General features: G+C 43.7%; 3 protein-coding genes across 11 annotated transcripts; 1 reads left to right on the forward strand and 2 right to left on the reverse strand.

The window, feature by feature from the left end:
- Window positions 1–2,452: 2,452 nt before the first annotated feature.
- Window positions 2,453–10,735, reverse strand: Erp29 (endoplasmic reticulum protein 29). The gene is made up of 3 exons (XM_055605844.1): window positions 10,510–10,735; window positions 4,917–5,055; window positions 2,453–3,274 (listed from the first exon to the last, which is right to left on the reverse strand). Exons 1-3 carry the CDS (start codon window positions 10,651–10,653, stop codon window positions 2,775–2,777), a joined length of 783 nt encoding a protein of 260 aa, XP_055461819.1. The 5' UTR covers window positions 10,654–10,735; the 3' UTR covers window positions 2,453–2,774.
- Window positions 10,736–10,772: 37 nt separating this feature from the next.
- Tmem116 (transmembrane protein 116) lies at window positions 10,773–53,830 on the forward strand. 9 transcript variants are annotated; one of them, XM_055605836.1, is made up of 11 exons: window positions 10,773–10,836; window positions 23,622–23,668; window positions 24,559–24,622; window positions 27,435–27,566; window positions 40,776–40,880; window positions 45,920–45,969; window positions 47,987–48,070; window positions 49,115–49,253; window positions 51,978–52,122; window positions 52,550–52,623; window positions 53,388–53,830. In XM_055605836.1, the coding sequence occupies exons 2-11, from the start codon at window positions 23,655–23,657 to the stop codon at window positions 53,592–53,594; spliced, it is 1,014 nt and encodes a 337-aa protein (XP_055461811.1). In that variant the 5' UTR covers window positions 10,773–10,836; window positions 23,622–23,654; the 3' UTR covers window positions 53,595–53,830. The 9 variants fall into 9 exon arrangements, with proteins under 9 accessions (XP_055461811.1, XP_055461815.1, XP_055461816.1 ...); XM_055605840.1 differs by lacking the exon at window positions 10,773–10,836 and adding an exon at window positions 10,938–11,090; XM_055605841.1 differs by lacking the exon at window positions 10,773–10,836 and adding an exon at window positions 11,118–11,248.
- A 3,738-nt stretch (window positions 53,831–57,568) lies between these two features.
- LOC129676046 (disintegrin and metalloproteinase domain-containing protein 1b-like) lies at window positions 57,569–59,960 on the reverse strand (the record flags this gene model as incomplete). The annotated part of the gene is made up of 1 exon (XM_055606313.1): window positions 57,569–59,960. A coding segment is annotated over exon 1 (2,322 nt), but the record flags the coding sequence as incomplete, so codon positions are not given.
- Window positions 59,961–68,454: the final 8,494 nt, after the last annotated feature.

Here is a 68,454-nt window from a genome sequence, read left to right on the forward strand (position 1 = left end):
ATATATATATATATATATATATATATATATATATGTATATACACTTTTTTACTTAGTAAAAGCACCCTCTCCCCATGCTTGTATGTCATTAGTATCTGAGGAGAATGCTCAGAGACTTGCTGCTGCTGCTGCTGCTGCTGCTGCTCTGGTTTATATGGTTTTGTTTTTGTGTGGTAAATTGGTATTTAAAAAACAAACAAACAAAAAAACCACGACTACTGTTTACAGATGAAAAAAATCACTGCTTTTTATACTACTGAGATCCTAAGTCAAGACTTTCCAAAGCAGGCAATGGGTTCAAGTTACTTCTCTGACAGAGCGTCCTCTGTAGTGTCTCCACATATGGAGAGTGTGCACAAACCTAGGTGTGCTGCCATCGATTTTGTATATTTTCATAATTTTAATTGTTCAAAATTGCATTATATTTTGCAGTCACCATGTTCAATCTGTATTTGTCTTTCACTTCAACTTTTTCAATATAAAAAAGGGGTTCAATTTATCTGCAGGCTTGTTGAAACTCTTCCTACTTTCTTATGTGATTTATTGGTATGGGAAATCTGCTCTTGAGAATTGAGTGAAGGCAGCAAATTGGCTTTAACTGGACAGGTTTAATTTACATAAACATTTTAATTTTAGTTTGGCACTGCCTGGTTTATTTTTGTTCAGTCTTAAAAGTTAAAGCTTCCTGGCACATACCTATAATACCAGCAATCAGGGAGACAGAGGCAGGCAATCTTGGTAAGTTTGAGGCCAGCCTAGTCTACAGAGCCAGTTCAGGACAGCCAAGACTACACAGAGAAACCCTGTCTTGGGGGGAGGAGGGAGAACTTCCTAAACAGTGTACCTCATCTCGATTCTGTACTAAGAAGCATCCCTAATGTGGGTTAGCACAGGGTAAACCTGTAATCCCAGCTCTGAGAGATAGAGAGACAGGAGGATCAGATCAAAACCATGCTCAGCTACTAGACACTGTCTTGAAAACAAATGAAAGTAAACAAAAACCAAAAGTTTAAAGGTCAAAGCTAATCTTTTTGGCTTAACAGTAGTGCCTTGCACAGTCCCATCTATTAACTAACTGGTGCATTTGAGCCATTGTCAGGTACTACATCTGTTAGTCCCTGGGACTCCTAAGTTGTGTTGGAGGCTGTGTGCTGGAGTGTGTCAGTGTGTGTCTGGAGACATGTATGAGTCACCTAGGAACGTGCCTGGAAGGCTTCAGGCAGTCTGGTGACACACACTGACCATGAAGTGGAAGCTGTGGCTGTTTTTGTTTCCTTTTTGTCCTTAGCAGGTTTTGCCTGCTTTTGCGGAGAGGAATTAACTTCATGTGAATGTTTTCTTCCTTTAACAAAAAGATGAATGCTTGCCTGAGCCTCACTGCTGTTCTTAACCTTCTTAACCTTCTTAACCGACATGATGCCAGTTCACAAATGCTATTACTGCCTAGTTACTAACTTTACAGTGATGAGTACAAGACAAGTCACATAATCACATTATTTGGGGTTTCCCACTGCAGTTCATGCTCAAAGGGCACAATTTTATTCAATTGCTAGCTTCTTTGGATCCCAGGAATATGCATGGGTCCCACATAAGAGTTAAAATCTCGACCTAGGTTGGCCTTGAACTCCTTTCTGCCGCCTCACTCTGCCCTTTTTAATGGCATTTATTACTAGAAATGATCCTGAATTAATAAGTTCCTCTCCAAATTATTTGAGAAAATGTCCAGGTTCATTAGAATAAAATTCTTTATGTTGGATCCAGTGTTTGCTCCTTCAGGTTACTGAGGAATTCCCTTCCACTGTATGTAGCTGTGTGATGCTAGGAGGACATACTCTAGGTAGCCATAGTTGCAGCCTGACTACTGCCCTGGGCCAGTGTTATTGGAAGGAATCATCTGGCTGCAGTATGTGGGGAAGACTGCATTTCTGTGACATATGCAAATCTCTTAAGCAGATTCAGCTTTAAATAGAAGACACTGTTAATTTGGTCCTGCTTCAGAGCTCTTGGGGTAAGAAAATGGGCAACCAACTGGAGTCCAGCCTGTCTCAGGTAGCCCAGGCTGGTCCTCAGATTCACTTTGTAGCTGAAGCTGGCCTTTAACTCCTGATCCTTGTGCCTCTACCTCCCTATTGCTTGGGTTACAGATGTGTCACCACAGCTGGCTTAGATTGTATAAATTCTCAAACAGTACATCAGGAAAACTAAGAATTTGCTCTGTAGAGAGAAAGCATGAAACATAATGCCCCGTTGTTTGTTCAACCATAAGCCAGAGGGTAGAAGCACCCTGTACCTTGCCATAAATGATTCTTCTGAGAGTGGACAGCAGAAGAAAGAAACAAGGCTATGCCTTGTGCAGGGAAGAGTTCCCTTGAAGAGCAGAATCCATAAAAGCTTAGACTCAAAACTGAACTCTAATCATAGGCCAAAAGTACAATCTGAAAAGGAAACCATCTAACCAAAACAGACTTTATTTGATCAGAATTACACTCATCAAGGACCTGAGCAGTACCTCCCTCTGTAGCACCAATTCTTCTGCAGGGGCATTTCAACAGCCATCTTGACTGAGCACATGCACAGGCTCTCCACAGACTGGGTCTAGAGATGTCCTAAATATGGTCTCAGCAGCATGAATGTCCAGGCATATTCAGGGCTCAGGTTTCTGGCTCAGTACTGCTTTGTTCCACTGCCCCTTACACCCCACGGGAGCCCCACAGTCAGCAGGTAAGCTCTCCCCTTCCCGCCCTCAGCAAACCCTGGAAATCCCTCATGCCCTGTCACAGCTCCTCCTTCTCAGCCCCCTTCTTCCGGAAGGCAGTCAGGATGTTTAAACTCTTCTGCAGCTCTTCCTTCTTGCTGTCACTCATCTTGTTCTCAATCAGCTTGCTGATCCTAGTCATCTCTGAGGCTGGAAAGTCTTCACCTTGGTCCAAGATCTTCCCCATGATCTTCAAGTACTGGCTGGCCCACTTCTTCTCAGTCTCCTTCACACCAGAGAGGCCTTCCTGCCCCTTTTTCAAGATGGCCTGGCGGGCCTCTACACTGGAGGCCTTGATGAACTCACCTGCCAGGGCATCGTAGGCAGGCAGGCAACCAGGCATGCCTAGGTAGACCCCCTGCCCCTTTAGCCAGCGCTGGATGGCTCCAACCTTAACTGCCCCACTGTATGGGACTGGGTTCTCAAAGTCCCCGTCTCGGAAGAGGTAGAACACTGGGTAGTCCTCTTTGTCCAGCTTGTACTTTTCACTCAGCTCCATGTTCAGCTTGTCACCATAGTCTGTGAACAGAAACAAGATGTGAGGAACTAGCAGAGCACTGCTATGGGACCTCCTGAGCAGAGGGAGAAACTCCAAGGTTGGCTGTGTAGTTTAATGTGACAATTCATCAGAGACCTGGGTCTGAATTCTTTTCCTAACATGCCTTAGCTGTGTGGCTTTACTCGTGTCATTCAGTGACTCTGCCTTTTAAAATTTTTTTGGAAATGAGATCTTCTCACTATTGTCTCCACCATGTGCCAGAACCTGTTGTGTTTGTGAGGGTCCAGTCATGGTTCAGATGTCAAGCTCTGTGATGCTGCAGGGTAAAGAATGAGGAGACAGGAGTGAAGAGACCCTAACGAATAGGATGGTGGCACAGTTTGGGACTAGGAAGCTCATGTGATCTATGAAGGCAGCTGTGGGACCTGACTGGAGGAGCCACAGGAAGAGCTGGGGGAAGGTGTGGGCAGGGACTGAGCTTTAAGGTCATGAGCTGCACATACGGCTATAGCTTTATAGAAAAGGGAGCATGCAGTGAACTCTGGCTGCCACACAAAGTCTGTAGGGAGACCAGGGAGGGAATGTGTACATCATTTGGAAGAATGAAGTGTTTAATGTGTGGCGGTAGCTCTGACGCCCTTCCCAATGGGCAGTAGTAGTCTCCAGCCTGAGATCTGTTAGTAGGTCATGGCTGCCTGGAGTTGGAGTCCTAAGTCTTGCTTTTTTTTTTTTTTTTTTAATAATTTGTTTTTATTTGGTGTGCATTGCTGTTTTGCCTACGTTTATGTATGTGTCAGATCTTGGAGCTGAATTACAGACAAGTGTGAGCTGCCATGTGGGTGCTGGCAACTGAACCTGGGCCCTCTGGAAAATTAGTCAGTATTCCTAACTGCTCAGCCATCTCTCCAGGCCCCTATATCTGGTATTTATCTGCCCCATTAAATTTTAAGCATTTGAGGTGACAGTCCCATAGTACTTCCCTCACTGAGGTGTCAGGACAAAATTCATGGAAAGCAGATAGTGGCCTGGCACATAACAGACACAGGATGAATGTTGGCCATACTGCAGTCATTCACCAAGCTCTGAGGGAACAGACTGGAAATTGAGTCACCTGACTAACTGCCCTGGAGAAATGTGTCAGCTAGCCAGCTCTACTGCCACCAGACTGCTGGGAGGACACAGGTAAGGCTCTGGAGCGTGGGGTCTCCCAGCTGAGGTGATGGTCTTTCTCCTCATGATCTTTCTCCTCATGCAGTGTTCAAGACAGGACTGAAATTCAGTGTCTACAGATCTCTGGACTGTTGCCACTAGATGCAGGTGACCACGATGGCAGAAGACTGCCCTTCTATTCGTGGTGGCATGGGTTCATTTCAGCTAAATGCCAGAACTCAATACTGTGGCATAAAAACTGAAATGAAGACAAGAGGACGGTCCTCCCAACCTCTGCCTTGCAAGAACAGCCTTGGTTCTCAAGACAGGCAGTTATATTGGTCTGGGGCAGCACCTGCTTTGCCTCAGCTTGCTGCGGGTGCCAGACCCTGACAGACCGCACAACCAAATTCTCCATGGGTTGGGGGTATGTATTCCCTCTCCCAGCAGGGAAAGGCGCCCTAGCTTCCTTCCTCCCAGCCCCGTCCCCAGTCATTCTGGACTTGTCCATACCTGAGATTCCCACCTCTGCCACCAAGAGATCATCACTGGAGGCTGAGTTTTCAGCCAGACGCTTGAACTCGTCCTGCTTCTCACCGTAGGGGTACTGGGTGTCGAACTTCACCAAGACGAACTTGCTTTTGGGAATGACCTGAGGGTGCATAGAGCTGAGCAAGTCGGGTGTTTAGGGACAATTGGGGCTAATTACTTTCCCCAAGGGGCCCCTGTTTAAGAAACACAGTGGAAAAACAAGCTGTTTTATGCTCTCATTCACTTGTTCCTTAAAGCGTAGGACATGCTTCCTTTGCACTAGGTATGTGTTTGGACTAGCAAGACAATTGGAAGTCTAGCAATGGTTGAGCATGCCTTTAATTCCAGCACTTGGGAGGCAGAGGCAGGAGGATCTCTTGAGTTGAGGCCAGCCTGGTCTACAGAGTGAGTTCCAGGACAGCCAAGGACACAAAGAAACGTAGTCTCCACAAACAAACAAACAAACAAATAAAAAACCAGAGTTGTGGGTAAACAGAGCTACGGCCTTCCCCTCCGGGCTGAATAATTCTAAGAAGACCTTAGCATGCACTCTGTTTTCCCCTGCCATGTTTGCCACTTCAGTTAATACCAAACCACAAATCTGCTAAAAAGCAAACAGCCACATAAGGTGTCCAAACTATCCAAGATGCTTTGGCCATGGAGGCCAGAGTTCAACAGATAGAAGGTTGGTAAAAGGCTAGACATGGGTCAGTACCTTCTCTTAAAAAGACCAGAGTACCGTTTAGCTACATTTCTGTTTTAAACTGTTGAGGTCAGAATTTTAATTGTGATAAAGTTAATTTAATGAAAATATTTCAGAATCTTAACAACTACAGTTCAGCCATGTGCACACCTATATTTCAGCACTCAGGAAGCAGAAGCAGAAGGACAAGATGGAGGTTAGGCTGTTCTACATGGGGAGACCTGTCAGCGGAGAAATAACAGTGCTATTTAGCCACCATTATTGTCTAGGTACCTTGCCTAAAAGGAAGACCTGTACCATCAAACCATCCTCCTGTATCCTCCATGTTGCCCTGGTTTGTCTACTCGGAATTACTCACAATGTAGCCTTCTGTGTCTCATTTCTCTGCCTACCATGCCTATAGAACTTGTTCTTGGTATAGCATATGCCAGTACTATATGCCTTTTTTATTTCTTTTTTGGAGATGGTCTATGTAACTCAGGCTGGCTTACACTGACCCTCTGTCTCCACTTTCCAAGTGCTGAGGGTACTGGCATGCATCACCACACTTTGCTTAGTACTTCAGAAACCTACCCCACACCCCAGGTAAACCACATATCAGCTGATAGACTCTTGAGCTGTTTCTTCCTCCCCCCGCCCTTTTTTTGTGGTTTTTAGAGACAGGGTTTCTCTGTGTAGCCTTGGCTGTCCTGGACTCACTTTGTAGACAGGCTGCCCTCTGTATCCCAGTGCTGGGATAACTGGCTTGTGCCAACAAGCCCAGCGCCTCTTATTTATTTTTTTTTAAGATTTATTTATTTGGCAGACAGTCAGTCCTGATGAGTCCTGATAGGCTAGGGTCAGATGGAAGGGGAGGAGGACCTCCCCTATCAATGGATTGGGGAAGGGGCATGGGAGGAAAAGAGAGAGGGAGGGCAGGACTGGGAGAGGACTAAGGAGAGGGCTAAAGCTGGGATACAAAGTGAATAAATTGTAATAAATTAAAAAACAAAAAAATATTTTATGTAGATGAGTGCTCTATCTGCTTGTACACCTGCCCACTAGAAGAGGTCATCAGATCATATTATAGATGGTTTTGAGCCACCATGTGGTTGCTGGGAATTGAACTCAGGACCTCTAAAAGAGCAGTCAGTGCTCTTAAATGCTGAGCCATCTCTCCAGCCCCCTCTTACTTATTCGTGATAGCACTGCCCTAGTGTTTTGTTTGAACACACAAACTCAGATCACCTTCAGTTTACTAGGAAGGGAGCTTCAGGGGGTCCTAATGGTGAGTCTACACACTGAACTTACTGCAGACTGAAAGACTTCCTTTGGTGGCTTCTTTTAATGCACACATTTTATCTAACTAGCTTTGATCAGTAATACTGCCTTCCCATCTTCAACTTAATTTTTTATTATTTTTAATTATGTGTGTATGTGTGGCTATGTATCTGAATACAGGTACCAGAGGGGGTCAGAAGAGGGCGCCTGATCCCTTGCAGCTGTGAGCTGCCTGACATGGGGACCAGGAACTGAACTTGGGTTCTAAGAGCAGTATTTGCTCTTAACCACCGAGCCATCTCTCCAGCCTCCTCCAACCTTTAATGCTTATAACTGCTATGTTTTCATCACAGGCAAACACTGAAGGTAAAAAGACATTATTTTTTACATTCACTTGGTTTTACATTTTTAAAGGATATAAACATTGCCTAGGTACATGAAGAACAGAAGCCATGGGAACAAGTCACTGATAGCAAAAAGTCTAGAGCTCTAAGGGCCCAGAGCACGAGAGACTGCAAATATAAATCAGATCATATCCCTGTGGCCCAGGTGGCCTTGTTTCTGCTCAGCACTCGCTCCAACTGTTGCTGCCTGGAAGCCTTTTCCTGAGTTCTTTTCTGGCTGCCTCTATCATTCAAGGCTTAGTTCAGATGTCCCCTTCTAGTAAAGAGGACTATGCCAGCCACCTCTTACTTTTGCTTATTTTCTGTCATTTCTACTAACATGTGCATTTCTAAGAATAAGGACCATGGCCTGTGTTCTGGTGCATTCTTCAAGTCCTGGTGTCTGGCCTATGACAGACACTAAGAAATGTGAACAGAGTGCTAACTCTTGGAGATCTGATGCTACATGGTTGTGACTCAGTGTGCAGAAGTGGGGTGATATTTCAAAAGCACAACACAGGATCAAAGCACAACACAGGATCCCTACCAAGGGACCTACGTTTATAATACAGAATACCAGTAGCCATGGGGACACTGGGGTAGAAAGGTAAATTTTAGCTAACAGGAGGCAGTAGTGTTGTTTAGTGTGTGTGTGGGGGTGGGTGCCCTCACAAACACAGTAACTGAGGTCAGAGAACAACTTGTGGGAGTCAGTTCTCTCATCATATTGGTCCAGAGGAGTCTGGCCATCAGGCTTTGTGGAAGTGCCTTTACCTGCTGAGCCATCCTGTAGGTCCTTCACTGGGTTTCTTAAGACAAAGAAGGTTTCATTAAGTTAACCGGGCTGGCCTTGAACTCATGGCCAGACTTTCTGTCTCTGTCTCCCCAGTGCTGTGTGTGACACCATGTCTGACTGAAAAATCTATTTGTTCACCAAATAATCTGCTAAGAGCCTATCACATCCTAAATGAACATAGCAGTGAACAGCATGGGGCCTCTCATCTAATGACGCCTTCTAATGAGAGTCAAAAGTAATGAGAGAATGTTTTTCCAAGATGAAAATCACTGGAAGGCAGATTATGTAACAAGACTCCTGGACAAAACACCAGGAGAGGCCTCTTGCCTCTGAAGACAGTGAAGTTTGGAAGAGACTGGAGGAGATACCTGTTCACAGGAACACAGCATACCACCAGATCAACTGTCATATTAAATGCTCAATAAATAACCTAGGTTGAGGTATAGAGTCAGAAAAATAAATCAGATACAGCTGGTTGATGGTGGCACACGCCTTTAATCCCAGCACTGGGGTGAGAGGCAGAGGCAGGCAGACCTCTGTGTTCAAGGCCAACCTGGTCTACAGAGCTAGTTCTAGGATAGCCAGGGTTCCACAAACCCTGTCTCGAAATCTCCCTGTCCCCCCTCAAAAAAAGAGCAGGTACCTAATAGACATGTAATATTCTACTATGGGGAATATAAATGACGAGAAAAAAGTAATAGGTGATATGTGCCCTAAGGGGAAACAAACAGCAAAAGGGTTGACATTCAAGTCTGGGAGTCTGAGAAAGCAAAGAAAGGACCCAACGAGATAATATTTAACCTAAGACAGAACAATGAAAAGTAACCTATTTCAAAGACTGGGCAAAGAATGTTCCAGTCACAAGGCAGCCAGTGCAGATGTGCTAGCAGCTGTGAACTAGGGACAGTCAGAGAGAAGGCTTGTTCTGGCTGGAGCAGATTGGAAAAGGGGGTAAATGGCTAGGAAATGAGAGGCTACAAGGGGTATTCTTTATAGGACTTGTTAGTCTATTAAGTGGAATCTCAAGGTGCCAGGAGGAAGGTGAGTGACAGTTTAGAGCAGGGAGGCAGTCAGTAAAGATGGAGGAGCCTGGAGTGATTAAATTTCGGTGCAAATTTCTAAGAATAAGAACCACGGCCTGCACCTCCCCCTGAGGGGGGAGCAACCTTACCAGGCCACAGTGGAAGACAATGCAGCTACTCCTAATGAGACCTGATAGACTAGGATAAGGAAGGAGAGGAAGACCTCCCCATCAGTGGACCTGGGGAGGAGCATGTGTGGAGAAGGGGGAGGGAGAGTGGGTTTGAGAGGGGAGGAGGGAGCCACAGGGGGGGATACAAAGTGAATAAAGTGCAATTAATAAAAATTAAAAATAGAAAAAGAACCACGGCCTGTGTTTTGGTGCATTCACACTTGGACTGTGGTATAACTAGATTGCTATTAAGAGTTGAGTGGGTGATTAATATGTTTAACAAGTAATCAGGCAGTTTGTTCGTTTTTTAATTCCTAAGAACCTTGAATGGGCTCTATGTCGCGGGTCCGAACAGCAACCATCTCCAAAATAGACATGTTCCACCACCACTCGAGACAGCACCTTTAAAATACTCTTCTGCTTCTGCTTTTCAGTTCCTCACATGAAACCAAAATAAGAAAATGACTACTTCTCTCCTCACTTAGCTCGCCCAACAGAGGAAGTGAGAAGCTGCTGGTAGCTACAGACAGACACATGAGAAGGAGTTGGGTCCACAGAGGCCACTGCAATAGGACTTCAACATTTCCACCGTCCATTTACCCAGACCTAAATACCAAATTTTGTGAAAATTGCTGGGGGTAGTGACGGTTCTTTCGTGCCTAGATCTGGTTTTGTCAATTTCGTTCTCTGCCCCAAGATGTTCTCTACAGGTGGCAGACCTGCACCTTTGCATCCTTACACTTTGTAGGGTCCGCGTGCTGTCTGAAGATGGTTTTGCACATTGCCAAGTAGGCTTCAATCCATCCTCCGAGAGGAGGGGGAGCAGACTTGCAAGCAAACATGCGGAGTTCTCTTCGCCACCCCCACCCCATCAGGGAGCGTCGACCTCGCCCCGCCCTCCGGCCTTCCACTTGGGACTCGTGGATTGGATCTCTCCCGGCATTGTCTTTTTCCAATAGATAAAGGGATCGGACACTTAGTTCCTTTGACTTCGTCTTGGTAGCTCTTTTGTAAAAGGCGGTAGCGTGGACCCCGGCTGCAAAGCAAAGGCAAGGATGCCGGGAGGGGGGCGGTCAGGGTGCGCCCCTGCTCTGTCAACACTGAGCCTACAGATCGGCAGGCTGTCTAGGGATGGTCCTTAAGCACTGCCTGCTGCCACCCCCTGGGGCCCAACGTCCCCATGGGCGCGCGCTCCTACGGACGTCTACCTGCACCTGCGCACGACCCCCAGCCCTCATTACCTTGTAGAAAGTGACTGTGTCCAAGGGAAGGGCGCCCTTCGTGTGCAGGCCGCTACCGCCATGCGGAGCAGAGAGGAGCAGCAGGCCCAGGAGAATGGACAGCAGCGGGGAGAGCGAAACGGCGTCAGGCACCGCGGTAGCCATCACGCCGGATTCCTGGAGCGGGAGATAGGAAAGCCAGGGCCGGAGCGCTCCGAGTGGGCTGTCACGTCACTGGGAGGGCGGTCCCGCGAGCGCGCGTGCGCGCACGCGTCCACTCCAGGAGGCTCAGGCCCCCACTAAGGTGGAAGGGATGGGCCACCCGCTAGAAGGGCAGGGCAGCGGGAGGTAGGTGCGCATGCGTGGTGGACGCAGCCGGGGGGTGGGGGGGCGGCCACTTGGCAGACAGGCGGGCTAAATGAGACTGTCGCGCACGCGCACTCTGCTCCGCTCCCTCAGGCTGCCCTCCACCGCGTTCTCGCGTGAGGAGAGGCGCGAAGCGAACCCTCAGCAAGTCCCTCGATGCCTCTTCTCGCCTTGGGAAAAAACGAGGCAGGCGTCCCTGGCTTCCCGGCGGTCTATTGGGACCCGCTGCTCCTTCGGTTAGTCAGCTGTCTGTCACTGGTAGTCGCCTCCTTGCCCTCGTAGGCCGCAGGCTGCAGCGCTGGTCAGTCCCGCGGGTACCTTAGGGACTGTGGCCTTCCCTGTTCCAGAAGCTTGGGAAAACTCCTGTTCGCTACCCTACTTCCGGTCAGGTGTGGTAGGTGCACATGTTTGTAATCTCAGCACAAGGCAGGAGTGTGGCAAGACTAGGCTGGGCTGCGTAATAAGAAAACAAGGCTGTTTTCAAGGACTAGATGTAAAAGCTGAAGGAGAAGACACGGGGATAATAACCAGCAGGCTGTGTGTGGGGGCGCAGGCCTTCAGTCCTAGTGCTAGGAAAGCTGGCAGGCTGATCTCTGAGTTGGAGACCAGCCTGGTCTACACAGTGTGTTCCAGGTCTGTCAGGGCTGCAAACGCGCCACAGGCCCCATCTAAATTCCATCGTAAGCAACCAAGGAGAAATCCAGATGTGGGCTCCTTGTGGTGATACACATCTCTACTTGAACCAATCCCGAGGCCCAGGCTGGTCTACAGAGTGAGTTCCAGGCCATCCAGAGTAAACCTGGTGAGACCTTTCTCAAAAAGACTAAAACAAAACACAAAAAGTTGAGTGTAACATACTTGCCAGTACTGGGGAGGCAAGGACAGGAAGATTCCCAAATCGCACCTGATTGAATCAGTGAGCTGCAGGCTTAGACTTTCAAAAAGGATGGGAGTATGATTAAGGAAGATAGGTTAGTTACTGGCCTCGACATGCACATTCACACATGTGCACATGCGTGCTTGTGTGAGACTGGTAGAATCATGAAAACAAAACTGGATTATGTTGTGCATTTTCTTTTCTATTTTATTACTCTTGAGTCTCAAATCCCTGAAGTAATTTATGTAGCACATCAAAGTGGACCTCACTGCCAGGTTCTTCCAGCATCCCTCAGTCCCTGCCTGTTACAAGGTATGGCCAGGGTACCCGGGCCCCTACCCTTAACTTCTCCAGCCCAGGAGCTAGGCTGCCCTTCCTCCAGCTGTCCTTCCCTAGATAATCCAGCCATTTTAGCTAAGCCACTGTCTTGGTCAGTCTCCTGGCCCAGGCTGCCTCTCTTGATCCACACTCCTCTTTCCCCTTTCTCCTCCCTGTCTCCTCACATGGTTCAGGGTCTTGTCCACTCAGGACTCTCCCAGATGGCTGCCTCTGACTGTGCCCCCCATTTTGTGTACGATAAACTTTCTCCTCCACCATACCTAGGAGCAGTCATGTTCTTTTGGGTTTGAAGCTCTTTGGGAGCTGGAGAGATGGTTCAGAGGCTGCACTTCCAGAGGCCCTGTGTTCAATTATCAGCCACCACATGGTGGCTCACAACCATCTATAATGAGATCTGGTGTCCTCTTGTAGTGTGCAGGCAGAATACTGTATATGTAATAAATCTTGAAAAAGAAAAACTCTCTTCTGCAGCTGTGCCTTCTACAGTCGTGTAATGACCGCCCCTCTAATAGACAGCTAGATGCCCTCCATTTGACTAGCCATGCTGACTTCACATTTAGCACAGGCTGTGCAGGTATGACACAGCTGATTACGCTGTCACAGTGTGACTTCCTGGGGTTCATGCCTACCTACTTTAAGCCTACCAATTAAAACGCTCCCCAGGAAATATATTTGGATATTGGTATGTCCTAAGAAAGGCTGATAGGTCCTTCCCTGTCTCCTTGTTTACACATCTTGAGTTGTATGTATGGTCTCCAGGCTCCCATCTACCCAGTAAGTATTGAAATCTTCACTTGCATCTCCTACCTTTCCTAATCGCTGCAGAAGTATTCTCCACCTTAAAAGATCCTGTATTACAAGTTAGTCTTGCTCAGAAGTGTCAACATTGTTCTCAGAAGATAATTTTGGGCATGATGTTGAAGGGTAAGAAGCATTTGTGAAACAAAAGGAAATTATATAGTTCTGGTAGGTGACAAATATGACCAAGCATGTTGAGCACTATGAATCTATGTAAAGGCAAATTAGGAGTCAAAATACAGACTCTCACTAATCTAAGGGGTTTAGAGCCACCAGCAGCTTTAGTTGGAGTGTTTCCAGATTTGTATATAAGAACACTCAAGAATGAAGGAAACCTGGTGTGGTGGGGCACACCTCTAATCCCAGCCTTATTGGGCCCTTCCTGGGAAGGAGACCTGCGGAAATCTGAGGAAGAGTTTGGAATAAGAGTGTCCTTGTCATGGACTAAATCATATGCCTCAAATGCACTGTGATTGCATTTGGAGAGATAATTACAGTAATTACAGAAATAACTAAAGCTAAATGAAATTGTTCAGGTGGGCCCTAATCTAGCAGGTCTGATGTGCCTGTAAGAAAAAAGATTACAGCTGGGCATGATGACATGTGCCTTTGATCCTAGCACTTAGGCTGAGGCAAGTGAATTTTTGTGAGTGGGAAGCTTGCCTGGTCTATGTAATTTTAGGTCAGCCAGGGCTGTGTATGTGATCCTTACTCACTTAAAAAATGAAAAACGAAGGGAATGGATCAGAAGGGAGAAGGCTGAAGGCTAAAGGGAGTTAAGTATCAATTGCAGTATTAAAGGAGGAGAGAGAGGTTAAAATATGGCAAATAAGAAAAATGTACAAAGTTGGGTGGGAAGGGAAGGGGTCACAGATCTAGAAAGAGTTGGAGGAGGAGGTTAAATATGATCAAAGCATACAAAATTCCCAGAGGGACTAATAATACTAAAAAAAAAAAAAAAAAAAAAAAAAAAAGGTTGGCCTGGGTGTGACAGCTGAGTAGTTGGGTATATGCCTACTTTAATGTTCCACCCTCAGGTGTGTGCTTAAAAGTGAAATCAAGAAGCATTTGCAGAAAGTCTGGTCATGGTGGTGTACCCCTTTAATCTCAGAAGGCAGAGGCATATGGATCTCTCTGAGTTCAAAACCAGCCTGATGAATAAAGCAGGTTTCACAGAAGGAGACCCTGTCTCAAGTAAACAAAAAAGATCTTTTAGTAGGATAGAATTGGTAAGAATTTGATAAATAATTCAGGTGTAACCATATGAGCCTCCTCTGGCTTTCTCTGTTTTGTAGAATTTCTACTTTCAGCCCATTCAACACTTTGATCACATTGAGCTTAAGTGTCAAGGAAAAGTGACTCTACACTGTGTTCACATAAGTCAGCAACTGTTGTCTATAGGCACAGGAGGATGTACAAACTGATAAATGATTTGTTTTGTGTGAATGAGCAATGCTGCCTGTGACTATCAAATCAAGCAGAGACACTGCTCACAGGAGCTCACCAGGTGTAAGCCCCTCACGAGGAACTTAAAGAGCACTCCAGTTTTGACACCCCACTGTCAGGAGCCTTGTCTAAGAAACTAAGGAGAGAGACTTCCTCCTCTCTCCGAGACTCCAGCAGTGCAGGCTCTCCGTCATGTTCAATTCAGATCAACATTTGAAATAGCCAGATACCTGGGTCTGTGCTGACAACTCTGCGCCTGAACAGCTGTGTCTGTGTCTAGTCAGACTTCTTTGTAGCCCCTGCTGGACTGAAAGTACATCAGTTCAACTTCAGGAGAGCCTCTCTGAACTCTGCAACATCTGTAACTCTGTGGCCATTCTGTAATGTGCATAAATACAGCATTGTATGTCAGGGTGGTGTGTGATCTGTGAGTTAATACTAGTAACCCTTGAATAAAAGGACCTAGGATTGCTGGGATTGAACTCAGAATTACTTTGTTGCAGCCAATGAAACTGACATAACTCTGTTAATGTATTGTTAGTCAATAAATCCTGATGCTGTGAAAAGACAAATACATCTGTTTCTGGCATAATATGCTCATTACAATAAATCACAATGACATCTATTGTTCAGAGACTGGATAATTTAAAAAGTCACTGAACTCTTACTTATATATATACTTATTTATTTTTAGACCAGGATGGCCTTGAACTCACAGAGATCCACCTACCTCTTCTTTCAGAGTGCTAGGATTAGAAGAGTGCCCTACTGGGCTGGAGAGGTGACGTGGTGGTTAAGAGCACTGTTTGTTCTTCCAAAGGACCTGGGTTCAATTCCCAGAACCCACTTGGCAGCTCACAACTGTCTGTAAGACCAATTCCAAGGGATCTGACACCTGCATTTATTTTATGTTAATGCACATAAAATAAAAATTTTTTAAAAAGTGCACCATCACGTCCATCAGGGGACACTGAACTTTATTTCAATGAATTTGATATTCTATTTACCTTATTTCATGTATATGAATGTCTATACGTGTGCACAAATGCACATGTGTGTGCATGTGTAGTTCCCTCAGGGATCAGAAGAAGACATCGGATTCCTTGGAACTGGAATTACAGAGGGTTTGGAGGCACCATGTGGGGAGAGCCAAACTCATGAACTCGGCAGGAGCAATAGGTGCTCTTAACCACTGACCCATCTCTCCAGCCTCTGAGACACTGACCTTTTAAAGCACTAGAATTTGTTGTTTGGTTAGTTTTCATTTTTCAAGACAGGGTTTCTCTGTGTAGCCCTGGTTGTCTTGTAACTTGATTTGTAGATCAGGCAGGCCTCAAACTCAGAGATCTTTCTGCCTCTGCCTGCCAAAGTGCTGGGATTAAAGGCATGCACCACTGTACCCTGCTCATAATTAATTATATATATATATATATGTATATATATATATATATATATATATATATATATATATATAATGTGTCTGTCATCAAAGATAGCAGGGTCTACTCTTTGGTAAATTTGAGAAAAAGAAGTCAGTGTATATATATTATACAAAACCATTTTCCATGCCAAACTGCCACCATCTTCAGAAGTTCAGGTGTGCCCATGTCCACACCGCAACTGAGCCTGTTGACTTGTTAATATTCCCTCCTGGAAGGAGGGATGGGAGCACTGTAGGTCTCTCACCCGAGTATCCAGCCACTCCTCTCAACCAGTTGTATGCCATTCTGCCCCAGCTGTGGTGTTGAGGAGCTCCAGTATACAGGCTTGGAAGGACTAGGAAGGAAACCCATCTGTGCAGCCATGGGCAAGCTTTCATCCATGCTGGGCACTTGAAGGTCACCTAAGGCTCCTGCTCAGAACTCCTCACCCATGTTCTGTAAGTAATCTTCATAAACCCATTGGTTACCCAGGGTAGATTTTGGCAGAATCAAACTTTGTTTTGTCTTTATGATCTTATGAGGAGTGTGAAAGACATTGTTTAGACTCTGCCAGCCCCAGGGTGAGAATTCTATAGGCGTGTGTATGTCCAGAAAGTTCAGAAAAACCCATTTTTGAGTTTACCTTAATAAAAGAAAAAATGAGCTACACAAATTGATAAGGTTTAAGAGGGGATGTAGGGATTTAGCTCAGTTGGTAGAGCACTTTCCTAGTGTACGTGAAACCCTGGGTTCCATCTCTAGCTCTGCATAAACCCGGTGTGGTGGCACACACCTGTTGTCACAGCACTAGGGAAGCAGGGGCAGAGGATCACAAGTTCAAGGTCTTCCTTGACTACATAGTTAGTTTAAGATAAGCCTCATGAAACTCATGAAACCTGTCTTGAAAATAATTTTAAAATGGGAAAATGGCTTTTGAAGATGTTGTCTCAAATGTCCTTTAAGTAGAAGAGTGATGCCTTGGTATGAGAAGGGTATGGAGGAGTGCAGCGTGAGTAGAAACAGGCAAGTCCTCCAAGAAAGTCCAGTGCAGTTGGGAAACTTGAGAGGGACAGATACAGAAATGATGCTTTAGGCCCTAAAGAAATTTAGGGAACAGTGCCTTGGAGGGAATTCTCAAAATGGTAAAATAGTTTATAGTTAGGAGAAAGTATATTGAAAACGGGCTTGAGACTTTCTCTTCTGTCTTAAAATCAATAAGACCTATTAAGAAAATTGAGGGCCAGGTGTGGTGATGCACACTTTTAATCCTAGCATTTGGGAGGCAGAGGCAGGTGGATCTTTGAGAGTTTGAGGCCAGCCTCGTCTACAGAGAGAGGTCCAGGATAACCAGGGCTACACAGAGAAACCCTGTCTTAGAGAGGAGCAGGGAATTGAAAGCTGTTTACAAAATCTCATCATTTTAGACACTGCTCACTTCTGAGTACATCCTCGGGCCCTCCCATTAGAACGGTTACCTAGAAATGCCTTTCTGGTTGTGGTTAGGATAGTAGGCCTAACACCGTCCCCCCCGCATTTCATAAATGTGTTTGTGTGTGAGCTGTGCATGTGTGTATGCATTATTTGCATACACAGATGGGGGTGGGCATGGGTAGGCCCGAGGGTAACAGTGAGAATCATTTTTTCATCTCTCTGTCCCATTCAGTGAAGCAGAGTCTCCACTCAAACCCAGAGCTCACTGACATGGCTAAGCCTGGTAGCCAGCGTGCTGTGGGGTCCTCTGGGTTTGTGGGTCCTGCTGGAACCACAGGCATACTGGTATGCACAGCTAGCATTTAGGCAGGTTCTAGGAATCTGAACATTGGTCACTAGGCTTGTGGAGCAAACTCTTGAGCTTTCTCCTTAGCCCTAGAAGTATAGTCTTTGTGTTTTGTTGTTGTTTGTTTGTTTGTTTGTTTTGTTTTTCAAACAGAGTTTCACTTTGTAGCTCTGCATATTCCAGAACTCACCATGTAGACCAAGTTTGCTTCAAACTCGAAGAGATCCGCCTACCTCTGCCTTCCAAATTCTGGGATTAAAGTCATTTGCCACTATACCTGGCTAGAATTAGGTTTTGGAAGAAATGAAGGAAGCGGTTTGGTTGGAAGGTGTCAGTAGGTGCCAGCCTCTGCTCTAAATTGTGTTGCAAAGGTAATTGCTTTAATGTTTCCTTTGTTGAGTGATGTCCTGATGTGGAAAATCTAAAGGCTCATCTTGACTCTTCTACAGTACTAAGTGTAGAAGCAGAGGAAGGAGTGCCAAAATGGTATAAGGTTTTATCTTATAGAGAGAGTGTGGATGCAGTTTTGTTTCTGCTCAAGTTTGAGGTTTGCAGTGTTTGTTCCATTGATTTTCCTAGTATCTGTTTTCCATGCTAACACTTGTGCTCAGGACAGCTTTGAGCAATGCTATAGGGCTATGGAAAAAAATTAGTTTTAAATGGGAATAATTTCAGTCATTGCTAATGTTTGAGTGTTTTTGTTGGTGGTTTGGTTTGGTTTGGTTTTTGAAGGCTTCTATTTGTTGAAGTGCCAACAGTGGCTGTGGAAAGGGCCCTGGTGCAGAATAAATGAGGAAGAGAGTTTTGTTCACTGACTAGGCCTCATTCAGAACTAAAAGGCAAAAAATACACACAGACACCTCATAGTTTTACGTACAGGTGAAGTGTACCCAGAATCCCTATCTGTAAAGATTCCTGTGAATAAAGTCTACAGGAACCACAAAGCATGTCCTGGCCTTACTATATGGGTCCTGCTAGGAACCATCTTCTAGGAGAGCACTGAGTTCTAGCCAGGCAGAAGACTGACCTTACCATGCACTGTGTCAAGGGCACAAACAGACTATGCCAAGTTTTCACCACTGGCAGCTGCAAGTGCAGGCTCCTGCTGAAATCAAGTCTGCTCAAGCCCATGGAAGGGAGGATGCTGAAGAATAGGACTGATGCTTCTCACCTGGGTTACTGAAGAAAGGGGTATAGATGGCAGCCAGGGTTTATTTGCAAAAGAAATTACCTTAATTGTGATTTTGTTTATCCTAAAGTGTAGTTGTCTTTTGAGGCAGAGTCTCTCTATAAAGCTGTGGCTTTCCTGGAACTCACTGTGTAGACCAGGATGGCTTCAAACTCAAAGAGATTTCACCTGCCTCTGCCTCCAAGTGTTGGGTTTAAGGTAGTGCTGCCATTTGGCAAAGCTTGTTTTTGTTTTGTTTTGTTTTGTTTGTTTGTTTGTTTGTGTTTGTTTGTTTCTTTTCAAGACAGGGTTTCTCTGTATAGCCCTGGCTGTCCTGGACTTGCTTTGTAGATCAGGCTGACCTCAAACTTACAGTGATCCTCCTGCCTCTGCCTCCTGAGTGCTGGGATTACAGGCATGGACCATAACGCCTACCTAAAGTTTGTTATTTTAATATCATGAGATTTCTCACCAATTATTCTGTCAAAATCCCAGATAAACTCAATGTAGTTATTCTATGCAAGAGAACATATTAGTCTGGTATAACTTTTCTTACACACCTCTTCTTGCTTAGTGTTGTTTACACACTTTTCAGGCAGTTCATTCTGAGGTCCTGCTTCTGAAGAACTAAGTTCCTTGACTTCTAGTTGCAGGTAGGTTCTACCCTCTTCTCAAAAGACATGGACCAGAGAGGTACACAGTGATAGTCCCAGTACTTGGGGCTGGGGCAGGAGGATAGAGGGTTGGAGGCCAGTTTGGGCTACATACAAGGCCAGGAACTTCAAATATTTCCATTGTTTATTGGGGTTAACCTGAAGATTTCATAAAAATCTTGCAATGTAGTTTTTCAGCCCAGGAATAATGGATTTCTTCTGAGAAGTTAGGTGTTTTCATGTAAGGTTCGTCTTTAATTCCCTCTTACAATGTTTGTTTTGTGTTTTTTGCTTGAGGTTCCCACCTCCCCCCCAGAGGAAAAGCAGACATCTCCAGTATTCATTATACCACAAAGTCCAGTGATACAACATTTTTGTTCTGGCTTTTGTCCCAAACTTCATTTTTCATATACAATCAATGAACTATACAGTTCATCTTTTCACAGTGTGCAGTAGTGATTTCTAGTGTATTCAGAGTTCAGCAGCCACAATCACTACCTACTTCATGTACTTACTGGTTATTTGTATCTTTGGGGAAATTTCTATTGACAAGTTTTTTTAGTTTTAATTGGGTTATCTCATCTTTAGTTGTAAGAATTCCTTATATGATCTATGTTCATAGACTACATATAGTCTTTGTGTTTTTAAAATTACATTTGCTCATTGGGTTATGTGCCCAGCAGCTGTGTAGAGGACAAAGGACAACTTGCAGGAGTCAGTTCTTTCTACCATGTGGATCTCAGGGACCAAACTAAGGCCATTAGGCTTGGTAGCAGGTGCCTTAACCTGCTGAGCCTCCCCACCAACCTGAGTCTTTGTTTTTTATTTGAGACAGGATCTCACTAATTAACTCAGATTAGGTTTGAACTAATGTTCCTCCTACCTCAGCCTTCCAAATAAATGCTGGGATTGCAGGACGACTGAGCCAACATGTTAGGCTTCCATACAGTATTTCCAGATTTAAAGCTTACAAATACTTCATCCTACTTATGGGTTGCTTTTTAATTTTCTTGATGGACTCTTTTTTTAATTTATTTATTATTTACTTACACAGTATTCTGTTTACATGTGTGCCTGTGTGCCAGAAGAGGGTACCAGATCTCATTATAGATGGTTGGGGGCCACCATGTGATTGCTGGGAATTGAACTCAGGACTTTTGGAAGAACAGCCAGTGTTCTTAACCTTTGAGTCATCTCTCCAGCCCGATGGAATCTTTTGAATCACACAAATTAACGTTTTAAATTGGAATAAAATTTCTCACATTCTAAGTTACAGAACAGGACTGGGAGGTGTAAAGAAGAGAAGGGAAGGCCTGTGTAGCCCAGCTGGTAAAGCACAGGGCTTGCAAGCATGTCGATCCCAGTTCACAGCCCCAGCCACAGGTAAAATAAATGCTCAAAATGCACACTTATGATCCTAGCAACTGCAAGGGGGAGAGGCTCGCTGGACCTTCGTCTACCCTAGTTGCTACCTCAGGTCAGGAATAATAGTCTCAAAGGTGGTGGACAGCCACTGAGGCTATCCTTTGGTCTCTACATGCATCCACATACTCAGACATGCACCCTTTTCCTACATGCCTGTGTACTCACCTCTGAACTGTAAAGACTCATAAAAAATACAGCTGTGGCCAGGCATGGTGCTGCATACCTGCAATCCCAAAATCCCAACACTCTGGAGGCAGAGCCAGGCAGATCTCTGTGAGTGTGAGGCCATCCTGCTCTACAAAGCAAGTCCAGGACAGAACTACACAAAGAAACCCTGTCTTTAAAAACTACACAAAAAAACCCTATATATATATAGAGAGAGAGAGCTAGAGCGAGAGAGAGAGAGAGAGAGAGAAGGAAAGAAAGAAAGAAAGTTGGCAGTTATTACCACTATAAACTTTCCAGGCTGGGTGTTGTGCCTTATGTTTGTAATTTCAATTTCAATACTCTGGAGGCAGAGGCAAAAGGATTGTTATAAATTTAAGGCCATTCTAGGATACATAGTAAGTTCAGGCTAGGCAGGAGTGCAGTCACAGTGAGATCCTATTTTAAAACAAGAACAAAAATACCAACAGCAACAAATCAACATATACTCCTGTCAGAAGTTTAGTAAAATCCTGTTATACATCTTAATATGTATCTTGCTGTGACCATATTATAGTCACCGAGGGTGAACGACGGTGTGCGTGCACAAGCTCCGGGGTTCAATCCCAGAACCATACACACAGATACACATGCACACAAATGAAAAGCAGAGCTTCAAAGCAAAGGGTCAAAAGCTGAATGGGACTGATTTCAGTGAGTGTGGGCTAGTCTTGTAGCAAGAGAAGGCAAAGCTCTGTTTCCCAAGGGGTTCCAAGGGGACAGTGCACCTGCACACTCGGGCATACATATGCACACAAGGCACGCTCACACACAACACACAAACTTGAACATGTGCACAGCCACATGCATAGATACACGTCTGTGCACACAGACACATGTATATACACACACAGGCATACACACATGTGCCGGAAGGTGGCATAGACATTTTAGAAATGTGTCAAAGGGAAAGGTCCTCTGTGACTGATGGTTGGCTGTTCTCTGAACAATATGACATTTGTCTTGAGGAACAGAAGAGCCTTTTGTCCAAGAGCATTTTCTTATCGCCCGGGGACAGTCATTGGTCTCCACACCCTTAGGAGGTAGACATGATTAGAGACCTCCAGATGCTCCCAGGACTCTTGATTACCCATCTGTGATGCAGATGCCTCCTAGCACTTCAGTTGCCTGTTTAAGACAAGTTATTAAAATCTCCTACCTAACAACATGTGTACTCTCACTCTGATATGAACACCTGCATTTAAGTTGCTCCCACTATGCAAGCAATTATTAGGGCATAGCTCAGTGGTCAGCATATGTGCATGATATTTGCCAAGCTAGGTTCAGTCCTCAACACTGAGACACAGAGAAGATGTTGCAGAGCATATGAAAGTACAGTTAAAGCAATGCTTGTTCTTTCTTGCTTTCCTCTGCCCTAGGCTCAGCCACCGCCCCCACATGCCGATCCCCATTCTTGCTCTATCCAGACTGTGTTTCTTGGCATTCAGACCATGTCCCACTGTGTTAGAAGCTCCTGGAAGGCTCTGTGTAGACGTCATCTCCGTGTCTCCTATAACACATTGCTTTATACAAAGTTGGTTATACTTACGTGTGCTGAGCAAGTGGTGTGATATAATATTTAATATGTTAGTATTGGATATAACAAACGTGAACAACTTCTTTCGATTTTCACTGCTACCAAAACTTTAGCTGAATGTGCCACCCTGGGCTAGAGAGATGGCAGCCGTTAAAGGCTGGGCTCTCAACCATAAATGTGAGAGTGTGACACCTTTCTCATCATCCTGTCCCCAACCAGGGACACGTTTAACCAGGGACAAGTTTAACCCTTCTTTCTTTTCTTTTTTCTCCTGTTCCATTTCTCTTTTGCAACTTTATCTTTTTGCTGTGAAATATGCTCTCTGCTTTTTGTTACTCCTGCCTCTTGCGCCTTCTTAAAATTTCTCATGTTTTTTTACAACTTGGTTTCTTCTGTCACCTGCTCTTTCTATTTTTGGCTTTCTCCTTGGCCCTTCCGCCTCATGCCCTTAAGGTGCAGGGCAGGAGTAGATGGGTGGAGCCCTGCCGAGGCAGGGGTGGAGCTACCTGTTCCGAGCCTGACTAAGAAGGGCCAAAGCTTGGAGGGGCGCTAGGACTGGAGTCCTTATGGCCCTCCCACTGGAGACTAGCCCTCTGGAAGGCAGATGGGACCCTGTAAGGTCAAAAGCTTAGCTTCTCCCCCCCTCCCTTTTCTGCTCCTTTCTTCCTCTCTGTTGTGTGTTTACTCACAGTGGCCCTCTCCTTACTAATAACCTTTTTTCCTCTTCATCATTCTCCTTTTTTGTCTTTTTAACTTTCTGTCAGTCAGCTTCAGTTAGTACTGTCTTCCTTGATAACTCTTCTGTCATCTCTCTCTTCTCCCTTAAATGTGAGGCTTTCCTCTCTATTTGCCATTTTGTTCTTGTAGTTTTCTCAACTTTTCTTTCTCATTCAGTCATTTTCTGCTCATTGCTGTTTCTTTTAAAATGTGAGTGTTTTATAATGAGTTAGGCTGAGGGCAGCAAAGTCCCTGCATTATCACAGGCCTTCTCAGACTTCACTCCCTCTCAGTTTTGTAGTGTGACGTAAAGGTCTCTGTTGACAAGATGGTTAATAAACACTGAAAAGAAAGTTAGATTGAACATTAATGTAAGAAATTAACTGTTCTCTCTCTCTTGTATAGTTTTTTCCTGCAATACAATGGATACAATTTGCCATGGCTACCCTGAGGTATGTTGTATGTTTTTTGTTTTTTTTTTTTTTTAGTCTGTATCACATGACTGTTGAAATTGCATGAGCAGACTGGAGAACTGTTCAGCTTTCCGCATCTTCCTCCTGGGACTGCATTTTCCTTTTTAATTAGAAATTCTTTTCTATGCCAGTGGTTTTTGACCAGTAAATGGTAGGGGCCTGGGACAGTGTCTTAATGAGTAAAGTGCTTGCTTTGAAAGCATGAGAGCCCGAATTGGGAGCCCCGGCACCCACATGACAAGCTAGCTGTTTTGTTACCTGCCAGTTATCTCAGCCTTTGGAGGATGAGGGGGAGGGTTGGGGGGGCTACTGGCTAGCCAATCCTATGAATCTGGGAGCTCCAAGTTCAGAGAGAGCTGTCTCAAAAAGCAAGGTGTAGCATGAGAGAGGCTGACACTGACATTGACCTCTGGTCTCCCTCTGTTGGTGGGTCACCACACTTTCACCCCCAGTGAAAGCAAGAAGAGTAACAAGAAACAGGGAGGGCTCCTATGTGAAATGAGTGGGCAGCTGGCCGCACGACTGACGCAGACCAGCACTGGGTACGCCCCTCACCACTGTGTGTGTTAAACATGACAGTGGCGGCTCATCTAAACCCAGCACTTGGGGACTGAAGCAAGATGATCGCTGTGAGTTTGAGGCCAGCCTGGTCTACATAGTGGGGTCTAGGCCATCCATGGTTCCATAGTGAGGAAAATTGTATGATACTGAGAAGATTGGCATGAGCCTAAACAAGGATGACATGCAAATCTATGAAGCATGTTCATAAACTAAAAAAATCTGTGTGTTATGTTTTATATCAACTACGTCAATAAACAGTAAAAAGTAGTCTGATCACTGTGTTGTAATGGCTGTGCTCTGTGTCTCAGTGTTATAGGTTCGAGTTCACTTATCACTTACACCATGTTCCAGAACCCACAGAAGTCTGCAGAGGTGAGTAGTCTCTTTCTGTTGAGTTTTCACTGTCAGTGAGGAGCCTTTGAAGTAAGTGCCAGGACAGCACCAGCGTGTGCACAGTGGAATAACTGTATGACCTGTGACTAAAGACCTCATTGTAATACATGGGATTGTTTGCCTCTGTCCACAGGCAGGACTACAGCTCTAACCCTCAGTTACCAGTGGTTAGCTACTTAGTGTGGGTCTCTTTGGTACTGTGAATTGTTAAGGATAAAGAAGCTACTGCCTGAGGTCTGAGGCCAGAATTGATGCTAAGTGTGGTAAGGCCCTCCCTCCAGGTAAACAGCTCTCTCTCTCTGTCTCTCTTTCTTCCTCTCCCTCTCTCTCATTTGTTTTGAGACAAGGTCTCTACATTGTCAGTTCTCAAACTATGGGTTGTGCATGACCTTTTCACAGGTGCCATCTGCATATCAGATATTTATATTCATAACAGTAGCAAAATTACAGTTATGAAGTAGCAATGAAATAACTTTATGGTTGAGAGTCACCAAGACTTGAGGAACAGCCACAGCATTAGGGAGGTTGAGAACCACTGTTCTACATAATTCTCAGTGTCCCGAAACTCACTCTGTAGATGAGGCTGGCCTTGAACTCACAGAGATCCTCCTGCCTCTCTCCTGAGTGCTGGGATTAAAAGCATGAGCCACCATGCCTAGCTTAGGTGAGCTTTCTGATCTTGAGCTTGGGAAAATCACTGAAGTGGCCAAGAGGCAGTTAATTGCTTGAAATACACTTGATTGCTGCCCTGTCCTCATAAGCAATTACAGTTCCCTTTTGAAAAAATAAATAAATGCTATATAAAAATCACAACAAATGTTCAGGTTAAAAGCCTTTCTGCTGCCATGGTAAAACTTCGCCTCAAAACATGCACACATGCCAACACACACACACACCCCAGACACAACTTGCACACACAGACACACCACACACATTCACATGCGCAAGCACATGCACATCCTCTCTCTCTCTCTCTCATGAAGTGCTGGCAAGAGTGGTCTATTGCTATCTCAGTAAGGACCTTAAAATACAGGGAACAGTTATTGCTGCAGTCAGGTCAAATGGCACAGATTTAGCCATAGTGTCATTTAATGTATAAGATCTTCTGTGAAGGGACTAGAGAGATGTCTCAGCAGTTAAGAGCACTGGCAGTTCTTCCAGGGGACCTGAGTTCAATTCCCAGCAACCACATGGTGGCTTTCAACCATCTGTAATGGAATTCCCTATTCTGCTACGCATGAAAGTAGTGTTCATCTACATAAAATAAATAAATCTTCAAAAAAAAAAAAGAACTTCTGTGAAGAAGGCAGTTTGCCCTGTTTCACACATGAGGAAACTGAGGTTCAAGTTATGTACCAGGCAGCAGAGCAAGGTTTTTCAGAGCACCAATTCTCTCTGAATTAAACAAATGTAATATTTATTATAGGCTAGGCATATTTTTTCAGTGCTTTAAACCCTAAATATTTCTTTGTCAGTGTTGTTATGAAGCCTAGGTAGTCTTGCTGTATTTTGAGTAGCTTCCAATTCTTGAGTCTCCTTTCTCTGTCTATTGAGCTCTGGGATCACCAGCCATTCCTGCTGTATCTGGCTAATACATTTTCAGATTTCAAGTCAGTTTGTAAATTTCACAGGAAAATCTGTAGAGAATAAGATGTATCTAATTTGTAGATTAATTTAGAGAGAACCACCATTTTATAATATCTTACATTCATGACCACTACATATTTCTTAGACTTTCTCTGATGTCTCTCAATAAACTTTTTATATTTGTTCTATAGAATAATCAGAAAGATGTCAGAAGGTGGTGGTACATGCCTTTAATACCAGCAACTGCAGGTGGAGGCCAGCCTGGTCTACATAGCAAGTTACAGGCCCGCCAAGGTTACAGTGAAGACCCTGGCTCAAAAAGTAACTAACTAAATAACTAATGAAATAGAATGATAAAAAAAATTAACTGAGAGCAGGGAGGCAAACATATAGTAAAATGCAAGCAATTGGGGACTGAGGGATGGCACCGTGAGTGAAAGACCATGCAGTGCAAGCCTGAGGCTGAGTTCAGAGCCTCATGCTCCGGTAAAAGGTAGGACTTGGCCCTCTGCGTGCCTGTACCACAGTATTGTGGTAGCTGGAAACAAGAGGATCATGGGAGTTGCTGGCCATCAGCCTGGCACAGATTCTATGAGAAACCTGGTCTCAGAGGAGCGAGGGGGAGAGTGGTAGAACAGGAGTCCTCCTCTGGCATCCACATGTCCTTACACAGGAGCACACTTCATCTAATATGAGTACATGTACATACATGACACGCTTATACAAATACATACAAAACAAAATAGGAAGATTTATCTCTGTAGTCAGAAGGCAAAAGGACACATGCACATATACGAATACACGTACACATATAATCATACTGGCATTTCCCCTTACTTTTTAAGTCCTCAGTTACATCTGCAAACATATAGCTCATGGCATCATTGTCTAGTTTTAGCATATGTTATCTGTACACCTAGCACTTACGGTATAGCTCCACCATAAAGCTCTCATCTGTCCACTTTATCTTTGGCCTATAGCTGAGGAAGGAACGTCCCTGTGAGTGAGAGCCCAAGTGCTTAGCTGTTCACGAGCCCCCTCACTCCTTTCTCTCTGGAGTCTTTCTTTACATTCACCACAGCCAAGCAATGGCAGAGGCCCTAGCAGAATGACACCCACTTTTTTATTAAACACATAAAATGTAAAGATAATTGGTATGTTCTCCTAGCTACATTACTAGCTAAGATTTTGTGGCTTTTGACAGGTGAAGTCCCTCTTTTATCTGAGCTTATCTGACCTGCTCCTGGGAATTTGCTGGCTCATAAAAGCACTTGTCTATGGAACGTCAGCAGCCCACAAAGACAGCATGTGCTATAACCTACAGACAGTTGGAGAGGTAAGCATGCCTCGACTGCCAACACTTTGCAGTTCACATCAGAGGTGATCCCCTGTGGAAACACAGACCCATCGTCCATTGTTACACTTTGATACAGTAGTTTATCATTTTTCATCTTAAAAATAGCTACTGTATGGGACACAAAGTAAATAAACCATAATTAATATAAAAAATAAAAATAAAATTATATCAAAAAAATAGTTACTGCAAAGGAGGACATGTGGCACACACCTTTAATCCCAGTGCTTTGGAGGCAGAGCCAGGTGGATCTCTGGGAAAACTGAGTGCTGGGCTTAAAGGTGTGCACCACCACCACCCAGCTTTTAGTCCTGTTTTGACCATATTTACATGTACTGAAATACTTTTTCTATAACTTTTGAAATAGCTACATAGTTTTATGTTATTTAACTATAATAAACATTGAAATTTTTGATTGATTTATTTTATTAATTATTATTTATTAATAATTACTAATTATTAATTATTTTCTTTATTAATTACACTTTACTCACTTTGTATCCCCCCCCCGTGGTTCACTCCCTCCTCCCGTCCCAATCCCTCCCTTCCTCCACCCTCTGCATGCATGCCCCTCCCTAAGTCCTCCATAGGGGAGGACTTCTTTTCCTTCCTTCTGATCCTAGTCAATTAGATCTCATCAGGAATGGCTGCCTTGTCTTCTTCTGTGGCCTGGTAATGCTGCTTCCCCCTCAGGGGGAGGTAATTAAAGAGCAGGTGAATCAGTTCATGTCAGAGACAGTCCTTGTTCCTATTACAATGGAACCCACTTGGATACTGAACTGCCATGGGCTACATCTGTGCAGGAGTCTTAGGTTATCTCCATGCATAGTCCTTGGTTGGAGTATCAGTCTCAGGAAAGACCCCTGTGCTCAGATTTTTTGCTCAGGTTCTGTTGCTCTCCCTATGGAGTTCCTGTCCTCTCCAGATCTTACTGTTTCCCACTTCTTTCCGAAGATTTCCTGCACTCTGCCCAAAGGTTGCCCATAAGTCTCAGTATCTACTCAGCAATAAAAAACAAGGAAATCACGAAATTTGCAGGTAAATGGTGGGATCTAGAAAAGATCATCCTGAGTGAGCTATCCCAGAAGCAGAAAGATGCACACAGTATATACTTACTCATATAGACATACAATAGAGGATAAACCTACTAAAATCTGTACACCTAAAGAAACTAATCAAGAGGGAGGACTCTTGCTAAAATGCTCAATCCCTATCCAGAAAGGCAAAGAGGCTGGACATCAGAAGAAGGAGAAAAGGGGAACAAGTCGGGAGCCTGACACAGAGGGCCTCTGAGAACATTGAGTTTTAAAGGCTCCACATGTGCAGGTCACATGCCTTTCCTGAACTTTATCAGGAAGTTCAGTTGTTCAGCAACATCAATGTGGGCTGCTTCTAAACCTCCGAGACCTGCAGTGTGAAAAAGTAGTGGTTAAAGTGGATGTTCCCTGGAGTCTGTTACTTAAGACAAAATATCTTCTATCTATAAATATATCCTAATATTTATTAGGAACACAAGAATCCATAATCTGAAAGGTGAACTTATCAAGAATATGAAATCTTGTGAGAAAACATGCATTCACCCTCTTGCATCAGATCATAGCCAAAGTGCAGTCAGACACAGTATTTTTTAAAAAATTACCTATAGGTGAGTGGTGTTGGCTCACACCTTTAATCCTAGCACTTAGGAAGCAGAGGCAGGCAGATCTCTGTGAGTTCAAGGCCAGCCTAGTCTACAGAGAATTGGTTCTAGGACAGTCAGGGCTTCATAGAGAAACCCTGTCTCAAAACAAAAACAAAAACAAGCCTTTGGGAAGTATGTCCAATATATCCCATAATATATTAAATATGCAACATAAGTGGATATCTTGCTTACACTTGAAGGGTCCCCAACACATCTTGTGTTTGTGCACGTGTGTGTGCATGTTCATTGGGCATGTGAGTCATGTGTATCTGTGTATGTGTGCATGTCTGCATATTCCCAGTCTAAAAATAAATCACAAGCACTTTCACCTAGTTCAGACAGGTGAAATATGTAATATGTGATTGGTATTACAAAATCCATGTATTTACATGTCGTGAACCACAGAGGGTTTAGCTGTTCTAGAGACATACTTGTCTCAGTCCTGCCAATAGCCTCACGAGTTAAGAAGCATTGTGGCCATATTTTTTCAGAGGAAGAACTATTATACTGTTTGAAACAAATTTTTTTAAAAACATGTTTATTGAAGGGACTGGGAAGATGGCTCAGTTGGTAAGGTGTCTGCCACTCAGCTATGAGGACCTGAGCTGGGGTTCCCAGAACCTATATAAAAGCTAAGTGAGCCAAGCAGTGGTGGTGCATGCTTTTAATTCCAGCACTCCATCATGATTGAGTCATGAAATGATCAGGCAGGCGGATTTCTGTGAGTTTGAGGCCAGCCTGGTCTACATACAGATCAAATTCCAGGACAGCCAGGGCTACACGGAGAAACCCTGTCTCAGAAAAACAAAAAAAAACCTGAATGAAGTGGTGTACACCTGTAATCCAGTGTGGGGGTTGGGGTAGAGACAGGCGCATCTTGGGGCTTATTGGCCAGACAGCCTAACCTGATTGGTGATCCTCAGGTCCCAGTGAAAAACTTTTATCTCAGAAAATAAAAGTCGAGAGCAATCAACGAACACCTGACATTGACTTCTGGCCTCCATATGCACATGTGTGCACAGTCATGCATCTGCACACACACACCAGAAATATCCACAAACAAATCCAGTGTTTGGCTGAATTCAAGAAAATACAGACCACGCCTGCCTCATATCTCTGGACTGATTAACTTTGTGACTCTGGACGATGACTTCATTTCCCTGACCCTCAGTGTCCTCTGCTCATGACTGGTAATTACATTCACCTCATGCTTGGTAGATGCAAGGAATGGCCTTTTTTTCCAACTGTACTGAGCTATCTATGCCGTAAAATGCATATTTTACCCTGTGTGGGTGTGTGTAGGTACGTGTAGGTGTGTGTGTAGGTGTTTTCGTGGGTATGTGTATATGTGGGGGGGGGACTGTGTATGTATGTATGTATGTATGTGTGTGTAGATATATGTGTGTGTGTGTGTGTGTGTGTGTGTGTGTGTGTGTGTGTGCGCGCATATATAGGTTATGATTTTATCACTGTGAATATATGCATCTTCATTCATCATTTTTGTCTTTCCTTCAAAACATACCGGATGAAACAAAGTGAAGAAGGAAGGGTTTATCTAGCCCACAGTGTGAGGGCACAGTCCAGTGGGTGTGAAAGGATGGCCGCAGGATCAGGAGGAAGCTCACATGGCAAAGAGATGGATGTTGGAGCTCAGCTTCCTCTCTTTCCTTTATGCAGTCCAGTACCCCAGCTGTGGATAATGCTGCTCGAATTTAAGCTAGACCTTTCTACCTTACCTAACCCAATCTAGAAGTTTTTCCCATACACACCAGAGGCTTGTCTCCTAAGTGATTCCAGATACTGTCAAGTTGATATCAGTATTGGCATTATGATTGACTCATGAAATCATCAGGGTATCCAGGAGAAAGCATTCCTATTTCCATCCCCCTCAAAACCATTGCAGTGTGTTTTTCTTTACCCACTAGGATACTTGTCTTACCATGGCCTCTCGAGTGTATGCGTTAGATGTTTCTATTGGTCTTTCCTAGAGTTCTCTTGACAGTCTTTTTGTATTTTCCTGTTAATTACATGTTATGTAGTTGAGGATTGCAGCTTTATGTTGCACAGACTCTGGATCCTTCCGTCATTTTCTGGAGATTTCTTATGTTTTCAGTTTAACAGGAAGTCCAACTGGTTAAGTCAAGAAAGGCATGTGTTTCATCAGATTCAGGTGTCAGTTCAATCTGGGTTCTCTATGCCTTTCTGTGTGGATTAGCCCATCTGTGCACACGTGTGGTGATGTTCTTATGCTGACTCTTGTATGGCTTTGTAACAAAACCAAAGCATCCTTTCCTGGCATTCCCTCAGAACAGCCCTGCTTAGTGGGGACTTTGGTTTCTGATTAGAGTTGTAGGTGCTGCTAGTGAAGAGCACCGTGACTGCACTGCTGTGACTGGAGTGCCTGACAGGACAGGGGAGGGAAGAGGGATTTTGGCTCACAGTTTCAGAACATTGGGTTCAAGATTGCTTGGCAGTCTCCTCAGAATGTGGTGACAGCAGGAGGATGCCATCATGGCAGGGAGGTGCAGTGCTGGCAATCACTTGGCTTCTCCCTTCCCTCCCCCTTCCACCCTTCCATCCCTGCCCTTAGGATGATGACACACATGCAGGATGAGTCTTCTCCACTCATGTAAGGCACACCGCATCAGTTTCCCATAGGAGTCTACATCCAGGCAAGTTGACATCAGCTGCACACACTGGAGACAGTGAAGGGACAGGAAGTGGAAGCTGGAGAAACTGACTTCTCTAGAGCTCACTTCACCACGTTTGACCTCCAGCCACAACCTGCCCACTTTCCTTCATTTTTCAGTCCTCTCAAGTTGGTGGGTTTGTATCTATATCTATAACTATATCTATATCTATATCATCTATATCTATATCTATATAGATATATACACACATACATACAAATATATATAATATATTATGTATTATAGTAGTATAGTATTTTATAATTATATAATATTTATAATATATATAAACATTTCTAGAGAATTCTCTCTCTTGTTTGTGTGTGTGTATATGCATGCATATGCTATAGTGCATATGTGAAAAAATTTTTGTTGTTGTTGTTTTGAGACAGGGTTTTTCTGGGTAGCCTTGACGATCCTGGAACTCACTCTGTAGACCTGGCCTCAAACTCAGATCTGCCTGTGTCTGCCCCACGAGTTCTTGGATTAAAGGTGTGTGTCGTCACCACCTGGCTCTGGAGTTGTTTGTTATTTACTTTAAGGGTTCTCTCACTTTCTCTCTGTCTCAGAGGGTTGAGGGCTCGGGTCTCTTTTTGTCTATATGTATATATGAGCACCATGTGTATACCTGGTACCCATGAAAGATGGAAGAAGGTGTTTGATCCTGTGGAACTGGAGCTAGGTGGTTGTGGGTGCTGGAAACTGAATGCAAGTCTTCTATCTCTCCAGCCCTTCATTTAAGTATTCTTTATTTGTTTATTTGCTTGTTGAGACAGGGTTTCCCTATGTATTCCTAGCTGTCCTGGAACACACACATTCTCTCTCTCTCTCTCTCTCTCTCTCTCTCTCTCTCTCTCTGTAGATCAAGTTGGCCTTGAACTCAGAGTCGTTTTACTATTTATTATTTTTTTTTCTTTTTGTTTTTCAAGACAGGGTTTCTCTGTGTCATCCTTGGTTGTTCTGGACTTGCTTTATAGACCAGACTGGCCTCTAACTCACAGAGGCCAGCCTGGTCTACAATGAGAGTTCCAGGACAGCCAGGGCTACACAGAAAAACCCTGTGTTGGGGGTAAAAAAAGAACATTTAAAAACAAATATCATTTAAATCTAAGAAATAAATATCACTTGAGAAAAAAACTTGGCAAAATATAATCTCAAAGGTAGTGGTTCTCGGTCTGGGGAGATGGCTCAGTGGGTAAGAGCGCTTGTTCTTTCAAAAGACCAGGTTCAGTTCCCAGTGCACAGGGTGGCTCCCAACCTGTAACTCCAGTCCCAGGGCATTCAGCACTCTCTTCTGGCTTTCCAGGGACCAAGCACAAGTATGCTAGATATAGACTGAAGGCAAAACACACATACACATAACATTTTTTAAAATCTCTCAAAAGTAAATTAGAAAACTTGGCCCAGTTGGAAACTCATTATTATAGTGGACTCTTTCTGTGTACTCCTAGACCAGCCTCGTTACCAGCCTGCAAATGCCACTCTTGGGGAAGGTTGCTGAAGTTTGATTTTCCTTCACTGCCAGATAGACGGATGGACGCGAGTTAGAAATTAGACTTGTTCCCTTCTTGTTTGTGTAGCTCAATCATGGGACCACTGGGCCTGAGCCTGATTCAGATAACAGGAAGTCATTCACAAAGCCCTGAGCTGTGAGGACAGGCTTGGTCCAGCTGGAGTACCTGGGACCACTTCACCAAACTAGAACACAGGAAGTCAACATTGACTCAGACCTAGGCCTCTGTCCCAGATCTTATGAGCTACCCAAATGCTTAGAGAACCCAGCCATCAAGAATAATTTTTGTTTTGATTAATAGGATATTTAGGGGTTTTTAAAGGGTTATTTATTTTGTCACCTTAGCCTAGTGAGCAGGCCTATATGATACCAGAGTTGCATCTGAGTGAGACCCCACTTCCCTTCCCAACATCTCCTCTGCTTCATATCTGAGATGCGGAGGTGTCTTCCTTAGACAGCTGTTTGTTTTCCATTGTCCCCTAGGTCAGGCATGTGGCCGTTCTTTGCCTTCTCCAGCCCTAGTGCAGCTCTCCTCAGGTTTCTGTTTAGCAGAAGCAGCTGCTGTGTAGAAACAAGAGCAGGGAACGATGTCAGAGATGGCTGTTGTGACCTGTTGGGTTTCTGTTTCCTGAAAGAGCTCGTTGGTCACAAACTGTAGAGATGTAAATTTGGGTTGCAAATGGCATGATGTTTGTGGTTTAGACTTAAGTTTAGTTTTCAGCCACATAGACCTGAATTGACTTCATCCTTTCAGATTGGGTGTGGTGATGTGTGTACTCAGGGGGCAGAGGCAGGGGATCTCTGACTTTGAGGCCAGCTTGCTGTCTGCAGTGTGTTCCAGGACAGCCAGAGCTACATACATAAGACCTTGTCTCAAAAACAAAACAACAATCCTGGACACTGGTGGAGCAAGGCTTTAATCCAGAATTCAGGAGGCAGAGGCAGAAGAATCTCTGAGTTAGAGTCCAGCCCTGTCTACAGAGTGAGTTCCAGGACAGCCAAGTCTACTCAGAGAAACCCTGTCTCAAAAAAGAAAGAGAAAGAGAGACAGAGAGAGAGAGAGAGAGAGAGAGAGAGAAATTAGCTGTGTACTTTTGTTTTTTGGTAAATTCAAATTGTTACCTAAGAAATTTCACAGGTGTGATTCCTTCACTGTCTGCCAAGGTCACTGAAGTTAAAGATTCCCCAAGGTGGTCTGTGCTCACATGCTCAGAGTTTTAGTTCAGTGATCAGCTTAGCAAGAACAGAGACCAGATAAATCTTCTGACCTACTCTGCCTCCCTTACATAGGGAACACCTTATTGCTGGCAGCAGTCACAGAAGCTCTGTGTTCCCACTCAGGGACTGTATTGATGATCTCAAAACTTAATCAGTAACACAAAGTTCCCAACAGGTTGATTGCTAGCAAAAAAAAGTAAGCCTATGGTAATGTGTTTTTGTTTGTTTGTTTCTCTTTTAATACATTTATGTAAAATAAAGAAATTGCATTCCAAAAGCCTTGGTAGCAGGGCAGTGGTGGCACACGACTTTGATCTTAGCACTTGGAGACAGAGGCAAGAGGATCTCTGTGGGGCCAGCCTGTTCTGTGGAGCAAGTTCCAGGACCATCAGGGAGAAACCCTGTCTCAAAAGGGGGGGGGGTGTGGCTTAGACACATACTTCTAAAACAAGCTAAGATCTCCGATTCATCATTTTCTCACTTAAAACAAGATTAATGATATCTTCTTAGGGTAATGGTAAAGACAAAATCAGGCAAAACTGAAGAGTGCTTGCCCACAGTTAATGTAAAGTATTATATTTTTGGAGCTTAAAAAAGGTTCATTTGGGGGCTGGAGAGATCATGCCTCAGTGGTTAAGAGCATTGGCTGCTCTTCCAGAGGACCTTGGTTCAATTCCCAGCACCCACATGGCAGCTCACAACTGTCTAGTCTGTAACTCAAATTCCATCAAACTCCCTCACACAGATATGTGTGTGTGTGTGTGTGTGTGTGTGTGTGTGTGTGTATGTATGTATGTATGTATGCCAAACCAAATATACATAAAAACAAAAAAAAACAAAAAAAAGGTTTTCCTGGGGCTGGAGAGTTGGCTCAGAGGTTAAGAGCACTGTATGCTCTTCCAGAAGTCCTGAGTTCAATTACCAGCAACCACATGGTGGCTCATAACCATCTATAATGTGATCTTGTACCCTCTTCTGTTGTGCAGGCACACATGCAAGCAGAACACTGTGTACATAGTATCGTGCCCAGATCTTAAGGTCCCCAAAGACCACCAGGAGCCGGACTACATATGCAAGAGCAAAGAACTTTCTTTGGGCTTAAGCTCGGTCTCTCCATGTCACCAATGCAGTGGATCAGAGAGGAGAGCCCTGAGCAGCTGCATGGCAGGGTTTCCATTTAGGGTTTGAGCAAGAACCTGGAATTCTCGGCTTAGCAGTTTCATGATTGGATGACTTTCAGCAAGGGCAAGCTTGTTACAAAGTGATTGGCTAACTAACATAACTAATATTGAGGGAGCTATCTATAGACCTCAGGAATGTTAGGTTGGTGGGCTGCCCAGCACAGATGTCCCACCTGAGGTAAGATACCTTCCCATTCTTGTGGTTACCTACAGGCTATTTCTTGGGTAGGGAATTTTATGATTTACTTATTCCTGGAATTGGTGACTCATAGCCTCGTTCCTGGGACTGATGACTTTTGGGGGAGGGGATCAGGCCTGGTCCTTTCAATAGTAAATAAATCTTTAAAAAATAAAAAAGGTTCACTTCTAGGCTTGCTTCACATGCTTAAGGATCTTTTATTTTCTCCATCTGTCTGAAATAGAGAGCATGTTCTATCTGAAGTATCTCCTTCGATTTCATGATCTTTGCTGATTACTGTGTTCACAGTGCCTGTCTGAACTCTTAGGCTCACCTCTTCTAACTCCAAGCCCTAAATTTTACAATGGTGACTGTGCAACTCTCTGCAAACACTAAAGCAGCAGACTGCTGATCCTTGAGAGTCAAAAAGGAAGTCAGATTCATCATGACTCAGTAGCCAGTGTTGGTTCAGACTTCTAAAGTCTAACCTTGGACAGTTTATTTTTGCCATATTTAAGCACAGCACAATTTTAGAAAGAATCCCATGTATGCAACAAAGCTTAAGACATATTTACATTGAAATTCTTGACACTGTATGTATGGTCTCTCTCTCTGTTTCTCAAGACATGATTTCTCTGTGTAGCTATGGCTATCCTGGATTTTGTAGACTAGGCTGGACTTAGATCCGCCTGTGTCTGCCTCCCACGTGCTGGGATTAAAGGCATGTGCCATTGCGCCTGGCATGGTCACTTCCTTAAGGATGGGTTCTTTAACTCAGAAACAGTGCTGAAGATAAGGGTCTAGGAAGAATGACTGGAAGTAAGGAATGACCTGGCCATATAGATAACATAGAAGGTACACAGGCCATTGTAAAGTACAAGTGACAGCTCCAAAAAAAAAAAAAAAGGATGCTTTTTTAAAAAAAGGTTTATTTATTATGTATACAATGTTCTGTCTGCATGTACATCTGTAGGTCAGAAGAGGGCACCAGATCTCATTATAGATGGTTGTGAGCCATCATGTGGTTGCTGGAAATTGAACTCAGGACATCTGGAAGCACAACCAGTGTTCTTAACCTTTGAGCCATCTCTCCAGCCCAAGGATGGGTTTTATTGATTGAGAAACTATGCTCAAGATAAAGGTGTAAGGAGGAAGAGTCTGGATAAACATAATCGTCTGGAGAACCAGGTGTGACCTTGCCCTACAGACAGTACAGGTCACCAGGCTATTAACTACATCCAGTATAGGCGTTCAGGGTGAAAACAGATATATCTTCTCTGTTGAGGAGAAACCTTGTGTGTTTAACATTCCTGGGTTCTCTAGTGCTTCTGTGAGCACATGGACTTTGTGTATTCTGTTGGTAAGGGGTTAGGTAACCTTATTATTGTTCTGTTTTAGTTATTTTTTTAGGGGGCCCCTCCAATTGTTTAAATATAAAAGGGGTATAAATTTCCTTTTAAACATTGAAAGCACATGATAGATATTGAGATTATTGACATAATTGACAAAAACTGAGAGTCAGTTTATACTTAATTGGAGACTTCTCTGTGGTAAACTTGCACTCTTATGATTTTTTTTGCTAAGAATTAATTTTAGGTGGATTCATCTTGTAAATAAGCCATCAAGAATATCAAGATTTGCTTACTTGACAGGATCTCATTCAAAGTCTAGCTGGCTTGAAGCTTCCTGTGAAATCCAGGCTAGCCTCACATGAGTGGCAATCTTCCTGTCTCAGCTTTCCAGCACTAGGATTACAGGCGTGTGCTACCACATGACACTTCAGATTTTTAAGTTCTGGTTAAATACTAAGATTGAGAGCCAGGTTTGGTGGTTCATGCCTGTAATCGACATCTTGGAGGTAGAGACAGGAGGAGTTCTGGGTCATGCTCACCTGCATAGTGAGCTCACAGCCAGCCTAGGAGACAAGGTACCCTGCCTCAAAAATGGAACCAACAAAAGAAAGAAAACCAAGACCCTGGAATTTGCCGTTTGGATATTACTTTAATGGTGCGGAGAAGAAGATGTGGGTAAATAGCTCATTCCTCCTCGTTGTTACCTTAGTCTAGGTTATTCATATTTTGTTTGTTTGTTTTTTGTTTTTTTTTTTTGTTTTTGTTTTTTGAAACAGGGTTTCTCTGAGTACCCCTGGCTGTCCTGGAACTCTTTCTCTGGCCTCCTTAATGCTAGGATTAAAGGTGTGTACCACCACACCCAGCTGTAATTTAATAGAGGAAAAGCAGTTTCTGCTATTTTATGAGCCTTTTAAAAAGGCTCTTCAGTCAGCCATGGTGCCACATTTCTTTACTCCCAGCACTCGGGAGGCAGAGGCAGGCGGATCTCTGGGAGTTTGAGGTAAGCCTGGTTTACAGGGCAGCAAGAAATACACAGAGAAACCCTGTCTCAAAAAAAAAAAAAAAAAGACAAAGTTGGGCAATAGACTTGTAATAATTACTTCTGCTTGATACTTTGATTACTTAACTCCAGTAATCCATACTTCTGACACTGTCTTTCAGGCTAATTACAGTTTTTAAAGTATAAAAACTTTTAAGGTTTAGCATGCCTATCTGGTTCAGGAATCTGTTTCATGATATCTTAGCTCCCTCTACTGGCTGTAAGTGAAATTATCTATTACCTATTCTTTCTTTTTTAATATTTTATTTATTTATTATGTATACAGTATCCAGAAGAGGGCACCAAATCTCATTCTAGATGGCTGTGAGCCACCATATGGTTTCTGGGAATTCAACTCAGATTAAGGCCAGTGCTCTTAACCTCTGAGCCATCTCTCCAGCCCCTATTCTTTTTTTTTTTTAACTTTTATTAATTATACTTTATTCACTTTGTGTCCCCCTACAAACCCCTTCTTCTCCCCTCCTAATTCCACCTTCCCTCCCCCTTCTTCATGCATGCCCCTCCCCAAGTCCACTGATAGGGGAGGTCCTCCTCTCCTTCCTTCTGATCTTAGTCTATCAGATCTCATCAGGAGTGGCTGTATTGTCATCTTCTGTGGCCTGGTAAGGCTGCTCCCCCCTCAGGGGGAGGTGATCAAAGAGCAGGCCAATCAGATTATGTCAGAGGCAGTCCCTCTTCCCATTACTGTGTAACCCACTTGGACACTAAACTGCCATGCGCTACATCTGTGCAGGGGTTCTAGGTTATCTCCATGCATGGTACTTGGATGGAGTATGAGTCTCTGGAAAGACCCCGGTGTTCGAATTTTCTGGTTCTGTTGCTCTCCTTGTGGAGTTACTGTCCTCTCCAGATATCACTATTTCCCACTTCTTTCATAAGATTCCATGCACTTTTTTTGTTATTCTTCAGTGTTTTTAATTTTTATGTTGCTGTTAATGAAATATTTTTTATTATTAATTACACTTTATTCACTTTGTATCCCCCCTGTAGCTCTCCTCCCCCTTCTCCTCGCATGCCCCTCCCCAAGTCCACTGATAGAGGAGGTCTTTTCCTTTCTTCTGATCCTAGTCTATCAGGTCTCATCAGGACTGGCTGCATTGTCTTCCTCTGTGGCCTGGTAAGGCTGCTCCCCGCTCAGAGGGAGGTGATCAAAGAGCAGGCCAATCAATTCATGTCAGAGACAGTCCCTGTTCCCATTACTATGGAATTCACTTGAACACTGAACTGCCATGGGCTACATCTGTGCAGGGGTTCTAGGTTATCTCCATGTATGGTATTTGGTTGGAGTATCAGTCTCAGAAAAGACCCCTGTGCTCAGATTTTTTGGTTCTGTTGCTCTCCTTGTGGAGCTCATGTCCTCTCCAGATATTACTATTTCCCACTTCTTTCATAAGATTTCTGCACTCTGCCCAAAGGTTGGCCATAAGTCTCAGCATCTGCTTTGATAGTCTGCAGCCTTTCAGAGGTCCTCTGTGGCAGGCTCCTGACTTGTTCCCCAACAGCACAGGCTCTAAGATCAACAATCAATAAATGAGACCTCATGAAACTGAAAAGATTCTGTAAAGCAAAGGACACTGTCAAAACGACTACCTACAACCCTATATCTGACAGAGGGCTAATATCCAGTATATATAAAGAACTAAAGAAGTTAAAAAGCAACAAATCAAGTAATCCAATGAAAAAATGGGGAGAGAGTTCACTCTACAGTTGTCCTCAGACCTCGTATGTACTGAGGTATACACACACACACACATACACACACTTAATAAGAATGATAACAGTAACGATGATGGCAACAACAACAATAAATAAATTGAAAAACGCAATAGAATATTCATCCCAGCACTCAAGGAGGCAGAGGCAGGTATATCACTGTGAGTTGGAGGCCAGCCTGGTCTACAAAGTGAGTCCAGGACAGCTAAGGCTACACAGAGAAATCCTGTCTCATAAAACAAAACAAAACAAAACAAAAGGGATTCATAAAAGATCTATGGTTGTGGGACTGGAGAAATGGCTCAAGGGTTAAGAGAACTGACTGCTCTTCCAGAGGTCCCAAGTTCAATTCCCAGAACCCACAATGGCAACTCACACCTGTCTGTAACTCCAAGATCTGACATCCTCACACAGACATACTTGCAGGCAAAAACTAATGTACATAAAATAAATTATTTTTGAAAAAATCCATGGTTGTGAATAATCCAAAGGGTAAGACAAAGCTGTGTAGCTTAGATAGGCCTGATCTCATCTGAGAATAATGGAGTACATTCAAGGAAGTTGGAATGGAACATTTATGATGGGTCGTTTTGACTTTCACCTAGATATTCTACATTGCCTCACTTCTCTACACCGTCAACTACATTTGGTATTTGTACACAGAGCTGAGGATGAACCAAGGCCTGAGTGGACGGAGCACAGCTGCACAGGTAAGCACCCTGCACGGCCTGAAGCAGAGGGGAGGCACTCCCCAAGATTCTCATTAAGCAGTGCACTCTCTCAACCCTCAGTCACAACACTGAGTTGTGGAAGCTGCTGTTCCCCCAGTTTCCATCTGTTGAGATCACGTCCTCTCCTTCCTCACCACACAAAAGGGTTGTTGTTGTTTTGTCCTGTTTTTCAAGACAGGGTTTCTCTGTGTAGCTCTGGAACTCGCTCTGTAGACCAGGCTGGCCTCAAACTCAAAGATTCAACTGCCTCTGCCTCCCAAGTTCTGAGATTACAGATGTGCGCCACCATCCAGCCCCAGAAAAGGTTTTAATGTAGGAATATTGTTGAAGCTACTCTCATTCCTATTAAGCTTGATTGAGTAAGGGAAGTCTTTGGCTCTCTGTCACCCATCATTGTTGGTGAAATACTGGTCATGTAGAAGAGTCAGGGAAGGTACTATATCTGCTGACAGGGGTTACAGGCTGACAGGTGTCAAAGGAGAGTGTTTTGCTCTGCTGTGTGTTTTCAGTATGTATGAGTGACAACTGTTGGTTCTCGGAAAGGCAGAAATTATGCTTGTGTTATAGTCAGACACCAGGAAGAATCCAGAGAGCACTCGTCACGGTCCAGCATTACAGGAAAAGTGAGACAACCACATCCACGGTGTGTCTGGGCTCCCTGGTTGTGCATATCCACACAGCACAGCCCTGTTGTTCCAGGTATGGGGATCTGCATTTTAGTAAATTTATCAAATTGTACAATTATCACATCCATTTCAGGATGTTTCCCTTTCCCAGTCAAGTCTCTAATGCTGTTTACACTAAGTCCTTTACACCTCTGCTCTAGGCAATCAAACATATGTCCTTCTCTACAGACCTGCTCTTCTGGATACTTCATCTAACAGTAACATTGTATGTGTGTGCATGTATGCCTGTCCATGTCTGCTTTCATTTAGCACAGTGCATTTTTTTATGATTGAAGGGAAAGTTTTCACGGTAGATATGAGGGAGAATATGGCCAGAGGTATCTGGAAAGTAGTAGACTGAACACGACCAACAGAATGAACCAGACCGTGAGGAGGGTGTGGGGAGAGGGAGAGTGGAGAACCAAGAGAGAGGGGCCTAGAAAGCAAAGAGCAGCACAGTGCTTTTAAAGGCCATGCACTTTCACATGTATGAATCATTCATTCTTTTTACTGCTGAGTAAGTAGCCGCTCATTGGAGAGTAAATTGAGTTTCTTGCTTTTTTGCTCTAGTTTTTTTGAGACAGCATCCCATGTGGCTTATGCTGGCTTTGAACTGGCTGCAGCTGGTTTCAGCTTCTGATGCTTCCCAGCACCTCCCAGGTGCTGGATTATGTGTGTGCACCCCCCCCCCCCAACCTCTGATGCTTTGAGAATATCACTTGTTCTGACCCATGAAATATTTGTGATTTCTCAGTTTTTATCTCTAAATATCTTTTCATTTTTAACTCTTTTTTTGTTTGTTTGTTTGTTTTTTGTTTTGTGACAGGGTCTCTCTTTGTAGCCCTGGCTTCCCTGGAACTCACTATGTAGAAAAGGCTGGACTTGAATTCAAACTCACAGAGTTCTACTTGCCTCTGCCTCCAGAGCACTGGGATTAATGACATTCCCCATCACACGTGACTCAATCTTTTTGTTGTTGTTGTTTTGTCTTTGAGTCAGGGTCTCATGTAGCCCAGGCTGACCCCAAATTCACTAGGTAGTCAAGGATAACATTGACCTTCTAACCTTCTTGCCTCTACTTCCCAAGCGCTTCCCAAGTGCTGGGATTGCAGGTGTGTACTACTAAACCCAGGTTATGTGGTGCTGGAATTGGTCCCAGGGCAAATGCTCAGCTAATGCTCTACCAACTGTGCAACAAAACACAGGCGCCATTTAATCCTATATACCTTACTAAATATTCTAATCTTATATCTGCAATATTCATTATCTTATGGGGGTTTTTTAAAAGTAAATTTTTATTTTTTTAAATTATTTTATGTGCATTGGTGTTTGCTTGTATGTATGTCTGTGTGAGGGTGTCAGGTCTTGGAGTTACACATAGCTATGAGTGGCTATGTGGGTGCTGGGAATTGACCCCCTGTCCTCTGGAAGAGCAGCCAGTACTCTTTAACTGCTGAGCCATCTCTCCAGCCCAAAAGCAAACTTTTGTTAAAAGAATCATATAAACAATCTGGAAATCTGCTTTACCCTTTTCCCTAGAGTCAATAGATGACTTCTCTAACAAAAGAAAGTATCCCAGTGAACACATGAAACAGCTCAGTAACTATTTGTTGTATGAGCAAGTGAAAGACTGTGTGGGTTAAATGCACTAGTGATTAGCTTAGAGTCATCAATAATGCATTAGTGTTGCATTAAGGATAGAAATAAAGGCATATCCCTTCAGAGTCATTTAAATAAGAGTGAGTTCAAGCTGGCCATGGTAGTGCATGCCTTTAATCCGTGCACTCAGGGAGGCAGAGACAGGTGAATCTCTGTGACTCCAAGGCCAGCCGGCTTTACAAAGCAAGTCCAGAATAGTGAAGGCTGTTATACAGAGAAACCCTGTCTTGAACCCAGCCCTCCCTACCCCCCAAAAAAGAGTGAGTCCAGATTTGAATTCTCTACTTCATGTTCCCTGTGTTTTCTGTCCTTCATCTGTTGTTATAAGTGTAAATGTTTGCTTGCCTGAAGGCTGTCTTGTGAATCTGTCCATGTCTTTCTGTCCCTCACATATAGCTTTGCTCTATCTTTATTGGACAGCACAGAAAGCATCATAGGGAGGGAGGGGGGATACTCTACAAAATTGTTAACAGAGTTTTTCAAGAGATGAAGTCACTGTCTCCAGCTGACCAAATAGCAAACACCATTGCTTTAAATGTTGAGGTCACATAAATGAGGGGTATTAATTTTAGAAGGTTGCTTTCAACTCTACATTCTCTGCTTTTAGTAAATGATACACTTGAATTGTTCTGGGTCACTCATTTGTTCTTAGCCTTGCGCACTTCTCATGAGGTCATCTAGAGGTCCTAAGTTCAATTCCCAGCACCCACACGGTGGCTCATGAAAGGCTTTTGCTAAGTGGCCCATACTGGCCCACAACTTGCTATGTAGGTAAAACAATTAGGCCTCAAGTTTTCATCTTAAAGTTAAGTATTAATCTTTGTGATCCCTGGTGCCCCTTCTAGCACCAAGATACTGTGATCTATGAAAATGTCATCTAACTGACTGTAGAAAGTCATCTTTCTTTTTTATCTTCCTTTTTTTATTTTAACTTTGTTCAAGATGTTCACTGTTAAGGAAGGGTAGAAACAAAATGTTCTCTCTCTCTTCTTTCCTCTGGTCCCCACTTCTTTTTCAAAGGGCAGAAGAAATAGTGAAACCTTAACATGAAAAGTACCCATAAGCAGCATCCTAAACAGGATATGACAATCTATACAAAAGCTATTCAACAAAACTTCTTGGAATATCAAAAAAAAAATTTTTGAGGCAGGCTTTTACTATGAAGCCCAGGCTGGTCTGGAACTCTGTATGTAGACCATACTGGCCTTGAACTCACAGAGGTCTGCCTCAAGTGCTGGGACTAAAGGAATGTGACATCACAACTGGTAATAAATATATTTTATATCAGCAGCTATTAGCCATGAGTGGCCACTGAACACTTGCAGCAATCCTGCTGTCTCTGCCTTTCAAATTCTGGGCTTGGAGGCATATGCCATTATACCTGACAGGAGTTTACATTTTCATTTTATTTAGTGTTGGTTTTAGTATAAGCAACTATGTGCTGCTAATGGCTGCTATATAAGGCCCAGAACTCCACTGTGCTGCCATTTTTCTCTTGCTCACTCTGGGCATTCCATAGGCATAGACATTCTTGTACACTGTACCTGTGCATGGTCTCTGCATTTAGGGAGGGCCTGTGGCTACTTTTACTTGCTTCTCTGTATAACCCTGGAGTCCTTGAAATGGAAGATACTGCAAAGAGCTGGGGGTCTGTTCTCTTCTCTTTGTTTAGATGAAAGCACAGCAGCTCCCACTCCCTCACTCAAAGCCATGGGGCTGAGCTGCAAACTTCATAAGGCCATGAACTTTTCCACTATGATACCAAGTTCATAGCCGTCTAAGTTCTTCATTATCTGATGCAAATGGGGAGTATTCATGTGTCTGTCTATCTGAGAGTGCTATGGATTTGAACTCAAGACTGTTCTGTAACAAGTGCATACTCCACCATGCTACATAATGTAACAAATGGTCTACGTGGTGTATGTGGTGTGTGCCTGTGCGTCCGTGTATAAAGATCAGAGGCCAGCAACAGCTGCTTTCCTCTTTTGTTCTCCAACTTCTTTGCTTTTTGTTTTTGAGACATTGCTTTTCATTGAACCTGGCTCTTGCTTCCAGGATCTGATTGTCTTTCCCTGCCTCCTCCAGAGTGCTAAAGTCTCAGATGTGCTGCTGTGACCCATTTCTTGTGTGGGTGCTAGGATTCTGAACTTAGGTTCCTGTGCTTGCTCGGCAAGCACTTTATCTAGTGAGCTGTCTCCTAGGTCTCCAGATTGTAAAGGTTCCATCCTCTAGAATTCAGTGATCTTCTATTCAAGGGCTCCTTTGACACCGTCATCTCAACATTGTCCTATTAATACTTTATGCCAATTTATGCATAGCTTCATTCATCCATACCTTTCTGGGTCTAAAAGAAAAAAGCAACCCCATGATTTCATATCTGCTGTTATTCCGAAGGGAATTGTTTCAGCATTCAAATCTTAGATTAAATTACTTCCTGCAGACTTCGGTGTGGCTTTTGCTGTTTTTGTTTTGTTTTGTTTTGTTTTAGCATAGTAATATAGATAAAACACTGTCATCTCCAGTACCACAGGGACAGGCTGGTGGATTCTGTAAACAACATGGCTTACAAGAGCAACAGGCCTGCTAGAAATGTGTGTCTGTTTACGGGTGAGTGGCGATCACTGAGTCACCACTGGTGTGGCTGTGGCAGGCTTGGCACTGGCCCTGACAGTGCCACATCTGTTCTTTTTACAGGTTATAGATTACACTTGCCAAGCTGGTCACGTAGTGTTCATTTTGTCAAGGTAAGATTTTTTTTTTCCCTTCTTAATAACATGGGAAGGGAACAAATGGCCTATTACTCTTCATTTCCATATCCTTACACTGCATTATACAACAGGAAGCAAGCAACAAACCTGTAATCATTGATTCCTTTCTTCCTTCCCCCAGTTGGATACTAGAGAGCTGGGTTTTGGCTTCAACCGTATAACCCTATCCTTTGTGACTTTGAACAAACCTCTGTTTTTGCATTTGTATGTGTGTATTGATGTTCACATGTGGGAGTGCAAGCTCATGTGCATGTGTTTGAAGGCCAGAGCGTGGTGTCAGCTCCTTTCCTTCATCGGTCTCTGTCTTCCACATGGAGCCAGTATCTCACTGAACCCAAAGCTCAACAGACTCGCTGATCGGACCAGCTACCTTATGCTGGGGATTCACATCTCTGATTCCAGTGGCTGGGTAACAGGCCGGCCTCATTATCTGTCAGCTTTTTATGTGGATTCTGGGTGACACACTCTTTCCCACTTCAGTCCTCAGGCTTATGTGGCAAATACTAAGTTTACCCTGTGAACTAATCTCTCATCATGCTGTAACACTATGAGAATCCTAGTTAGTCCAGAAAGGATTAGGTTTCACACAAAGTAGTAGTCACACCATTTCCAGACTTTATAACTTTTGCTCCCAAATCCCTTCCAGGGCAATGGTTGTATTTGGTAGATAAACAGCTGTCTGTTTAAAGAGTAAACACACGGGAGAGATGAGGAAAGGAACTAATTTGGCCACTTTGCATTGAGGAGACCATGCAGGGCTGCTCCATAGTTTTCTTTCACTTAGATTTTTTTCAAGTAAATTTTGTTTTGTTTTGCTTTTTGAGACAGTCTTGCTATGTAGCTCAGACTGGCTTCAACCTCAAGATCCTCCTGCCTCAGTCTCATACGTGCTGAGGTTATACATCTGCATAAGCACACCCAGCCTCCCTTAGATTGTGTGTGTATTCGCATTCATTCATCGCATGGGGGTGGGGGGCGACAAGGAGGCCACAGGTGCTGGGTATCTTTCTCTGGCACTTTGCACGTCGGAAGGACCGTGCTGTTTGAGGTTGCATTCCTCTCAGCAGACAGCCATTCTGAGCTCAACATTAAGGTGCAGGACCCCCTCTCCCCAGCAGGGCCTCCTGCTCTCTGCCTGACTTCATCTGGAGAGTGTTTTTAGACACAGATGTCCCTAACCACGTTTGATATATGGCCTTTGACACAGCTCCCTGCTAGCTCTCCCTTCCCTGCATCTATCGGATAATGAGGTACTGTGTTCTCCTTCATATGACAGGAGTGTGCTGATTAATGCAAATGAAGCATCCTTGAAGGGCCTAGTTCCAACCAGTTATGTACAGCTATCCTGGGAGCCCCTTACCCACTCCCCATGGGGTATACAGCCTTTGTTCTCTGGAATTAAAGTTGAACTAGTTCCTTGGAGTGGTTCCTGGAGTGTTTGATCTCTGTCATGCTCATGGCCTTCCAACCTCTGTGCCTCATCTTCTGCTCTTCCTGCCTGTGTGGGCTGGTGGCCAACAGCCCCCCAAGAAGGAGGAGAACCACATTGCAGCTTATGTTTTAAGATAGTATCTCTCATTCAACCTGGAGTGCACCAGTCAGTTAAGCACCTAGCGAGTAAGTTCTGGGGATCCGTCTGTCTCTTCTCAGCTCAGGGTTACAGATTCATTACTATGCTCAGCTTCTTCCTGGCTGGTGGGGACTGAACTTAGGTCCTTATGCTTGCATAGCAAACATTGTAGTGAGTAAACCATCTCTCCAGACCACCTTGAGGGCCCTTAGATTTTCATCTGACTATAATTCCAAAGATTCTCACGAACTTGTATATATGAAATCAGTTTCCCATCACAGGAAATAGAAAATGAGGATAGCTATGGTAATTGAGATGTTTTTCTTCATGTATGGGGGGAATGGCTGGGGCTAATATAGTTGGGGGAAAAAGGGGTTACAGAAAGGGGAAGGGCATGAAATTTTCTAAATTTTCTCCTCCCAGCCTGATACCTCTGCTGTTGATGACACCTGTGTTTTGTCTGGGCAATGTCAATGAATGTTTCCATAACTTTAGCCAGAGCCACAGGTAAGGAAGGACCAACCCTTTGATTCCCATTTGTTCTTTTCTATAACAGAGTAAAAAGGGGAAAATTCTGCATACATTCTAGCCAAGATGCTTGTTCTACTTGTGGCTGTAGCTCAGGCGGTAGAATGCTTGCCAGGCTTATACCAAGCCTCGGGTTGGATCATAGCACCACAGTGTGTGTGGTGGTGCAGACCTGTAACCTCAGCACACGTGACATGGAGACAGGAGAGCAGAGCTTCAAGTCATCCTGAACTACTTAGTTTGAGGCAAACCTGGGATACATGAGACCCTGTCTCAAAAAACAAATGTTTGTTTTGGAAATGGGCTATAGACATAACAAGGTGTAGTCAGGCTGAAGGGACATGAGGAAATACACAGTATAAAGTGACTTCAAAATAGTTCAGTGGGAAGGAACAAGTGTTCTAGCTACAGGCAAGAGCCAGAAAATGATAAGCACAGTTATTGGCTGGCAGTTTTATATCAGCCTGACACAAGCTAGAGGAGGGAGCCTCAACTGAGAAAAGCGCCTGCATAAGATCAGGCTGCAGGCAAGCCTGTAGAGCATTTTCTTTAGTGCCTGATGTTTGGGCGCCATTCCATTGTGAGGGAGCCTACCCCTGAGCTGATGGTGCTGGGTTCTGTAGGCTGTAGCTGGGTGTAGTGGTGCACGCCTGTAATCCCTGCACTCAGGGAGGCAGGGGCAGGTGGATCAAGTTCGAGACCACTGGTCTACAAAGTGAGTCCAGGACAGCCAAGGCTACACAGAGAAATCCTGTCTCAAAAGAAAGAGAAAGAGAGAGCGAGAGCAGGCAGAGCAGGCCAGTAAGCAGTACCTTCCAGTGTCTGCATCAGGTTCTGCCTCCATGTTCTTCCCAGCTTGAGTTCCTGCTCTGACTTCCTTCAGTGATGCATTACAGTGTGGAAGTTTAAGCCAAATAAGCCCTTCCTCCTCAACTAGTAATCCTAACTAAGACACTAAATTTGTGTCATATTTCTCCTGTCTTGTGCCTGTAGTGTCATCCTGCACATTGGTTCTCTTCCCAGGTGTATCCTAATGCACTCACCACCATCAGCCACAATTGAAGCCCTGCCTTCCACCAACACATCTGTCTGCAGCACACTCTATTTTTATGGAGTTACAGTTTTCCTGGCCAGCTTTTTCTTCAGCTTCTTCACCATTATGGTAAGGTAACTTCCTGTCTGGTAACTGTGGAAAAAAAAGGATTGGCAGAGGTAAGCAAGTGTTCCAAGGCTGGAACAATGCAAGAGACATTTCCTGTGGACCCAGGACTAAAGAAGTGGCCGTGGTTGTGAGAATGTAGCTCAGTTGGTACAACACTTCCCTAGAGTACATGAAAGCATGAGGAATTGAGACAGGGCATCAGAAGTTCAAGGTCATCGTCAGCTATATATAGCCAGTCTGAGTTATATATGAGGTCCTTTCTCAGAAAAAAAAAAAAAAAATTAAAGAAAGTGCTTAGGAATTGTAGAAAATGTAACTACTGGCTCTGTTTTTGGACTTTCTAAAATCAAATGATGAGCGGACAAAAAGAAGTGCGTGTATTAGATGACAGTCATATTCACGCTAGAATTAAAGTGTTTAAAGTGTTTCCTTGATTCCAGTGAAGAGCCAGAGCAGAAAGGTCACACAACTCCAATATAGCCTTTGCTGTTGTTGGGTCGTGGTTTGGTTTTTGTGTTTGTTAGTTTTTGGTTTGGTTTGGTTTTGGTTTTTCTTTACTTTTTTTTTGTTTGTTTGGTTTGGTTTTTCAAGACAGGGTTTTCTCTGCGTAGCCCTTGTTGTCCTAGACTCACTCACATAGATCTGCCTGTCTCTGCCTCCCTGAGTGCTGGGATTTCAGGAGTGTGCCACCCTGCCTGGCTCAGATATATCCTTTATACAGGTGAAAAGTGACATTCTGGTACATATGACCCACGCTTTAATTTTAATTTCACAGATAATTAAAGTATCTGTGAGTGTGTGTGTGTGTGTGTGTGTGTGTGTGTGTGTGTGTGTGTGTAGCCCTGGATGTCCTGAAACTCACTTTGTAGACCAAGCTGACCTGGAACTCCAAGTTCCTCCCACCTTGAGATCCCTCTGATTCTGGGTCCAAGTACTGGGATAAAAGGCATGCACCAGCACACCCAGCTTGAAAGCACCTTCTTAACTCCTTTTCATCCATATTTGTATTTATGTTAGTGTAACTGGAGTATGGTGGCTCTGCAGGTGTCATTTACTCACCCAGGGTCACTGTAACGCTGCAGACCTAAAACAAGGGGCTTATCCAAGCCTATGCCTCTAATCCCTTGGAAGGCAGCACTTGGAAGGCAGAGGCCGGCGGTTCTCTCTGATTTCTGGGCTACTCTGGTCTTCCTATTGAGTTCTAGGACAGTCAGCACTGCACAGTGAGACTATGCCTTAAAGAAAGAAACAGCCCCGCAGTGAGCCAGAACTCAAGTCGCAGACCATCCAGCATGAAGTAAGGCATGTGCACTCACACTTGCCACACCAGGTTACTGCTTAGTCTCATGTCCTTGTCTCAGCAAACTGTCAATCTACAGGGCAAAGCCATCCTCAGAGTCTCTTTTGAGAGTGAGTTTGAACCAGCTCTTATTATGGGAACAGTGCAAATGTAAGGAACTTGACCCAATCATCAGCTTTGCAATTTATGATAAAGTAGATTATCTTATATTTGGAATCAACTGAGAAGAGAAATGAGTCTGCTAAGACTAGTGCTAAGACTTGGCACTCTGAGAATTCTAGGTTTATGTCTAAAACAATCAACTGTCTTCTGGGTTAAAAATACCCTGGAGCTGGTCATGATGTAATCCTAAACTTGGGAAGGTATCTAGGGCTCCACAGTGAACCTGTCTCAGCACAATAGCTAACCAACCAGACCTTGTGGGAAATACCTGTAACACCAGCACTTGGGCAGTAATTGCAGAAGAACTGGGCTATGCCCAGTCACAGAGCTAAGCTGAGGCCAGCCTAGGCTACCTGAGACCCTACCTCTGAAGACAAAACAAACAAAACCCAAAAGCTAGACTTGAAATTTTGAATGTCAGCCAGGCATAATGATACATGCCTGTAATCCCAGCACTCAGGGAGTTCAAGGCCAGACTGTCTGCAAAGTGAATCCAGAACAACCAAGGCCACATAGAGAAACCCTGTCTCAAAACAAATCAACCAACCAAAAAAAAAAAAAAAAAATGCCTCTGGGGTGTTAAACGGTGGCTCTGAGTTGTCAGCACAATGGTTCAGATTTGGTAAGTTTTTTTTGTTTTGTTTTGTTTTTTTTATCAAGATTGTTGCCTGTTTATGTCCCACAAAATAAGAATGATGGGCTTTTGAACTGTTTCTTGGTTCTTCAGCTACCTCACCCTTAGCAGATCACTGAAAAATGGGGAGATAGAAAACCTCCTTTTTGCTCAGAGTTGAGAATTTAAACTCAGCCTCTGTTCTGATGGCCTTCAGGGGCTAAGGGTGAAACAGGCTCTAGGAGCATCTCTAATAAAACACTTTAAGAGATGGGCTAGCTGGAATATACTCTTAGCTTTCTGGGTGGGAATGTAGCTCTTTAGTAGATTGCTTGCCTATCATGTACAAATCCCACCTCCACAAGAAAACAACACACCTTCCAGTATATATTGTGATTTGTTTGGGGGCTGGGGAAAGCTGGGGTTGTTAATTAAACGTTGATAACCAAAAGTTGGGTTCATATCCATTCTCTAAGTGAAAGTTCACTCTGGGTCTGGGCAGTTCTCCAAAGCTTACTTGGTACCTTTACATGGTAAAGGTAGGAGAATGTTTTTTCCTGACATGGCTCCTTGTAGATTGAACCTTGTAAAATGCTGGAAGATCTTACCAAGCCATAGGCCAACTACTCATGATTACATTCATGTTTAGGTCTTACTCGTCCGTGCTCACCGACTGTATAAGAAGTCTGTGAAATGGACGGGCTTTCTGGTGAGTGAGCAGTGGGCACTGATTCACACTGTGGGCCAGCGAGTGTGCTTCTTCCCAGTGGCCTCTGTGTGCTGCTGGGGCCCAGGTTAGTGTCTTCGTAAAAAGAGCTGGGACGTGAGGAAGGGGACTGTGGGGCTCGTCAAACAAAATGATCTCACCAAAATCATGAGTGCAGATTCCTGTCCAGCTGGCAAATCTTAGCTATTTACTTATTGTTTTGTTTTTTGAGACAAGGTCTTGTTATGTAGACCAGGCTGGCCTCAAACTCAGAGAGATCCACTTGCATTTGCCTCTGCCTCAAGTGCGGGGTTTAAAGACACACATTGCTATGCCAGGCATTAATCTGTAAATTTTAATCAGTAACGACTACAAATCAAAGGCCAAAGGCTCAGAGGTTTACATAATTGGTTAGCCTTCAGGCTGCTCTTCAGCATACCTGCAGCTTCTATTGATGAAATGCTTGGGCATGTGCACTGGGAGCTAACAGCAATTCACACATTGTGTATTTGCAGCTGTCACACTTCTGATTATAAAGCTGACCAAGCCACAGGATACCTCCCTGCACATGGCCTTCTCTGTGCTCCAGGTAAGGCCTTCCAAAGCCAGAATCTTTTGTCTTACACTTTGTACCCCATCTCTTATCTATTTAGAAGACACAGTTTTTCCTTCAGTGTATTTATTTGTGCATTGTAAAAGAGAACATCTGATTTTTATACTTACTTGTGAGGAATATAAAAATTTCCTCAAAGGCAAGCTAGTATAAGTAAGTGTTTTTGGTTATAGTTTGGACCATATGTATCTCTGGACAATTTGTTTTGGTATGTTGAAGATACAGCAGTACAATAAGATCTCACAGGTTGTATTCTTGTGAGGCACAGGTAATGCTGATGCTCCATCTGGAGTGAATCAGATGGCACAAACTTACTAGTTACATAGTGAGTGCCGGGCAGTAAAAGGATGCTTTTCCTCTTTCCTCCATTATCAGAAGAAAACTTGTGGACTAACTATCCTGATTTGGAACACTTTTTTTCTGAGAAATGGGTCAGTAATTAAGCCCATTTTATTGTCATCACACATATGCTAAGCAATGTAACTAGCCTTGAGCTGACCACGCCAAGGTATAATGTGAAGAGTCTAAATGAGCTTGCATATAATTCAATAGCTCATATGACGACACTGCACATATGATGGGTACTTTTATACCACACACACACACACACATACACACACACATACACACAGCACACACACACAATGTGCAGGCATGCTTTATAAATAAGGGCTAAGGAACCTATTCCTGGACCTCAACAAGCCTGAAGGTTGGGCTCCATCATTCCTCATCTCCTCCAGGCTCTCACAGCAGCATCCCAGGGGCTGCTTAACTGTGGCATATATGGCTGGACACAGTGCAAATTCCAGCAGCTAAAGCGTGAGCCTCGCCGTGATGCAGACACGCAAACCCCATTGCTGTGTTCACAGAAGAGAGTCTATAGCAGGAGCCTAAATCCATCGACGTCTTCTCTCACTTTTGCTTCCTGCTCTTCCACCATCCTTTGAACTATGGGACTGGGACATCCAAGAAGTAAATGTTTCACACGAATGGACTCTGTTCTGGCCATAACCCTGACTGAAGAGCTGAAAGGGAATGTAGACTGTGGTCAGTAGCGATTCTAGTGAATTAGGAAGGAGCTTTCCAGGTGAGAGACGACCTCTTTCCACCTAAGAGACCCATTACTTTGATGAGTACTAGATTTATTTCTGTCTCTTAAAGAAAAATAAATCAATTTCAGGTTCCTATGTGTGTGTCTCATTTGCAAGCCGCCTGCTCTGTGAAGGCAAGGGGAGCAGGAAGCCGTGCAACAACTTGCAGGTGTGCAGCTGCAGTGGTCGCATGGAGGCCTGAGCTCACACATAGCCAATGCTCTGTCACACACCTCTTTCTTAGTGTGTTAGTGCTTTCTAAGTTATTTAATAGAACAGTTTTTATGTATACTTTTTTTGTAAAACTTTATTTTAAGATAGAAGTAAATTTGGTGGCTATATCCATCTGAAGTATTTATGGTTGAGCAAAGCTTCCTCAGTGGCCATTACAGCTATGGTGGAAGAATCATGTGTCCTGTATAGTGTGAGAGGGGTTGGACACAGTTGCTATGGAAACTGCAGAGATCCCATAGTTACAGCCAAGGTTCCCAAAAGGACAGGAGCAGTAGTCACCATAGCTCAGCCAGCCCCAGGGTCCTTAGTGTTACCAACAGCATTGTTCCCTGAGCCCTACCAGGCCCAAGGCAACGCTCTGCTATCCCCACAATGTCCACTGTCAGTCTAGCATCTAGACAACTTCCTAAGAGTTCTGTTGCTGGAGGGAGTGGTGGGGAAGGTAATGGCAGACAGCATGGAGCAGAACCCAAAGGAAAGCCCTGTGCTTTGAATTGTGGGTGTTTTAGGCATCCAGTATTTAATAGCTAAAGCCAAAGAAGAGTCATATCTATGTGTAAGAACATCATTTAAATAACTATAGCAATACTAATGTGCCATGGAACGCTAGTCATAAAGAATCATTTAAGAAAGAAGAATCATTGAGATGTAAGACTTTAGAAAAAATAATTTATAAAAGATGGTCCTCAAAAACTCACATATATTTATATGAAGGTGGGAAGAGTTTGGAAAGTGTAAAAATAGGTTCCAGACAAAAGGGTCAGAGTTCTATAGCCAATACAGGAAGAAAGATAGAACATGGTGGGCAAGAGAAATGAAGACATTTTGTTAAAGGGAGGGACCTCCAGAATTTGAGAAGCACAGAGGGTGAGACCCAGTGTTATAAAAGTAAGTATACTGAGCACAGGATTAATTAGGTATGGACATCACTGATACCTGAATGATTCATAGGCCGTGTTCCTCCAGGTGGGGTTGCCTTCCAACATTCTTAAACCCCATTCTTTTGCCTGGACCCTCATCCTACCTTTTATGACATGAAAATTCTTTCTTTATAGTGGTAACCATCCTAGCAAACTGAAGTGTGAATATTACCTCATTCACATTATAAACAGTCCAGCTGTAATCCAGTCTTCATTCTAGGAAAGCGAAGTGTGAGATTTGCCTTTGTATGAAGTGAAATCACAGAAGAAGATTCTCCTATATGTAAAGACAAGTTTTGCCTGTATCTCTGATTAAACCAATGAGTAAGCCTTTGACATGTCTATAATTACAGTTCAGTGTGTACACAAGCTTCCAAGACCCAGAATCTACCACATAGGGCAGGTCAAGACCAGAGTGTGAATTGTTTCTGCCTCCAATACTCTGCTGTAGAAAATGGTGACATTTTCTGTAATGCCACACTAGATGGTGCAGAGCGTGTGCTCATGGAGCAGGAAGATGCGATTAATAAGACACCAGAAATTTTGAAAGCTGGATCAAAGCAGGGTGAAAACTTATTTTACACTTTTGTTTAAACCATTTTATCTCTTGACGGAAGACAAGCTGTTTTTCCCTCCTTTGAGAAAACATTTAACTGAGTTGTTGCCCACTCCCATAATGGCAAAATTCTGTTTCAGAAGAAATTTGGGGAAATAGGAAACCATTTTATTTTTCAAATAAATGTAACACTTTGGGCTGCATGTGATAACTCCACCTGTAATCATCAGGACTCCAGAGGCTAAGGCAGAAATAGTACAGTGAGGTTGAAGCTAGCCTGGGCTACAAAGTTGAAAACCAGTCCCTGGGACACATATGTGAGACACTATATCAAAAACAAACAAAAGTAACACTTTGTGATCAAGTACAAAACTGTATCAATTTGGAGTTATCTTATTTTACTTTTCTTCAGTTGAGCTCCAGACAGAGTGCAATTTTACTCAATAGGATAAGGAAAGATGTAAAGTCAGGCCCAAGGAGAGACATATCTGACCCTGGTCCCCTAGGGAGAAGCATGAGCCCTGGGCTTCAGAGCATCGATATCTGCAGAGCAACAGTATCTGCAGCATGTATTCCATACTCTCATTTCCCTTTGTTTTTCCCAAGTCTGGAGACAAATACAGAATCTAGAGTTGGCTTTAGGAAACTGAGAAAAGTGCTAGGATCTTGATTGGCCAGAGGTAGCCCAGGGAAGGCAGAGAGAGGATTGCAGGATATCACCAGACACTCCTGGGGAATATGTGACTAGGTCCAACAGGAATACCAACATACAGACTACAGGACATCTTCCTCATAATATGCCACAAGCACATGAGCAAGATGATTCATGAGAAACGTTGTACTTTCTAGAAACAGTCATAGCGAAAAACAGCTTTGTTCTGCTCCACTTTATTTTGTTTTTAGACTGAGTCTTGCTAGGTAGCCCAGGCTGGCCTTAAACTCACAGTCTTCTTGCCCTGGCCTTCTGAAAGCTGGCAGTATGCAAACACCACCTGAGAGTGGCTTGGTCCTGAGTGCTTCTCCTTTTCTTCTTTAATGTGTTTGTTTGTTTGTTGTATATTGCTCACGTATACACGGACTGGGGGAGGTAAGTGTGCACTTGCGTGCATGGTGAAAGAGGTGTTTAGCATCTTCTGCAGACATTCTCTGCCTAGTCCTTTGAAGGGTCTTTCCCTGAACCCCGAGTTTGCATTCTCTGGGCTAGCAGCCATCACAGCCCAGCGATCCTCCTGTTTCTGTTATGGGCATGTGTAAGATAACTGTCTTGTTAGGTGAGTCTTTGTGATTGCAAGCACTCTTTGCCCCTTGAGCTATGGCTAAAGCCTATAATGCCGTTTGTTTTGTTTGGTTTGGTTTGGTTTGGTTTGGTTTGGTTTGGTTGGTTGGTTTTTGAGGGTATTTCTATATAGCCTTGGCTATCCAAGACTCGCTTTGTAGACCAGGATGGCCTCAAACCCAGAGATCCACCTACCTCTACCTCCCTGAGTGTACCACTACAGCCTTGCCCACACAGCTATAGAATAAAATGGACTTAACAAATACATACATGGGAACTGAAGACATGTCTAACATTGGTAGTTTTATTTTTAAGACTCATCCCTTGAATATTTTTGGGCAAGTTAGAACAGTGAAGCTCGTGGAGATTGCCCTTACATAATAGGGAATTGTTACTTGAAATGAAAATCCTGGGGGTAGTAAGAAATTCAAGAATATAGTATTGTATACCAAACAATCTATGTAGAAGAAATCATGTCCTAAAAAACAATTTTCTGGTGACCAAAAAAATCAGCCCAAAGATACAAGAACATAAATGTCCAAAGACAATATGTGACAAGTTCAAATGAAATGTGAAAACTAAAGTACTAGAATACTGAATATGTCAACACTCATCGACTAAATGATAATGACGGAGGGCTCCTCCTTCCTTGCAAGTGTAATTTTAGGCCCTGGGGGACAGGGGCAGTTCCCACAGCCTTTGCCTCACTGAGCTTCTCATTCTCAGGGGTGCAAAAAGCTCAGCTATTGGCTTTGTGTTTCCCTACTTATTACTCTCCCTCTTCTTCCTCTTCTGCCTCTTCTGCCTCTTTCTCTTTTTCCTCCTCCTCCTTCTCTTCTTCCTCCTCCTTCTCTTCTTCCTCCTCCTCCTCCTCTTCCTCTTCTTCTTCTATTTCTTCTTCTCCTTCTCCCTCTTCTTCCTCTTTCTTGGCCTCCTCCTTTGCCTCTTCCGAAGGTTCTGCTTCGGAAGTAGGTTCTGAAGTACTGTAGGTGGTTACTATGCAGATGATTATAAGGAGTATGAAGAGTACCAGCATGACAGTAAGGACTATCAGCTTTAAGTTAAGTATCCATTCATTTTTATTTTCCTCCTCAGAGATTTCATTCACATCTTCAGGATTTCCACTTGGCGGTCCAGTAGAAGGACCACTGTCCACACTGCCTCCGTTTCCATACTTTATGCAGTCAGGGGGTGCAAAGCCTGATAAACAATGACAGTTTCCTAAATCGTTACAAACGCCATGTCCATTACATGATCGCGCTGCATCACAGGAAGATTTGAATACAGGGGAGCCTACACAAGCGAAATTCTTACAACTTTTTTGTGGGCCACAGTACATGTTGTTCTTCACCTGTCCCTCATCAGGGATATCTGTATTGTCAAAAGCGTCCATACTCCAGCACCAATCCACTATCTGAGGGATCTGAATCAGTGTGTGCTTGTGTTTGATTGGCGGCAAGAAGTCTACTTCTGTACATACAAGTTTCCCACACAGTATATTTTCATCTGAACACTTGGCATACGTTCCTAGAGAGGAGAAGCCACAGTTCCCGAATCGGTCCCCTCTGCTGTTGAAAGAGTGGTAGCATTCATCTGACGCAGACTTTGCGCCAAACCCAAAGACGCGTGAGCACTGAGAGCTAGGGTCCATGCACCGACCACCAAAGCAAATGAAAGATTCATGACACACAGAGCCATCCTGAGCCAGCCTGTCTTTGGGACACTCTGCAGAGCTCCCATCACAGTATTCTTCCAGGTCGCATGGTCCATCAGCAGAACGGCAAATCTGTCCTAACCTTCTAAACTTACATAGGGAACAGCAAAGCCCATTATTACACTCTGCGCCCGTCTTCAGTTTACAGTTTGCACCACAGCACTGGTTAGAGTCACAGTCAGGACCACAGTCACACTCTTCCGGTTTCTCCACCACACCATTTCCACAACCGGCGTCTCTGCGCTTGCGGCTTTGGTGCCAGGGCTCATCAAGCAGGCAGGACCCTCTGTGGTCGTGGAGGAAACGGTAGAAGTGGTCAGAGCTGCAGTTGCTGAAGCCACTGTCCTTACTGATCTTCTCGTGCATGAGGCAGAAGTGCTTAGGGTCACAGGTGCAGGCCGGGTGGTCGTGCTGGATACCCAGGTTGTGCCCGAGCTCGTGGGCCATGAGGGCCGCAAACAGGAGCACATCTTCATGATGGAAGGCCTCCACAGCTGCCGCAAACCCACCTGAACAGGCACCATTGAGAAAGGCCAGGCCCTCGTTCTCTCCTGGGTGATGCCCAACGATCAAGTGTGCAACATCGTGCCTGACCCGGTCCCTAAGCTTCTCCTGTCTCCAGCGGTTGAAATTCCCGAGCGTAGCCTGCAGGTCCCCAGGCACCTCTATCAGGTCCCCCTCCGTCCAGATCTCCACACCCACCAGCACCACCTCTGTGTTTATGCCCCTGGTGAAGCTGTTGGCCAGAGCAATGATGTCCACTACTGCCCGCACCGTCTCCTTGACGTTACTGCCCCACATCTGGAACCGCTGGTGGTTGACCACGACAAACAGCTCCACGTACTTGGTGTGTGACCACAAGTCCGACAGCGCCTGTAGGTTATCAGGCTCCCTGCTCCTCTGTTGCTGGCTCATGTCCCCTGGGCTGTCTCTGGGAGTGACGCTGCAGGAGACCTGAGGCTGATGTGCCACGGCATAGAGGATGTGTTCATACTTTTTGGAAGAGAGCATGGGCTCAATGACATAGGACGTCCCCTCCTTAATCAGGACGCCCCTGAGGCCTGAGCAGATGTTGACAGACACAAAGGAGCCTGGAACTCCTTCCATGTAGCCCTCATAGTGGCAGTCCTGTGACACGAGAGGCATTTCTTGCCCCAGGATGCCACTGGGGTAACTGTAGACTGGGAAGTTCTTCATGGAGTAGTGTCCCTTCACCTTCAGATGAAGCAGCTGCTCCTGGCCCTGCATCAACAGCATGTAGGACACCTTCTCTTCGGGATCTTCGGCCCCCTTGCCCGGCAGTCTCTTGGGGATGACTGTTTCATAGGAAGAATTATATACAGAGCCTGTGTCACAGAATGTGCTCGGGAGAAAAGTTGCTGCCAAGAGCAACATGGCCACCAGCCTAATACACAAATATTCTGGCATTTGCTCTAGCTTTACTCTCTCCATCTGGGGAAGCCAAGTCTGAAGTGCTCCCCCAACCTTGTACAAAGCCACATACGGTCTACTTGGAGGAAAAAGAGGCTGTTGAGTGTCTCGCTCTGGCCGTGTCTGCCATGACCTTCCTGAATCAGTTGGTGCTTTGGGACCTCTGTGTTGAGCAGCAGTGGCAGTGGCTCTCCCTGACATGGAGAACCCGAGAATCATCCCCCCATCTTTGCTGGGTGCTTTAGTGGTTGTTACTTCCCACCTCTTTGAGCTTAGCTTGCTGGTCTCTTCCTGGTGTCTCTGACCTCTGTGCCTTTTCAGTTTCTGCGCCTGGTTGCTTCTTTCAAAGTCAGCTCCAGTACTCCATCACTAAGTCCCTTTGACCAGATGTAGAGATGTCTTATGACAGATAGACTCTATAATTCAGGACTGTACCTTGAGAGAGGACATAACATCTCTATAGCTCCCTCAACAGGGCCACGCGGAACGCCCCTCCCCCATAGCTCTCCTACTCTTCCTGTTGTCAGTTGCTCAACTAACCCCAGATGCTTGGAGATTCCCTAGGTGGGCACATTCTGTTCTGTTTCCTGACCTCTGAAGCCATTGCTCTAAAGACAAGAGCATCCTAAACCAGGGCTATCCTTGTGCTCTGAGAGATGGATACACACTCATCTAGGAGACCAAGCTGTTAAATCAGGCCAGTGAGCTGACCTTAGCTGTGTGTTGCAGCACAGAGTGGTTAGGGTTGCAGCCCCTGGGGAAGGGAAGAGAACAATAGTCACCCTTCTAATCATCCAAACTCAGCTGCTCAGAGGCTGTAGAAGATAGCATGGTACCCTCCTTGTAATGTGTCCACAGCTGCCATCTCCTAAGGCCTCGCCCTGACACAGTGATCCCCTAGGGTTATGTTTGCACTTGTGTGTGTGTGTTTATGCAGCATTGTTCTGTTGTATCGCCCAGGCTAGCCTGAAACTCTTCATCTTCCTCCTAGTTCTGACAGTTGGTAGGATTACACATATGAGCCTTTCTCCTAGCCTCTGTGCACCACACACACAGGGGTCACAGGATGTTCCTGCAGGTGTGCATACAGACATACAAAGTAAGTTTTCACACAATGTATTTATGGATCTTATGGGATACAGCACACTAATTTCACATGTATAAACAGTGTGTGATAAAAGAGTATTTCCTGCTCTATAAATATTAATCACTGTTTTTTTTGGTTTGTTTGTTTGTTTGTCATCTCTCTGTTTTTTTTTTTGTTTGTTTGTTTGTTTGTTTGTTTTTTGAGACAGGGTTTCTCTGTGTAGCCTTGACTCTCCTGGACTTGCTTTGTAAACCAAACTGGCCTCGAACTCATGGAGATCTGCCTGCCTCTGCCTCCCAAGTGCTGGGATTAAAGGTGTGTGCCAATGCCAGCTTCCACAAGGTTCAGGGTAGATTCTGGGATGGGGTACAGAATCTCCTTTCATTTATCTCTTGGGTCGCCAAGCTGATGGCTCAGGCAACTAACTGATCACAAGGGATGATTGAAAGAAAAAGAAATAGGGGAAGGTGCCTGGGATCACTTCTCGAGTTATTCTTGACTGGCTGTACTGCAGCTAATGAGGAAATTTTAAACTGACCACTCTATTCCTGCAGAGGCTGCTTGTGAAAGGTTGTGAAAGGAAGCTCTTTTGATCTGAGATTAGCTCCTTCAAAGGATCAGGCTACTGGGGAGGGCTCCACAGGCTAAAGTAAACATCTGCCTGCTTATCTTAAAAGGCTGATGGTTAGGCCCGAGTCTACTAACTTATTTGTGAATCAACAGGAAAAAGGTAAGAGGTGAGAAAGTAGGCAATGACCACTCATGCACACACACTCAAGGAAAAGGGGTGGATGAAGTTAAAAACTTTTAATTTCAACAATGGCCACAAGCTTCCACATGACAATGATGCAATAATGTTGATTTCAGCTAGCATCTCCTCTGCAGAAACTGCAGCAAGGAAAGGCTGCAGGCTCCATATGATCAGCCCATACATGATGTAGGCAAACAATCAGATATATATGTACATATTTATACATACATTCAACAGATGATACAAAAGGAGCTCCTTACATACAGGCAGACAATAGACATATACTCATATAACTTATGTTCAAAAAACTGACAGACATATTTACATGCAAAAACATATCTATATACATATTTACAACTCATGGATGAAGAGAATTCCAGCAGGCTTCAACCCACATTTATTGTCTGGTCATAGCTTTTATATCTTTTTGAGACAAAACTTTCTATGTCAGAAAAGGAAATTACATCATAGTCAAAAAGGCAGTTAATCACAAAAACAGATGGATTGTAACATACAACAGGTTACATGTTTGTTTGTTTGTTTTTTTTCATTAAAACTAAACATTTCTTATCCGTATACCCATTACACAAGTTCATAGTGAGTTCAGAATGACAAAGATTGACAAGGCCTAAAGGTTGACAGGGTCCAAAAAGTTAATATGTCTTTTCAGTTCTGACTACCTGTCTGCACATTCTCCAGCTATGTCTCAGTCTATAGTGAGTTCAGGACAATAATTTTATCTGTCTTTCATTCTAAGAAACAAAGTGAAATGACAGTATATAATGCCATAAGGTTGTCAAGGTATAAGAAATTACAATGAATCAGTTTTTATTTAATGACATCAAGATTTATATTTAATTTAGACATTTTTAGGTAGTCCCATTATATTTTGGGTTCATCGGAAGTTTAAACCAACTTGCCTATATTTATGATGTGTACCAGGATTCATGGCGGTGTTCCTAGAGTGGGAGCTTATCTGAGGCCACAAATCTGACTCAATCCTGTCTCCTAATGAGGTATCTCACAATCCAAAAGGTATTTATTGCAGCCATAAACTTTCTACAATTGTTTTAGAACTTCTAAAACTTTTAAAATTGTTTGAACCAAATCAGGAATCCCATAATCAGGAATTAATTCATCTGAACAGCAGTGTATCTTCATAAAGATCCCTTAGGAAGTTTGTTCAGTCAGAGTGGGTAAATACCCAGAAAGTGGCTGTTCACACCATGTCAGATTTTAGAGAGATGCAGCAGAGCACAAATGGCGGGGTTGTCAGAGGTTGGCAGCGATTGTGGGATGCATCTTGGTACAGACCTTACAAAATATAGGATTCTTCCAGAAAGCCCATCTGACTATTGAGCTCCTTTAACAGAATGGCTCTTGACAGGTGTATGCCTGGTAAATATTAATCTGTTTTAATAGATAGGTTACGCACTGTGCTGCCAAAAACTAGAATGAAACCTAGAAGCAAATCTCTGTGTTTGTGAATCTTACTGAACTGTTTTCCACTCCCTTTCCTCACCTGGTCCCTGGTGACCACCATCTACTGTGCTCTTCAGCAAGATCAGCCATTCAGTTTTCACAGAGGATTAACACATATGGTGCTTATCTTGCTGTCTGACCCTGTCACTTGGTGTGACCTCCATCTCCCTCCACATTGTAACAAATGAGGTTGGCTGCACAGCTGAGCTATCACAAACACTGCTGCAGTAGCCATGGGAGAGCAGCTGTGTCTCTGGCACAGTTATTTATCTTCTTTGGAAATATAACCAGTTGTGGAGTTGCTAGATCATATAGATCCTATAGTCTCTTGTGTTTTGTGAAGATTCACCATAGTGTTTTCTGTAATGGTGGTGCAAGTCACATCCCTGTCAACAATACATGAATTTCCTTCATGTCTGGGTTAGCATTTGGTTTTGGTCATTCAAGGGCATGTCTCCTTCTAATTAGATTTCTAGTGCCTCCATAATCACTGAGATGGGCCATTGTTTCCTACATTTCTTGGCAATTTGAAGTTTTTCTTGGATAGAATATTTGTCTTTTCTTCATCTCAGGATAAAGTACAGGTTAGCCAGGAAATAACTAGGTAGCCTAGGGTGTCTTCCAATTAGGAATCCCGCTGCTTCTGCCCCAAGTGGCAGGGCTTCAGGCACTGCAGTCTCTGGCACATATCCACGTCCCCTAGCTCCTTCCTCACTCCTGCAGAACCCGCATACTGACGATCAAATCTACGTTTTGCATGTGCTGTGTAAGCACTGCCTCAGCTGAACAGACATCACTGTGTGTGTCTTCTTTGGAGAAGTGTCTAGTGAATTCCTTAGCCCATTTTAAAATTTGGATTAGTTTGGTTTTTGATGTCCAGCTGTGTGTTCATTATACACTTTCAAAAATTAAGCCTTTATTAGGTGAATGGTTTATAAATATTTTCTCAGGCTTAACAGGCTATGTCTTGCCTCCTTAGTTTAATAGATGCTTATTTTCTTTTTACTTGCTTGAGTCTTTGTAAAGAATTCCTAGGAAAGAAATCATTGTCAACACATTGCTTACCATCGTTTGAAATAGTTTTCAACCCTCATAATACTTCTACCCTTAAATACAGTTCCTCATGTTGTGGTGACCCCCAACCACGAAATTATTTTTGTTGCTACCGTTATGAATTGTAATGTAAATATCTTTTATGCAGGATATCTGACATTGGACCCCTGTGAGAGGGTTGTTTGACCCCACAGGGGTCATGACCCACAGGATGAGAACCAGTGGTCTACAGCAACACTTTGGAGTGTTTCTTTCATGCTGTATTATGGCTCAATGTTTTAGGTTTAACATTTTGGCTCCTTCCTCTCCCCTCCTCACCATTTCTTTCTTTCTCTTTGTTTCTTCAGAGGAACTCCTGTATTCCAGACTGGCCTAGAACCCACTATAAACATGTAGTCTTTTTTTTTTTTCTGAGATAGGGTTTCTCTGCATAGCCTTGAGTATTCTGGACTTGCATTGTAGACCAGGCTGGCCTTCCTGAATGCTGGGATCACAGGTGTACACGACCATGCCTGGTGTACTTGTAGCCTTTGTGCCTCTGCCTTCCAAGTGCTAGGATCACAGGCATGTAGTACCACAGTCAGTTTATGCAGTGCTGGGCTTCATGGATGCTAGGCAAGCACTGTACCAGCTGAGCCACAGCCCAGGTCCTGTTTAGTGATGTGAATTTCTTTGAATGTTTAGAGGTTATCATCCAGCTTTATTATGTCACATATATTTATTCAATTTTGCCAGCAATGTTTATTGATGGAATTGTCTTTTTCCATTATATGTTCTTGGTACCTTTGTCAGGTATCAAGCTGATGGCTGAAGGCAGTATTTTTCAGCCAGTATTTTTATGAGTGGTCAGCCTGCTGCTCCTTGCAGTGTGCTAAACAGAACAAAACCCCAAAGAAGGAATCTCATGGGTGTCTGAACCGTGTCTGTTAACTTTGTGGGTCTTTGTCCATTTCATTTGTCTTTGTCTTTTTTTTTTTTTTTTGAGACAAGGTCTCATGTAGCCCAGGTTTGCCTAGAACTTTCTATGTATCTTAGATTTGAACTCCTGACCTTGAACTCCTGATTCTTTCTCTGCCACCTGAAAGCTGGGATTACAGAGATATACCACCACACCCGGTTTTCTTTGTTCAACTAATTAATTCTTTGACAATTTCATATATGTAATAACACTCTATTCATACTCACTCTTCCACCCTCTTTTATCCTTTCCCCACCCCTTACCTTACCCACACCCTTCCTACCATCAAGTCTTCATCCTGCTTTCATACTTGTTTTGTTTTTGTTTTTGCATTGTGACACAGGCCCAGTAGGTTTAACCGGAACCTTTCATGGCCATGGATGTAATGCTATCCACTGGAGCATGAGTAATGCACCAATGGTTACATCACTGAAGACAATGACTTCCTCTCCTCCCACAGCCATTAGTTCCCTGGGAGGGGCCACAGAAGCCCCTCCCCTGTCTAATTGAATGTTGACTCTCTGTGGTAAACTGCAACTAGTGTGAGCTGATGAGTGCTGCAGCCATGCCATGCCCTTCCTCGCTACCATTCTGGCTTGTCAACTCTTTCTTCTCCCTCTTCTGTAATTGCCCTGATCCTTGGAGGGAGTAACATCAGCATCCCACTTAATGCTCAGCACCTTGAAAACCTCAGCTGCTTTGATCAAGGCTGAGGATAACACTAATCTATGAATGTAAACATAAATTTGTTAGGAAGTTTGACAACATGTCCATTTAACAAAAGGAGATTTCCTTAAATTCTGTGACCTCCACAGCTCTGAGCTTTTGACTAGGTCCAGAGAACTGGCATGAACTTACTTCTACAGAGCACTTCTCAGTTCTAATCAGAACGGGCAGGAGTCTTTTAAAACATCAAAGCATGCCTTCAGTGACATCAACTAGAATCCAAGTATTCAAATGCCCAAGCTACAGAGGGACATTTCATTCAAGACGGGACAGTCTTGAAGCTGCCTACAGAGCAACTTACAATAGTTCCAGCTGGGCTACATTCCAAATCTACTGCTTCAGTTACTATGACAGTTGAGTAAGATGGCTTTCTGTTATTTCTGTGGTTCAGTATTGGTTATGGATACCCTATGCTTTTAGCTTGTTTATTTGTGTGGGATTTTTTTTGTCTCTGTGTGTGCCAGTTTCTATGAATTTTAGAATTTTCTATTTCATAAGGAACATCAATGGTAATTTTTAAGATAAATTGCATTACATTTATAGATCATCTTTTTAGATTTTCAAATTTTATCTGTATGAGCATTTTGCCTGTATGTAGATGTACATCACATGTGTACTTGGTACCACGGAGACCAAAAGAGAACATCAGATCCCTTGGAACTGGAATTACAGACAGTTGTGATCTGCCATGTGAGTGCTGGGAATCAATCCTGTGTCTTTCAGAAGAACAAGTGCTCTTAACTACTGAGCATTTCTCCAGTCTTAGATACTTGACTTAGCCATGGTAGTAATTCTGATCTCTAAACACGGGGTATTTTCCATTTTGGAGTCCTTTCACCAGCCTTTTATGATTTTTATCGTGGAAACTTGTCATTACCTTTGTGAAATTTATACTTAAGGGGCTGGAGGAATGACTGAGTGGTTAAGAGCACAGGTTGCTCTTGTAGAGATCTCCAGTCTGATTCCCAGCACCCTCTGGCAGCTCTGTAACTCCAGTCAGTTCCAAGGATCCATCTCTCTTTCCTGGTCTCCATGTGTCCTGCATGCATATGGTACACAGATTTACATGCAGACAAAACAGCCAAACATAAATTAAAAATAAATTTCAAAAAATATCTTAAAATTTCATCTTTAAATATTTTGGGTTTTGTAATAATTACGAGTGAAATATCTCTCAAAGGTTCTTTGTCAACAGTATTCATTGTTGTATAAACTGCTAGTGTTCTTTCTGCATAGGTCTATGTGTCTACAGCTTTAGTAAATTTTCTTGTCAGTTTCTGACAAATTTTCTTCTTTTCTCTTAAGATTTACAGGAGCTGGAAAGGTGGCTCAGAGGTTAAGAGCACTGCCTGTTTTTCCAAAGGTCCTGAGTTCAATTCGTAGCAACCACATGGTGGCTCACAACAATCTATAATGAGATCTAGTGCCCTCTTCTGGCCTGCAGCCATACATGCAGGCAGAACACTGTATACATAATAAATAAATAAATCTTTTTAAAAGATTTACAATTTTTTTTTAAAGATTTACGTGGTTGAGCAGGGTATAGTGGCATATACCTTTAATCTCAGCCCTTGGGAGGCAGAGGCAGGTGAATCTCTAAAGTTCAAGGACAACCTGATCTATACAGGGAGTTCTAGACCAGCCAGGAATACATAGTAAGACCCCATCATGAAAAAATGAAAAAATAATTTTTACATGATTGTAAATATTGGGTTAGGTGGTTGTAAGTTTGTTATTGTGCCCCGACCAGCGGGGGCTTCAATGGGGTTCCTAAGGGAGGAGAGTGGAAGGAATTGGGGTGGGGGGGAGGACAAGAAGCGCAAGGAAGGGAGCCAAGTCTGTTTGTCTGATCAAGGCTTCCGTTTATTAGAAATTTTTACCCAACTTATATAGGGAGAAGGCAGGAAAGGGGGAAGGTAATTAGCTGCTGCAGGAGACAGGAAGAGTGCTTTCATGTGTTAAATAGGGTGCCTGCAAGATAACTTAGGGATGTTTTTCACAGATGCTCTAACAAACAGATGTCCTCACAGTCTCTCACCCATGAGTTAGGGTCCTAGATAACTTTCACTAAATAGCTTTAGGTCTCCACTAAATGACCTTTGCTCACTATTTGGCTTTGGCCTAGCAAACACCTTTTGTCTCCACTAGATAGCTTTGACTCACTAACTGACTTAGGCTTCAGTAGATAGCTTTGTCTTCACTACATAGCTTTGGCTTTGGCTTCCGTAGATAGCTTTGGCTCCCGGCATTATTGTTATTAGTATTAGTGTGTATGTGTGTGTGTGTATAGAATGTGTGTGGGAACGTATAGAGGTCAGAATACAACTTTGTAGCATGGGTTCTATTTTTTCACCTTTACAAGCATGGGTTCTGGGGATTGAACTCAGATCTCCAGGGCTGTGTGACAGTAACCTTTACCATCTGAGTCACTTTACTGGCCTCTACCTTTTATTTATTTATTTATTTATCTATCTATCTATCTATTTATTTATTTATTTATTTATTTATTTATTTATTTATTTATTTAT

Source organism: Psammomys obesus, unplaced genomic scaffold, assembly GCF_907164565.1.
Source record: "Psammomys obesus unplaced genomic scaffold, mPsaObe1.curated_primary_1811, whole genome shotgun sequence".
Taxonomy (NCBI): Eukaryota; Metazoa; Chordata; class Mammalia; order Rodentia; family Muridae; genus Psammomys; species Psammomys obesus.

What these genes read in the sequence shown, in the direction of transcription:
- Tmem116 (XM_055605835.1), top strand. Translation starts at nt 23,066, where the DNA reads ATGGCCCTCCCACTGGAGACTAGCCCTCTGGAAGGCAGATGGGACCCT. An exon ending in TTTGCCATGGCTACCCTGAG is followed by an intron (nt 23,669 to 24,558) that starts GTATGTTGTATG and finishes TCTGTGTCTCAG; the next exon opens with TGTTATAGGTTCGAGTTCAC. An exon ending in GTAGTGTTCATTTTGTCAAG is followed by an intron (nt 45,970 to 47,986) that starts GTAAGATTTTTT and finishes TTCTCCTCCCAG; the next exon opens with CCTGATACCTCTGCTGTTGA.
- Erp29 (XM_055605844.1), bottom strand. Translation starts at nt 10,653, where the DNA reads ATGGCTACCGCGGTGCCTGACGCCGTTTCGCTCTCCCCGCTGCTGTCC. An exon ending in ACACAGTCACTTTCTACAAG is followed by an intron (nt 5,056 to 10,509) that starts GTAATGAGGGCT and finishes ATGCACCCTCAG; the next exon opens with GTCATTCCCAAAAGCAAGTT. An exon ending in GGCAGAGGTGGGAATCTCAG is followed by an intron (nt 3,275 to 4,916) that starts GTATGGACAAGT and finishes TTCTGTTCACAG; the next exon opens with ACTATGGTGACAAGCTGAAC.